Here is a 72,089-nt window from a genome sequence, read left to right as displayed (position 1 = left end):
CAATTTCGGGTGATGCCAACTTCTGGAGGTCACAGTGGGGCAACGATATTTGGCTTTCACATGGATCTGAACGCTCCGCTGGTGTCACTACAATGAAAAATACCTTTGGTAGTAATATTCTACACTCGGAATGTGACCCTTTGGTCACTTAATTTGTTTTGTGATCAGTTACAATGACATTACACTCATTACTGTACATTTCTATGGGTACAACACCAAACATGAGAATGATGAGTTGCTTGAATCTATAGAGAAACATATATAGTGGGGAGAACAAGTATTTGCTACACTGCCGTTTTTGCAGGTTTTCCTACTTAGCATGTCGAGGTCTGTAATTTTTATCATAGGTACACTTCAACAGTGAGAGACGGAATCTAAAACAAAAATCCAGAAAATCACATTGTATGATTTTTAAGTATTTAATTTGCATTTTATTGCATGACATAAGTATTTGATCACCTACCAACCAGTAAGAATTCCGGCTCTCACAGACCTGTTACTTTTTCTTTAAGAAGCCCTCCTGTTCTCCACCTGTATTAACTGCACCTGTTTGAACTCGTTACCTGTATATAAGACACCTGTCCACACACTCAATCAAACAGACTCCAACCTCTCCACAATGACCAAGACCAGAGAGTTGTGTAAGGACATCAGAGATAAAATTGTAGACCTGCACAAGGCTGGGATGGGCTACAGGACAATAAGCAAGCAGCTTGGTGAGAAGGCAACAACTGTCGGCGCAATTATCAGAAAATGGAAGAAGTTCAAGATGACGGTCAATCACCCTCGGTCTGGGGCTCCATGCAAGATCTCACCTCGTGGGGCATCAATGATCATGAGGAATGTGAGGGATCCGCCCAGAACTACACAGCAGGACCTGGGGATGCTTTTCTGCAAAGGGGACAGTACGACTGCACCGTATTGAGGGGAGGATGGATGGGGCCATGTATCGCAAGATCTTGGCCAACAACCTCCTTATCTCAGTAAGAGCATTGAAGATGGGTCGTGGCTGGGTCTTCCATCATGACAATGACCCGAAACACACAGCCAGGGTAACTAAGGGGTGGCTCCGTAAGAAGCATCTCAAGGTCCTGGAGTGACCTAGCCAGTCTCCAGACCTGAACCCAATAGAAAATCTTTGGAGGAAGCTGAAAGTCCGTATTGCCCAGCGACAGCCCCGAAACTTGAAGGATCTGGAGAAAGTCTGTATGGAGGAGTGGGTCAAAATCCCTGCTGCAGTGTGTGCAAACCTGGTCAAGAACTACAGGAAATGTATGCTCTCTGTAATTGCAAACAAAGGTTTCTGTATCAAATATTAAGTTCTGCTTTTCTGATGTATCAAATACTTATGTCATGCAATAAAATGCAAATGAATTACTTAAAAATCATACAATGTGATTTTCTGATTTTTTTGTTTTAGATTCCGTCTCTCACAGTTGAAGTGTACCTATGATAAAAATTACAGACCTCTACATGCTTTGTAAGTAGTGTATCAAATGTTCTCCCCACTGTACCTACTTGTTAACAAAATTAAGGAAGTTTCCTTTAAAATGATTCAGAAATATTATCCAACCACTATATGGAGAAGTTGAAGGAGAACATCAACTCAAATTGCTCTTTTTGTAATGACCACCCAGAAACAGTGTTGCATCTTTTTTGGCATTGTATGTATGTAAGAAAACTGTGGCAAGACATCAGTAGGTTTATAATTGAACACATTTATGAAGATTTTACACTATTGTGGAGAGATTTACCGTTTGGATTCTTTACATACAATAGAATTAAGCTGAAACATTTTTATGTAATTAATTTCATTACTATTTCAGCCAAATTTAATATACACAAATGTACATTTACAAACAGAAAACCACATTCGTACCCTACAAAAATAAATGTAACAGTATTTTAAGATGGTTAAATGCTCTACTAACAAAAAAACGGTTAGAATTGTAAGTATATATATGTCCCTTAAGGTCCTTGTGTAATTGTAATGTGATATTGTACCCCCTAGCTCGATTGTCCATTGTTTGTAATATATGTATGCTTGTGTTCCCTCATGTGCTTTATGTATTGATTTGTTGTTAATAAAAATAAAATAAAAATTATATATATATATATATATATATTTATTTTTAAATATATATCTATAAAAAAAAAAGCTGATTTACGTAGACATAACATGAGCAGTTGACCTACTCCGGGAAGTGACGTTGCAGGCTAGCTCAATGCTGCCACCTCTCATTGAGTATCTCAAGTTAAAGTCCGACCGGGGTACGGCAGGCTACCATTAGCTATTCAATTATTCTATGTTTTAAATATTCGTTTCAAGGACATACATCTGGTGTAATGGAAGCTTATATGGGTACCTGGATTGGCTTCGAAATTTGTATTTATTTACACGAAGATTGGCCATGAATATTGCTATATTTTCCCCTTCACTATAATGGAGGATCCTTTTATTTGCAAACAAAGCCTGCAGTACAGCGGTCAGCCTTGCATTTGTTCGGTTCAATGACGGGTTGTAGATCTCCCCTGCTGACAGTGGAGACCACTGCCGACTGACTGATCTACAAATCACCTGGCATCATAAATAAACATGATAAACAACTACTCATTATTGTAGATCAGTCAAGTTACCATTTTACCCACAATGCACCATGGATTTGGTAACTAGTGACAACCCTCGGACACTCCATTTGAACTCCTCCTCCACATTTACTAGAACAGTGCAGAAGATAGCCTCCCCCAGCTCTCGTGAGGACTGAAAAGGAAACGCTTGCTACGTTAGCTAGTTTATTCCAAACCAAAGCTGTTTTTCTAGCTACAGTGAGCACTGATTTGACAGACAAGCAAGAGACAGCATTTGTTGAGGATTCCATAAACAACTTGAGATATTTACTAGTATATTATCTAATTTATAAGCCACAACGTAATCTACAGTGATGCCATCCGATAGACCATTCAAACAAAGAAGGTCATTCGGTAAGTAACGTCAGCTGTTACCAGTTGCTAACCACAGATCTTTGAGCTAACCTTAGCTAGCTAGGCATATTCTTTACTGGACAGGCAATATTGTATTATTGAAAACAGCTTACCAGTGTACTCCGTATTCGTCATTATGAATGTAAGTGTAATGGTAGTTACCTAAAGTAAATTAGAATACATTTGTTGACAACACAGCCAACGCCAGAGAGGCCTTAACTTTGATACTGACGTTAGCATGCTTAAGCTAGCTAGGCTAGTTGATCAGTTAACGTCAATAATAAAGGCATCCGCATGCTTCCCAGCCGGAACAGTATGGTTGACTTCGTACATGTAGTGTGACATCTTTGTACTGTGGTGAATGTTTTTTCGGCTGTTCGACCGCACATTTTTTTTAGGAGGCAAGCCATAGTTTAGAGCCGAAGTCTTCGCCCCTTCGTCAGTGATTGGTCAACAGTAGGGCATCTAAAATAAAGTATTTGTCATTCAAGGAGAGTATTCGTTTTCATGCAATTTATTTTAATTGAAAAATTCTGCAAACAAAATTAGATGTAAAATTGTGTGACGATCTCTTCGGCAAAAACGTCAAAATTAAGGAGTTTTTTTGTTGAGTTATCTTAGATTAGTTCAGACTTTTGAAGAAGTGTGATCGGACTACGGTGTGTAAAAATGGACTAAAAATAGACAAATCAAGGCGGCGTACAATTCAGGGCGTTCCTTTCCCCTTGAGTATCCTGTTGGTTACAGCCCCCTAGCCCAGTGTCCTTTGCTCCAGCCTGCCGAATAACTGCTGTTAACAGAACTGCGGAAAAGCAATGCCCGACAGGCGGTGTTGAAATACACCGTTTACCATTGTGTTAGCTAGCTACCTATCCCACCTGCTGTGTACCGCCAGAGTCCTAGCAGTGTCCTTCGCTCCCGCCTGCCGAACAACTGCCCTCGCCACCATTAACATAACTGTGGGGAAGTAGTGCTCTAGCCAGCTACAGTCAAAGACAACTCTGTGCTGGCTTTTATTGCCGCCGCCTCTTCTTCTGTGGGGTTTATCAACGGTTGGCAGCATCCAACGTTATAATGCTCATCATTGGATCCTGTGTCAAAAGGTTTGCTGGACTTCGCTAAAGATCCCTACTTCAGAAACTTCCGTATGAGTTTCCTAGTCCATAGATCCAAGTAAACCGTATTGCTGGAACAAAATGCATTTAATCTTGATGTTCTGGAGCTGTTCAGGAATTTAAAGTGGGGATTGATGTGTACTGTTATTGTATGCCTGTGCTTACTGTGACTGTCACCCTGATATTGGCTACTAGGTAGCTACTTCCCATGCCTTTGCCGGATAGTTGTGCTTGTCAGGCAGGCGCAAAGGCCAATATGTCAGTGTTGCTGTTCATGCCCTCCCCATTGAGTAGTATCTTTATGTACATATTATTTATCCCTTTACACTTGTGTATAAGGTAGTGGTTTTGGAATTGTTAGGTTACTCGTTGGTTATTACTGCATTGTCGGAACTAGAAGCACAAGCATTTTGCTACACTCGCATTAACATCTGCTAACCATGTGTATGTGACAAATGCATTTGATTTGATAGTAGTCTATGTATAAAGGTGACATCTAGATGGTTATTAATTATTGTGTAGGCTGCTATCTTATTTGAAATAAAATTGTGTGAGAAAAAATGGCCACGTTAGCTACCGCCAGTGACACGACTGTGATACCCAGTAGAAAGCACTTATCTACTTGTCCAGTCAGACACACACAACTTTCTTGAGTGGCAATACATCTGCCCAATTAGCTGATTGGCTTTCCGTACACCCACTCCTTCCGACTCCCATACTCCGTCGCCATATTGGGCTGCAGCTACCCATACTTGAGTTCCATTGCATTTTTTTCATTGTTCCCTTCTAATCGGGGACTGATTTTTAGACCTGGGACACCAGGTGGCTACAATTAATTAGAACAGAAAGCCTATCAAGCTCCGGACCTCATAGCCTACACCAGGGGTATTCACCCTATGAATTTGAAAGTGGTTACATTTGCCAAGCCCCATCCCTGAGCTTTTTACAGATGGGCTTGAAACACAAACTGGATTGTGCATGGGTGCCATACAAGATTGCATGATATGTATATTTGTGTCAGGCCATTCTAAATTATTACCATGTGCAGTGGAATACATAATTGATAGAGCAATCAAATGTCCTCAATGTCTACACACACATTTGCACTGCTGATGTAGGCTAATTTGGGTTTGACTACTGCAGGGCTCTACGCTAACTTTTTCCCCAAGGAGTACCTGCGCTCCTAAATGAAAAAATGTAGTAGCACACAAAGAAATTTAGGAACACAGTGTAAAATGTAACAGAGTTTATTAACAAACAATTTATTACATACATATTTATACTGCGTGTGTGTGTACTAAGGGACACATCTGTGGAACAGCACATACCACCAAAATCACACATTGATCCATGCCTACTAGACGCAAAGGATATCAGTTGTCCAGCTGCTTTTGTATGTTGGCCGTCTGGCGTGCTAAGAGGTCAGCCAGTGGTCCACGGCAGGAGTGGGATCCAACTCCTCGACAGAAGACCCCTCCAGGCTGATCCTCATCAGGTCTTCGCTGGTGGAGACCCCAAGGCAGCTTCTTGTCAAATTCTTAATCTGCACACATAGAAGCCTTGCTCACACTGGGTGGCTGAAATGGGAAGCACCAAATCCAGTATGTTCTAGGGAAAAGATATCTTTCAATTTCATTTAAACTCTTACCATTAACTTATCAAAATCAACCATAGGATACCATACATAACCACCCAGGATTAGCCTACCTTGTAATCATGCCTGTAGGGATCCTTTGTCAATATGGTCTCCCATAGGCCACTGTAGGACTTGTCCTTGAAATTGTGGCTGACCAGGATTTTCAGCCCCTGCCACTCATCCTGGATTGTAGCCATGTTGCATCCTGATCTGCAGGATTAACCAGAGCAAGTGAGTTTGCAAATATGCAAACATAACATTGTCTCATGTGGCGGTGCAGTGTCAAATAAATTCTTACCTCTAGAGGCTCCTTGAAATGCATCATGAGGTATGCCACACCATCATTGCTAAATGTGAGAAGGCTGGCCTGGTCATGTGTCAGGGTTTAGCACTCTGAAAGACTCCACTGGGGTCTGGACACCCTCATCCTTCAGCAAACCACCAAACCTGACTTTGAGATCATCCACGCCGATGTTGATGGGCGCCTCGTGTTGCTTTAGCTGGGGATTGGTGAGGTCCGTAAAGCCTTTCAGATTCCCCTTTAGTGTTATTCCATTTGAACAGAAATAACACACACACACCAACACACAATGAAATTTCTGGCCATTTGTCTGTCTCCCATTTTTTTTTAAAGAAGAAAGTAAAGACTTCCCTGCATTTCCCTCCTTATCCTCAAATGGTTCTATTGGGCAACGAATACATTGAATCTCACACTGAGAATCTGTCTTGATCATTGATTTTAATCATCAATTTCTCTTACATTTTAACAAGCTCTCATCCTAACACACCTAGAATCTCTTCTCATCACCCTGCTGCTGAGCAAGCATGGTCTGGATCTTCTCCAGCATGTCTCCTGCCTTTGCCCTAAGCTGTAGTGCTTCCAGTCTGGTCACTGTCTTCCTCAACTCTGTGGCTTGGGGGAGGATCAGGTCATTCCTTTGCATGGTGAGGCTAAGTGAGGATAGCTCCTCAAATATGGCTGAAAGAAAATGGCAGAATACCCTAGTGCATTTCCCGCTTTATTTGTTAGGTAGTCAGTAAATAAACTGTTACCTGTCAATTACTTGATTCTGAAAGTTCATTTGAGTCTTGAATCTATTTTTTAAAACAAGTGTGGTATCGAGGGAACTTATTTCCTGTGGAAAACGGACCTTCTTTGCCTGCCCTTGAACTTCTGCTGTTGTTGATGCTACGGCCAGGTGCTCCATGTGCTGCAGAACAACGGAGTACTGGCCTTAGTCAGTGGCAAGGTCCTTGTCTTGTCCATGCCGTAGGAACACTGAGGGCTCTGTGGACATGGGGGATCCAGCGAGTTCCCTTGATGCTAGACTGTGTGCAAATATCCACACCGAGCCTATAGAGGAACAACTTATCAATGGCATGAGAGTGCTCAAGGGTCTGTTGTCCGACCAGGAGATTGACTGGCTTCCCATCCTCCAACAAGCGTACGTAGACAATCTTGCATTCGGTGTTGGATATATCAGTGTCTCCGTCTATTAGAACAACAGGATACTTCGCGGCTTCAGCTTTGCTGACAGGCTCTCTCTCATTAAGTCAGCAATTTGACCGATCATCTCCGCACGTCTTACATCATTGTCGTATGTGGGATTGATGTCAACTCCATTTTTGTGGTCTAAGCGGCCCAAATTTGACGAAAGGTTCTTCTTTCGCAATGAAGCATGCAATGTTATCTTTATTTTCAGCTGCATCCTCTTCTTCTCAGACAGCAGCACTTGCCTCCTCAAGGCTGCTGACACCATGCCTGATGGTTTCTCCTGTCTCAACAGGTACAGATCTCTGCACTGGATATGCCGCCGCGAGATGTTATGTTTCGCTACGCTATCTCTTTTAGCCATGGGAACATTTTGAGCCAATTCACATTGAATCTATATGCTCTCCCTCCACCGGCTAGTGACCACGGTGGTCACGGTAGCTTTGCTAACGTTGTTCTCAGCACCCCTATCTCAGGTAAACCTTGTGAAGAGGCTTCATTAGCTGCGAATCCCCATCGCCGGATTCCTCTTTCTCCTCGTGTCTTTTTCGCTTAAAATTAAACGGGCTTCATTTTTAGCGATGTCTGCACGTTAACTTATAGCCTATACTGAAACTATTTTCCAGTTCACCTTTCTCTGACTCTGACTGCGTCATCACAGAAAACTCTACTGTTGTTGGCGCATGCCGCTTGTGGAATGTGGGACTTGTAGTTTTTAAGCAATTAGCAGCGGGGGAAAAATTGATTACGGTAGGTTGTAATTTTTAATTGCACACTGTGTTCTAAATATTTTTTCCGGTGCCCACAAATCTATTTTTAGGGGCAAATGCGAGTGAAATACTCACACTGTAGAGCCCTGGACTTCTGTGGAAAACCATTGGCATTACTGAAACTAGTATACCTATTTTGAGAACTCTTCGACTGTTTAGTCACAGCCTATGATTTTCTATGTTGATCATGTTTGCAGTTGCACACCCCATATAAAAGCGACATTTCTGGCTAGATCAGGAGTCTCCAACCTTTTTCTAGCATGAGAGCTACTTTATTTATTTTTTATTTTTTACATGTCCTGAGCTACTCAGTTTTTAAATAGCTTTTAAATATGCAAGTTCTTCTTATCTACCCTGCAACTAGTCCTTGGTGTACAATAGATGTCAATATTCCTGATGAAATAATGGTTACTAAACAGTATTTGGCATGGCAAAATAATACTTCTTATTTTTCCTGGTTTTGGTTTTTACTCTCAATAGAACAATTAGTCATAGAGAAACAACAAATGTATTTTCTGAGCCCATGTCGATGCTGAAATCAGAAGACAGTAAATTATTTAGGTCTGGGGAAAAAACGAATACATTTGGACATTCAAACCTTTTTATTGCGTATCAAGCAAGGGGGGGTCTGTGTTGGTCTAGCAATGTTTCTGTTAGGCCTACTGCTGCAGCACGTCATGATATTTAGCCCACTCTATGATGTAGCTAAAGCAAGGGGCTATAGCAGCACACAAGTAGCCTACAAATGCGTGCTGCGCCGGGCATTCCCTGAGCTCCTAAATGGAGCGGGCGAGGCAGCCAACCCTCCAGCCTTTGGGAAACGCATTCTATACTCCAGTCAAATTGGGGATGCTCCGCTCAATGCTCTGATCATGACATCATTATTTCAGGAAGGTCAACTTTGCAGTTAACATTTTAATTGAGAAGGTTATTGGGGAAAGTATTTGTCTACCCACAAGACGGGTATTATTAGCATTGCTAACTGGCTACATGGAATAATAAACAAATGTGCGCAAACAGACGGGGGCAATATTGATAATTGGCAGATAGGTACTGTTATCTTCCAACTGATCAGAAAGACCTTTTCATTGATTGTCTCTTATCAGTCAACGTTTCTTCCTGTCCTAGACTATGGTAACATTTAGATGAATGCTGTTGCCACTTCTTTGAGGCTGTTAAATGAAATGCAGTTTTCCATAGTGCACTTAGTTTTATCACGGTTGACAGGTTTTAAACTCATTGCTGCTTGCTCTATTGGAAAGTAGGTTGGCCCTCATTTGATGTTGCTTAGGTTAAAACATTGCATTTTATTCATTTATAAAACCCTATTGTAAAAACTCACATTACCTGACATCTTCACTTACCCATAGAAGTACAAGTTACCATACCCGATCACAGGGATGTTTAACCCTGGAAATTCTGTCTGTTGCTACAGACCTAGGAAAAACAGCCTTTAGTTGCTATGCACCCCATGTATGGACACATTGGTGCCTCTTGGGTGGTTCAAAATGTTGATCATAGACTACCTTCCTGTGGAGTTTGTCTGAGTGTCTGTAATTCTGTATTTTATATTAATGTATTGTAAATTGAAAAATACAGTGCTCCCTTGAGAAAGAGACCTTGACCTCCATGTGTAAATACATACAAATTCTTATCTGCAGCTGATCGTTGCAAAGAAGTGCATCAAATCCGTGACCAGCACCCCAACAAAATCCCAGTAAGTTACACTGCCCTCTAGAACAGAATACACAGTCTCATCCAAAATTATTGGCGCCCTTGATGAGCAAAAAATACTAAAATAAATACTGAGGTATATTGTATGAGCAGTCATCTTTGTATGAGCACTCATCTTTATCAAGGGTGCCAATAATTGTGGCTCTGACTACATTTATTTTCCCTGCTCACCACACACAATGAGGAGCTACATTACACTTGTCTGCATATAATTCAGTTGTCTGGCTATTGTTCCTGAAAGCTCTCTTTATATATCAGTAAATTGATTACAGTAAGATCCTTTCTTGATGTAGTTCACATGATACTCAGACATGCCAACTGCAGTTGTCTGAGTTGAGAATTGTGAAGAAGTGGAAGACTATAGCCAGGAAGCACACTGAATGCCATCTTTTCCGATTAGTATATGAAATATTCATCCAACATATCTTATTTAGGGCCTTAATATATTTGATGTAAAATATTCAGTATTAATTGGTGTTATGGTGGTGGAATTACATCTTATAACTGTTTATCATTGCTTGGTGCTCCCCTACAGGTAATCATTGAGCGTTATAAGGGAGAGAAGCAGCTGCCTGTGTTGGACAAGACAAAGTTTCTTGTCCCTGACCATGTCAATATGAGCGAGTTAGTGAAGATAATCAGGTAAGACCATTGAGTCATGACTTAAGGTTTGGATTTGATGACATGGCGGTAGTCCATGGGCTACAGAGTCATGGACACTATACCCCACACTTTGAACCTGAATGTCCGTTTATGGTGAGATCATTTCAACACCTTACACGCTGAGCCTTTCTCTCCCCTCAGTCAACACATTCTCTCAAAGTCTGAAAATGAACTGTGTACGTGCCTGTATCCCCAGATCATGTTGACCAGATTGTTTACTTGTCTGGAGTGTGTCACCCAGAGAGCGGGCCGAGCCGCAGTGTGCCAATAATTGGTGCACACACTGACCCCGACTTCCTCGGGACTTCTGCTGGAAACACTTAAACACCCTAGCACCAAAATACACCCTGTTATCATTGGGAGAGACTCTCTTCCTGTTTTGTGTGCTTGTCTCTTCATATTACAGCCATGTCAATGACTTGTGGGGGAGGGGAGTAGACCATAACTGTTTCACCACTGCTCTGTGTCAGACTATTGCAGGAAACTACTTAACTAAACCTATGCCATGTTGTGTAGTGTCAATAGTAACAAATTAGTAATGTTATAGTTTCCATGTTGAGTTGTTTAGTAGTTTATCTAGACAGACTGGTTGCCTCCCACAATGTACCATTGAGCACGGTTACCTGCGCACAGTACAATTTTTTTTTTCTCTCAATTGTTTTTCAATTTCCTGAAATCTACACTGTTTCTTTACAGTGAGTGTGCATCTTTATGAACAGAACATATATATTTGTTTTAGGTTCTGACACAAATTATATTGAACTGGAGTACTTGAATGGAAAAATATATACACTACCGTTCAAAAGTTTGGGGTCACTTAAAAATGTCCTTGTTTTTGAAAGAAAGCACTTTTGTCAATTTACAATATCAAATTGATCAGAAATAAAGTTTAGACATTGTTAACCTCTCTAGGGTACGTGGGACGCTAGCATCCAACCACAGTGTCAGATTTCAAAAACGCTTTTCGGCGAAAGCAGAACATATCATGTTAGGTCAGCAACTAGTCATAGAAAGCATTCAGCCAAAAAGCAGAAATATAGATAAAATTAATCACTAATCTTTGATCAGATGACACTCATAGGACTTGATGTTACACAATACATGTATGTTTTGCTCGGTAAAGTTCATCCAAAAATCTGAGGTTAATTGGTGCGCTACGTTCAGTAGTTCCAAAACATCCAGTGATTTTTTTTTTTTTTTTTTGCTGCAGAGACCCACATCAATTTACAGAAATGCTCATAAAATGTTGATGAAAATACAAGTATTATGTATGGAATTATAGATACACTTCTTAATGCAACCGCTGTGTCAGAATTTTTTAACTTGACAGAAAAAGCAATAATCTGAGTACGGTGCTCAGAGCCCAAATCAAGCCAAACAGATATCCACCATGATGGAGTCAGATGTCAGAATAGCGTTATAAATATTCACTTACCTTTTGATGATCTTCATCAGAATGAACTCCCAGGAGTCCCCGTTCCACAATAAATGTTTGTTTTGTTCGATAATGTCCATAATTCATGTCAAAATAACTCCTTTTGTTTGCGTGTTCAGTCCAGTTATCCACATTCATGACGCGCTTTCACTAGGAGCAGACAAAGTAAAAAGAAGTTCCGTTACAGTTCGTAGCAACATGTCAAACGATGTTTAGAATCAATCTTTAGGATGTTTAACATAAATCTTCAATAATATTCCAACCGGACAATTCCTTTGTCTTCAGAAATTAAGTGGAACGTAGCTACCGTTCACGTGAGCGAGGCTGTGGCACTCTGCCAGACCACTCACTCAAAGAGCTCTTTTGAGCCCCTCCTTAGTAGAACCCTCAAACCAGTTTCTAAATACTGTTGACATCTAGTGGAAGCCGTAGGAAGTACAACATTACCAATATCCTACTGTGTATTCGATAGGGGCTGAGTTGAAAAACTACAAACCTCAGATTTCCCACTTCCTGGTTGGATTTTTTTCTCAGGTGTTTGCCTGCCATATGAGTTCTGTTATACTCAGACATCATTCAAACAGTTTTAGAAACTTCAGTGTTTTCTATCCAAATCTACTAATTATATGCATATTCTAGCTTTTATGGCTGAGTAGCAGGCAGCTTAATTTGGGCACCCTTTTCATCCAAAATGCACAATACTGCCCCCTACCCCAAAGAAGTTCCTGTTGTAAATTACTATTGTAACTGGAAACGGCTGATTAAAAAAAAATAGTATATCTACATAGGTGTACAGAGGCCTATTATTAGCATCCATCACTCCTGTGTTCCAATGGCACGTTGTGTTAGGCTAATTGATCATTAGAAAACCCTTTTGCAATTATGTTGGCACAGCTGAAAACTATTGTGCTGCTTTTAAAGAAGCAAACTGGCCTTTAGACTTGAGTATCTGGAGCGTCAGCATTTGTGGGTTCGATTACAGGCTCAAAATGGCTAGAAAGAACTTTCTTCTGAAACTCGTCAGTCTATTCTTGTTCTGAGAGATGAAGGCTATTCCATTCAAGAGTGCCAAGAAACTGAAGATCTCGTACAACGCTGTGTACTACTCCCTTCACAGAACAGTGCAAACTGGTTCTAACCATAATAGAAAGGAGTGGGAGGCCCTGGTGCACAACTGAGCAAGAGGACAAGCACATTAGTGTGTCTAGTTTGAGAAACAGTCCTCAACTGGCAGCTTCATTAAATGGTACCCACAAAACACCAGTCTCAATGTCAACAGTGAATAGGCAACTCTGGGATGCTGGCCTTCTGGTGTTTTGCGGGTACTATTTGTGTGTAGATCTGGGGCTCCCGAGTGGCCTAAGGCACTGCATCTCAGTGCTAGAGACATCACTACAGACCCTGATTTGATTCCAGGCTGTATCACAACTGGACGTAATTGAGTCCCATAGGGCAGCGCACAATAGGTCCACCGTCATTAGGGTTTGGCCAGGGTAGGCCGTCATTGTAAATTTGACTTGCCTAGTTAAATAAAGGTAAAATAAAGAGGGAAAACTTATCAATTTCAGAATAAGGCTGTAACTTAACAAAATGTGGATAAAGTCAAGATGTCTTTAACTTTCCGAATGCATTGTACACTCACTGAACAATTTATTAGGTACACCTATCTACTACCGGATCAGACCCCCCTTTGCACCCAGAACAGCCTGAATTCTTCAGGGCATGGATTCTACAAGGTGTTGGAAACGTTCCACAGCGATATTGGTCTGTGCTGATGCTGTCATTACTGCAGATTGGATGGCGGTACATTCATGCTGCGACTAGCTCATTCCATCTCATCCCAAAGATGCTCTATTGGGTTTGGTTAGCAACAATGTTCAGATATGCTGTGGTGTTCAATTGATATCAAGAGACCTAACATGTGCCAGGAAAACATTCACATTTTTAGCTGATAGGAGGTGAACCCGGTGTGGTCGTCTGTTGCAATAGCCCATCCGTGACAAGGATTGACGAGTTGTGCGTTCCGAGATGCCGTTCGAGGAAACCACTTGTACTGACTTAGACAACCTTTTGCTGTCTGTTTGTGGCCCGCTTGCACGATTCCTGCCATTCTCCTTCAACCTTTCATCAATGAGCTGCCCACAGCCCTACTGCTGACTGGATGTTTGTTTTTTTGTCGCACCAAGGTGAACCTTAGACAATGTTGTGCGTGAAAAGCCCAGGATTGGGACCAGTTTCTGAGATACTGGAACGGGCATGCCTGGCACCGACGATCATAAGCTCAAAGGTCACTCATTTTGCCCATTCAAATGTTCAATCGAACAGTAAGTGGATGCCTGTCTGCCTGCTTTATATTTCAAGCCACATAACTCACTGTCTGTAGGAGAAATCCATTTTCATGAAAGGGATTTCAGTCAATAAAAAAACAAGTGCCATTTTAAGATATAATATTACGGTTTCAATAAATCTATCGTGGCACACAATCTTCAAGTAACCTCAGTAGTGGAGCTTGCTTGTAGAAGCCTATGGCTGTGCAATGGCATGGCCTTTTGTTAATTTAGCAAACCACATATTCTTATTTCCAGATCCCTTATTTTAGTTTTTTATTTAACCAGGCAAGTCAGTAATAACATTCTTATTTACAATGACAGCCTACCAAAAGGCCTCCTGTGTGGAAGGGGGCTGAAATGAATGAATGAATAAATAAATATTGGACAAAACACACATTACGACAGGAGAGACAACACTACATAAAGAGAACGAAGACAACAACCTAGCAAGGCAGCAACATAACATGGTAGCAGCACAAAACATGGTGCAAACATTATTGGGCACAGCCAACAGCACAAAGGACAAGAAGGTAGAGACTGCAATATATCACACAAAGCAGCCACAACTGTCAGTAAGTGTCCATGATTGAGTCTTTTGAATAAAGAGATTGAGAACTGCCCAGTTTGACTGTTTGTTGCAGCTCGTTTCAGTCGCTAGCTGCAGCAAACTGAAAAGACGAGCGACCCAGGGATGTGTGTGCTTTAGGGACCTTTAACAGAATGTGACTGGCAGAACGGGTGTTGTAATGTGGAGGATGACGGCTGCAGTAGATATCTCAGGGGGAGTGAGGCCTAAGGATTTTATAAATAAGCATCAACCAGTGGGTCTTGCGGCGGCTATACAGAGGTGACCAGTTTAGAGGAGTATTGTGTCGTGATGTGTCCTATAAGGAGCATTGGTGGCAAACCTGATGGCTGAATGTTAAGGAACATCTAGCCACTCGAGAGCACCCTTACCCGTCAATCTATAAATTATGTCTCCGTAATCTAGCATGGGTAGGATGGTCATCTGAATCAGGGTTAATTTGGCAGCTGGGGTGAAAGGGGAGCATTACGATAAATCTAGACTTGGTTTCCTCTAACTTTAGCCTGTGGCTTTATGTGCTGGGAGAAGTACAGTGTACCATCTATCCATACTCCCAAGTACTTGTATGAGGTGATTACCTCAAGCTCTAAACCCTCAGTGGTAGTAATCACACCTGTGGGGAGAGGGGCATTCTTCTTACCAAACTACATAACCTTGTTCTGAACACCTGCAAAACAAGGGTAAAGGGTAGAGAAAGCTTGTTGGACACTAAGAAAGCTTTGTAGAGTGTTTTAACACACAATCTGGGGAGTGGCCAGCTGAGTAGAAGGCTATCATCTGCATATAAATGGATGAGAGAGAGCTTCCTACTGCCTGAGCTATGTTATTGAGAAGAACATGGGGCCTAGGATAGAGCCTTTGGTGACAGGCAGTGGCTGAGACGGCAGATGTTCTGACTTTATACACTGCACTCTTTGAGAGAGGTAGTTAGCAAACCAGGCCAATGACCTCTGACACCAATACTACTTAGCCAGCCCACAAGAATGGAATGGTCTACCGTATCAAAAGCTTTGGTCAAGTTAATAAAAATAGCAACACAACCTCTACACATGCGTAGAGATCAGATTGCAGTTGAGTGAGAGAGAAAGGGAATTTGGGGAGAGAATTGCAGGATGCGCGGCTTAGTTTCTCATGTTGAGCCCGCAAATGCACATGTAGGTCTATGGAACACTGGAGTCAGAGAATAAGGAAAAATATCCTTTTTTTTTACAACCAAATCTTTATTTTTGACGTAAATGGCATGTTCTAGAAGTAACCAGACACCTTTTCTTGAATGGTGGAAAAATGATTGAAACCAGTTCCTTGTTTGACCGCTCTATTTGCCATTTGGTTTTCAACCTCACATGGAGTGGTTTTCCTAACCTGCATGGCTCATTTCTTTCTTTAGAAGTTGAAACTTGTCATTTGATATTTCTGTAGGCTATTTGGTATTGTTTGTTATTTCATTATTAGTCCTCATTATTACATTTTTAGGCTATTCATTAGAGGTCGGCCGATTTTTAATTAGGGACAATTTCACGTTTTCATAACAATCAGTGATCGGCTTTTTCTTTTCTTTTTTACCCCCTTTTTCTCCCCGATTTCGTGGTATCCAATTGTTAGTAGCTACTATCTTGTCTCATTGCTACAACTCCTGTACGAGCTCGGGAGAGACGCAGGTTGAAAGTCATGCGTCTTCCGATACACAACCCAACCAAGCCGCACTGCTTCTTAACACAGCGTGCATCCAACCCGGAAGCCAGCCGCACCAATGTGTCGGAGGAAGCACCGTGCACCTGGCGACCTTGGTTAGCGTGCACTGCGCCTGGCCCGCCACAGGAGTCGCTGGTGCGCGATGAGACAAGGATATCCCTACCGGCCTAACCCGGACGACGCTCGGCCAATTATGCGTCGCCCCACGGACCTCCCAGTCGCAGCCGGTTGCGACAGAGCCTGGGCGCGAACCCAGAGTCTCTGGCCCTTAACCACTGCGCCACCCGGGTGGCCCCATGGCCGATTACATTGCACTCCACGAGAAGACTGCACCTGACCACCTGTTACGTGAGTGCAGCAAGGAGCCATGGTAAGTTGCTTGCTAGCATTAAACTTATCTTATAAAGAAACATAATCACTAGTTAACTACACACGGTTGATGATATTACTAGCTTGTCCTGCGTTGCAAATAATCAATGCGGTGCCTGTTAATTTATCATCAAATCACATCCTACTTCGCCAAACACGTGATGATTTAACAAGCGCATTGGCAAAAAAAGCACTGTCGTTGCACCAATATACCTAACCATAAACATCAATGCCTTTCTTAAAATCAACACACAAGTGTATTTAAAAAAAAAATGCATATTTAGTTAAAATAAATGAATGTTAGTAGGCAATATTAACTAGGGAAATTGTCACTTCGTTCTGTGCAAACAGTGTCGGGGAATATGCAGCAGTTTGGGCCACCTGGCTCGTTGCGAACTGTGACCCATTTTTTTCCTAAGAAAGACAGTAATTAATTTGCCCTAGAATTATGACATAACATTGAAGGTTGTGCAATGCAACAGCAATATTTAGATGGATGCTACCCGTTCAATAAAATACAGAACGGTTCCATATTTCACTGAAAGAATAAACTTTTTATTTATTTTTTATGATAGTTTCCGGATTTGACCATATTAATGACCAAAGACTCGGATTTGTGTTTATTGTAATTGTCTATGATTTGATAGAGCAGTCTGAGCGGTGGTAGCAACAGCAGGCTCGTACGCATTCATTCAAACAGCACTTTCCTGCTTTTGCCAGCAGCTCTTCGCAATGCTTGAAGCACAGCAATGTTTATGACTTCAAGCCTATTAACTCCCAAGATTAGGCTGGCAATACTATAGTGCCTATAAGAACATCCACTAGTCAAAGGTATATGAAATGCAAATGTTATAGAGAGAAATAGTCCTATAATAACTACAACCTAAAACTTCTTAACTGTGAATATTGAAGACTCATGTTAAAAAGGAACCACCAGCTTTCATATGTTCTAAGCAAGGAACTTAAACATTAGCTTTTTTACATGGCACATAATTGCACTTTTACTTCTCCAACACTGTTTTTGCATTATTTAAATCAAATTGAACATGTTTCATTATGAGACTAATTGGATTTGTATTTATTTGTATTATATTAAGTTAAAATAAGTGTTCATTCAGTATTGTTGTAATTGTCATATTTGCAAATACTGATATATATCTGCTTTTTTTTAGTCCTCCAATAATCGGCATTGGCGTTGATAAATCATAAATCGGTCGACCTAATCAAATAACGTTTTGAGATGGAACTCTGTCACATTCGTTATTTGATCAGGAGAAAGCCATGCATAAAACAATATTCATATCCTATCGAATGCAGAGGGAAGGGAATATTGGCTATATAATATATAAAAAATATATATATATTTTTTTAACAACTAGACAAGTGTTTCCTCGTTTTGGGGGTCCTGGGTCCCCAAAAGAAGAAGATGGATGGTTCTCTGTTCCAGTGACCTTTTTTAAAATGACATTCTACTCCAAAATATACATTTCAAATAAAATTATGCTGAAACCATTCAAAATATAATTTCCACTTCCAAATGAGGCCACTAACATATTTGCAAAATTATTTGTTTAAATTATTTTAACGTATTGGACCATGCATATATCCTATGCATGGTCTGCACTGAGTGCTCTTTCCTTGACTGACTGACCAGGTGAATCCAAGTGAAAACTATGATCACTTGTTAAATCCACTTCAATCAGTGTAGATGAAGAGGAGGAGACGGGTTAAAGAAGGATTTAAGCCTTCAGACAATCGAGATGGATTGTGTATGTGTGCCATTCAGAGGGTGAATGGCCAAGACAAAACATTAATGGTGAAACCATGCCACCTTGTGGCACACCAGAGGTGACCTCTGACCAAGGGCTAAATGTGCCACTTGCCATCACCCGCTGCAGCCTTCTGGTGGTGTAGCTATGGAACCCGGCTAGTAACCTTTGACACAGTTCAATGTCAGACCGATGTTGCAGGAGCTTTGCTTGATCTACTCAATCAAAGGCTTTGGATATATCAGCAAGTAACACCCTTACCAATGTTTGTGAGTCTAGCTGTCAGCCAGGAGTGTGGCGGTAGTAGTGCTGGACGTTGGGAGGCAGGCATACTGATTCGTACACTCATAAAGCTTGGCATTTGGTTTTTTTTATAATGAAGCTCTACTAGATTTTTCCAAGGCATGAAGAGAGTTGTAGTACATGGGTTTGACACTTCAGGTATGGGACACATGTTGGAAATCTTCCTGGCAGCAGGAACAGTCCCCTGCCAGTAAGAGGTGTTAACAATGTGTGTGATGACAGGGGCTAGATATATTCTGCATGTTCTTTTAGTAGCCAGGCTGGAATGCCATCAGGCCCACACACTTTACATGGGCTGAGTGTGGTCAAAGCTTGCTTTATCTGGCCAATGCTGCACAGCTCAACCTGCGTTGTAGGCATGGGCAGGGGGAAGAGGTGTGGTGCTTGTCCATGCCTCAGCAAAGAAGACATTGAAAACATCAGCCATGTCATCACCTTCAAGCCCGGGCTCTGGCTGGGCCAGTCAAGGACTTTGAGACTTGTCCTGAAGAAACTCCTGCGTTGTCTTGGCTGTGTCCTAAGGGTCATTGTCATGTTGGAAGGTGAACCGTCGCCCCAGAGATCTTAAGCGCTCTGGAGCAGGTTTTCATCAAGGATCTCTCTGTACTTTACACCGTTCATCTTTCCCTCAATCCTGACTAGGCTCCCTGTCGCTGAAAAACATCCCCACAGCATGATGCTGCCAGGTTTCCTCTAGATGTGACGCTTGGCATTCAGGCCAAAGAGTTCAATCTTGGTTTCATCAGACCAGAGAATCTTGTTTCCCATGGCCAGAGTCCTTTAGGTGACTTTTGGCAAACACCAAGTGGGCTGTCATGTGCCTTTTACTGAGGAGTGGCTTCCGTCTGGCCAACCCATAAATGCTTGATTGGTGGAGTACTGCAGAGATGGGATAACCTTCCAGAAGGACAACCATCTCCACAGAGAAACTGTCAGTGACCATCGGGTTCTTGGTCACCTCCCTGACCAAGGTCCTTCTCCCCTGATTACTCAGTTTGGCTTGGCGGCCAGCTCTAGGAAGAGTCTTGGTGGTTCCAAACTTCTTCCATTTAACCTGTCTAGGCTAGCGGAACCCCCCCCCCCCAAAAGCGTGTTCAGGTTACGCCGAACGTCGGTCAAAAAGTTTAAAAAGTTCCGTTACAGCCGCCCGTAGAAACAAGCCAAACTAAGTATGGATCAATCTTTAGGATGTTTTTAACATAAAACTTCATTAATGTTCTAACCGGACAATTCCTTTGTCTGTACAAATGAAGTGGAACGTAGCTACCTTTTATGTGAGCGTGCCAAACCGAGGCTGTGGCACTCTGCCAGACCACTCACTCAAAGAGCTCTTATGAGCCCCTCTAGAGTAGAATCCTCAAAACAGGTTCTAAATACTATTGACATCTAGTGGAAGCCTTGAAGTGAAACATAACTAATATCACCCTGTATCTTCAATGGGGGCTGAGTTGAAAAACTACAAACCTCAGATTTCCCACTTCCTGGTTGGATTTTTTCTCAGGTTCTTGCCTGCCATATGAGTTCTGTTATACTCAGACATCATTCAAACCGTTTTAGAAACTTCGGGGTTTTCGATCCAATTGTACTAATTATATGCATATTCTAGCTTTTACGGCTGAGTAGCAGGCAGCGTAATTTGGGCTAGTTTTTTTTTTATCCAAGCTACCCAATACTGCCCCTACCCCAAAGAAGAATGATGGGGCCACCGTGTTCTTGGCGACCTTCAACCTTCAAATGTTTTGGTACCCTTCCCCAGATCTGTGCCTCGACACAATCCTGTCTCTGAGCTCTGCGGACAATTCCTTCAACCTCATGGCTTGGTTTTTGCTCTGAAATGCACAGTGAACTGTGGGAACTTATTTAGACAGGTGTGCCTTTCCAAATCATGTCCAATCAATTACATTTACCACAGCTGGACTCCAAGTTGTAGAATCATCTCAAGGATGATCAATTGAAACAGGATGCACCTGAGCTCAATTTGAGTCTCATAGCAAAGGATCTGAATATTAATGCAAATAAGGTATTTCTGTTTTATTTTTAATAAATTATAAAAAAAATCCTAAACATGTTCACTTTGACCTTTTTTATGGTGTATTGTGTGTAGATTGAGGAAAAACATTTATTTAATCCATTTTAGAATATGGCTGTTACGTAACATGTAGAAAAAGGGAAGTGTACTGAATACTTTCCGAATGCACTTTGAAGGCACACTGTACATGCCTTCAAAGTATTCATACCCCTTATTCCACATTGTTACAGCCTGAATTCAAAATGGATGAAATATTTTTTTTTCTCACATTTTTCTCACACTACCCCAGATTGGGTTATTTTTTTTTATGTTTGCAAATTTATTGACAATGTAATACAGCAATGTCTTCAGTGCCTTGTGAAAGTATTCATACCTGTTGATGTGCTTCCTATTTTGTTGCATTACAACCTGTAATTTAAATGGATTTTTATTTGGATTTCATGTAATGGACACACACAAAATAGTCCAAATTGGTGAAATTTAAAAAATTACATGTTTAAAAACATTCTACAAAATAAAAAAACGGAAAGTGGTGCGTGCATATGTGTTCACCCCATTTGCTATGAAGCCCCTAAATAAGATCTGGTGCAACCAATTAGTCAGAACTCACACAATTAGTTAGATTACACACAGGTGGACTTTATTTAAGTTTTTACATGATCTGAATATCTATACACCTGTTCTGAAAGGTCCCAGAGTCTGCAACACCACTAAGCAAGGGTCACCATGAAGACAAAGGAGCTCTCCAAACAGGTCAGGGACGAAGTTGAGGAGAAGTACAGATCAGGGTTGGGTTATATAAAAATTGGAAACTTTGAACAGCCCATGGAACACTGTTAAATCCATTATTTAAAAAGGGAAAGAATATGGCACCACAACAAACCTGCCAAGAGCGGGCCGCCCACCAAAACTCACAGATCAGGCAAGGAGGACAGAGAGGCAACAAAGAGACCAAAGATAACCCCGAAGGAGTTGCAAAGCTCCACTGCGGAGATGGGAATATCTGTCCATAGGACCACTTTAAGCCGTACACTCCAGAGCTGGGCTTTACAGAAGAGTGGCCATGAAAAGGCCATTGCTTAAAGAAAAAAATAAGCAAACACGTTTGGTGTTCACCAAAAGGCATGTGGAAGAAGGTACTCTGGTCAGGTGAGACTAAATTGTAGCTTTTTGTCCATCAAGGAAAATGTTATGTCGGGCACAAACCCAACACCTCTCATTACCCTGAGAACACCATCCCCACAGTGAGGCATGGTGGTGACAGCATCATGCTGTGGGGATGTTTCTCATCGGCAAGGACTTGGAAACTGGTCAGAATTGAAGGAAGGATGGATGGTGCTAAATACAGGGATATTCTTGACGGAAACCTGTTTGTCTTTCAGAGATTTGAGACTGGGATGGAGGTTAACTTTCTAGCAGGACAATGACCCTAAGCATACTGCTAAAGCAACACTCGAGTGGATTAAGGGGAAACTTGGAATGGCCTAGTCAAAGCCCAGACCTCAATCCAATTGAGAATCTGTGGTATGATTTAAAGATAGCTGTACACCAGCGGAACCCATCCAACTTGAAAGAGCTGGAGCAGTTTTGCCTTGAAGAATGGGCAAAAATCGCGGTGGCTAGATGTGTCAAGCTTATAGAGAGACACCCCAAGAGACTTGCAGCTGTAATTGCTGCAAAAGGTGGCTCTACAAAGTAATGACTTTGGGGGGGGGGGGGGAATAGTTATGCACGCTCAAGTTTTCTGTTTTTTTGTCTTGTTTGTTTCACAGTAAAACTGATTTTGCATATTCAATGTGGTAGGCATGTGGTGTAAATCAAATGTTACAACAAAAAAAAAAACACAAAAAAAATACATTCAACTCCAGGTTGTAAGAACAAAATAGGAATAATGCCAAGGGGATGAATACTTTTGCAAGCCACTGTATATAATTTACATATGTATTCATACCAATGAGTCAACACTTTATGTAGACACCTTTTGGTAGCGATTACTGCGTCTTTCTGGGTAAATCTCTGTGCTTTTCATACCTGGATTGCGCAATATTTGCCCTTTTTAATATTGTCAGAATTCTTCAAGCTCTGTCAAATTATGGGTTGATAATTGCTAGGAAACTATTCTCAGGTCTTGCCTTAGATTTTGAAATAGATTTCAAATGAATAGAGGTCAAAATGGTAACTCTGCCACATTCACGGTCTTCTTGGTAAGCAAACTCCAGTAAAGATTTGGCTTTGTGTTTTAGGTTATTGTCCTGCTTAAAGGTGAATTCATCTCCTAGTGTCTGGTGGAAAAGACTGAACCAGGTTTTCCTGTAGGATTTTGCCTCTGCTTAGCTCCTTTCTTTAACAATTACTGCACACTCATGACATGATCATAATTTCCGATGCAGCCTGTCCACCCAAAATGAAAAGCAGCCACTGCTGTCGGATATCCTTGTTTTTCGGAAAATAGTGTATGGCATGGCATATCTATGGCATCTAGTCAAAACAGTGTGCTTTTACCGGCATGCTGGTAAGTAGCTTGCCAGCTAAAATGTAAAGTGTCCCATGTTTCATGAGCTGAAATACACACAAAAAGCTTATCGCAAATGTTGTGCACAAATTTGTTTTACCTCCCTGTTTGTGAGCATTTCTCATTTTCCAAGATAATCATCCACCTGACAATTATGGCATATCAAGAAGCTGATTAAACAGCATTATTACACAGGTGCACCTTGTGCTGGAACAATAAAAGGTCACGCAAAACAATGCAACAGATGTTTTGAGTGTGCATTTGGCATGTTGACTGCAAGAATGTCTAGCAGAGCTTTTGCCAGAGAATGGATTAATTTCTCTACCATAAGCCGCCTCAATGTAATTAAAAAAAAAAAAACATTTGGCAGTACGTCCAACAGGCCTCACAACCGCAGACCACAGGTAACCGCGCCAGCCCAGGACCATCTCCGCGTCCGGCTTCTTCACCTACGGGATCGTCTGAGACCAGCCACCCGAACAGCTGATGAAACTGTGGGTTTGCACAACCAAATCATTTCTGCACAAACTGTCAAACTGTCTCTGGGAAGCTCATCTGCGTGTTCGTCGTCCTCACCAAGGTCTTGGCCTGACTACAGTTCAAGGTCATAACCAACTTCAGTGGGCAAGTATGCTCACTTTCAATGGCCACTGGTACACTGGAGAAGTGTGCTCTTCACGGATGAATCCCGGTTTCAACTGTACCGGGCAGATGGCAGTATGGCGTCGTTTGTGCGAGTGGTTTGCCGATGTCAACTTTGAACAGAGTGCCCCTTATGGTATGGGCAGGCATAAGCTATGGACAACGAACACAATTACATTTTTATCAATGGTAATTTGAATATACCGAGAGCGTAACATTCATCTGCCGCTATCACCTCATGTTTCAGCATGATAATGCACGGCCCCATGTCGCAAGGGTCTGTGCACAATTCCTGGAAGCTGAAAATGTCTCAGTTCTTCCATGGCCTACATACTCACCAGACTGGGATTGGGATGCTCTTGATCGAAGTATATGACTGCGTGTTCCAGTTCCTGCCATTATCCAGCAACTTCACAGCCATTGAAGAGGAGTGAGACAACATTCCACAGGCCACAATCAACAGCCTGATAAATTAAATGCAAAGGAGATGTGTTGCGCTGCATGAAGTGGTCACCCCAGATACTGACTGGTTTTCTGATCCACACCCCTACCTTTTTATTAAAGGTATCTGTGGCCAACATATTTATATCTGATTAGATTAGGGCTTAATTTATTTATTTAAATTGACTGATTTTCTTATGAACTGTAACTCACTAAAATATTTTAAATAGTTTCATGTTGCGTTTGTGTTCAGTGTAGTCATTGATGGTGGGAACTGGAACACAGCTGGTCTCAGACAATCCCGCAAGGGAATAAGCCTGATGTGGAGGTCCTGGGGTGGCATGGTTACACATGGGCCGGTTGGACGAACTCCCAAATTCTCTAAAACGACGTTGGTAGAGAAATTAACATTCAATTCTCTCGCAAAAGCTCTGGTGGACATTTCTGCAGTCACCATGCCAATTGCACGCTACCTCAACTTGAGACATTTGTGGGATTGTGTGTGACAGTTGCTCATTTTAGAGTGGCCTTTTATTGTCCTCAGCACAAGGTTCACTTGTGTAATGGTCATGATGTTTTAATCAGCTTCTTGTTATGCCACACCTGTCAGGTGGATGGATTATTTTGCCAAAAGAAAAATGCTCAGTAAAGGGCTGTAAACAAACTTGTGCACAACATTTGAAGTTTTTGGAACATTTCTGGAATCTTTTTTATTTTATTTCAGCTCATGAAACATGGGATCAACATGTTACATGTTGCGTTCATATTTTTGTTCAATATAGTAAAATCAAGTTCAAACTTTTGTTGTAGCAGTGTTGTGGACTCGAGTCACAAATTTGATGACTTGAGACTAGGCGCCTCAACTCGGGACTGACATGAGACTGATGACTTGAAATTATCTGGCCAAGGTTTTGTCATGTTGTCACTCATTTTGTGGTACAGTCTCTCAATGGATTACTCTCCACGCAGCCAGAGACCGTAGCCGCAGCATCGCCCTTCCAAAAAAAAACATCCAACAAGTTGGCTAGTGAAACGCACACTCGGCCCTTTTGATTGGACCAGCAAACTGGCATTCAACACAGGTCGGGTGAGCTAGCGAACAGATTGCTGATTTGCTGTACAGCTATAGGATCAGGTGCCTCACAAACGTCATTGTAGGGAGAGAGGATTGCCATAATTATTAAATAAATATGCAGCTCCAAAAATGGTTTGGTGATCAAGAATATTAACTGTTTACTTTGTCAACTCACCAGCAATGGGACACCAAGCAACAATTACCAGCATATGCCTACTGGTCTTTTGGTATGTGAAAATTACATAAGTAAATAAATTATTCATGATTATTTCATGTAATTATTATTACTGTGGCGAAGATGCACCATAAAGGCATGTCTCTTGCCAAACTTGTCGCTTGCCACCCGTGGAGAGTGCTTTGTTCTCTTGAAATGTTTGCTGTTGATTTCCCACGTGTAAATGCATATGTGGTGAATCTATATTCCATCTAATCCTACAATATTTGCTAGCGTAAATTCGTAAACCTTTTATTGCAACACCTTTTTTCTGTTTCCGTTTTATTTCATTCAATGTATGGTTTACTTAGTTCATATTTACCAGGTTATGTCGAAGTTCCGTGTCTCTCCTATGTCTGTCATTCTGGTTGCATAATAGGAGTGTGCGTGCCTCTGTTCACAAAGAAATAGGCTTCGTGGCCTGGACGCCACGCTTTGGTGTCAGTACATTGAATAAGAATCATTAAGCCTGATTTCAGACGAATGTACCGATGGATATGAAAATTAACTTTTTATATTGTAGAGACAGTTTATTGGTTGTAATGACCAATTTGGTAATTGTATGGTCTGGGAGGGGCCAAGTGCTTACATGTACCTATTTGAACTCCTATTAGACTGATTTGGTTTTTCAAGGGGAGGCTGTGCAGTTTTGCCCTCTACCTGTTTCTGTTCAGATAGGACAGGTTACAGGGATAGTTCACCCAGATTAAAAAGGACACATTGGTTTCCAGTCTATGGACAATGTATGACAGCAATTCATGCTTTGGTTTAATTTCCATGGCATTGTTTCTGCATGCTAATGTTTTAGCATTTGTGGCACAAATCCCATTCAAGTAATGGGACCGATATTTGCATTTTTTGCTCATCATGTGCAAATCATCAAAGGATCTCAAATTGATTGGGAATCTGTCACTTATAGATGATTTTGAACATGTGTGAAAAATATCAGTCCCATGACTTGAATGGGATCTGTGCCACAAATGCTAAAACATTAGCATGTGTAAACTGTCCCAGGGAAACTAAACCAAAGCATAGATTGCTGTCATACCTTGTCCATAGTTTCCTTACACTGTAAGGAATTATTTTGTAATTTGGTTGAACTATCACTTTTAAGCCTGATAGTCTATTTATTTTTAGGTGATTGCCTGTGTACAGCCGTGGCCAAAAGTTGAGAATGACACACATTAATTTTCAAAGTCTGCTGCCTCAGTTTGTATGATGGCAATTTGTATATACTCCAGAATGTTATGAAGAGTGACCAGATGAATTGGAATTAATTGCAAAGTCCCTATTTGCCATGCAAATGAACTGAATCCCCGAAAGACATTTCCACTGCATTTCAGCCCTGCCACAAAAGGACCAGCTGACATGTCAGTGATTCTCTCGTTAACACAGGTGTGAGTGTTGACGAGGACAAGGCTGGAGATTACTGCTGATTGTCATGCTGATTGAGTTCAAATAACTGGAAGCTTCAAAGGGGGGGTGGTGCTTGGAATCAATGTTCTTCCTCTGTCAACCATGGTTACCTAGAAGGAACAAAGTGCCGTCATCATTGCTTTGCACGAAAAGGGCTTCACAGGCAAGGATATTGCTGCCAGTAAGATTCCACCTAAATCGACCATTTATCGGATCAACAACTTCAAGGAGAGCAGTTCAATTGTTGTGAAGAAGGCTTCAGGGCGCCCAAGAAAGTCCAGCAAGTGCCAGGACCGTCTCCTAAAGTTGATTCCGCTGCGGGATCGGGGCACCACCAGTACAGAGCTTGCTCAGGAATGGCAGCAGGCAGGTGTGAGTGCATCTGCATGCCCAGTGAGGCGAAGAGTTTGAGGATGGCCTGGTGTCAAGAAGGGAAGGAAAAACATCAGGGACAGACTGATATTCTGCAAAAGGTACAGGGATTGGACTGGGGTAAAGTCATTTTCTCTGATGAATCCCTTTCCGATTGTTTGAGGCATCCGGAAAAAAGCTTGTCCAGAGAAGACAAGGTGAGCGCTTACCATCAGTCCTGTGTCATAACCAACAGTAAAGCATTGTGAGACCATTCATGTGTGGGGTTGCTTCTCAGCCAAGGGAGTCGGCTCACTCAGTTTTGCATAAGAACACAGCCATGAATAAAGAATAGTAACAACACATCCTTTGAGAGCAACTTCTCCCAACCATCCAGGAACAGTTTGGTGACGAACAATGCCTTTTCCAGCATGATGGAGCACCTTGCCATGAGGCAAAAGTGATAACGAAGTGGCTCGGGGAACAAAACATCAATATTTTGGGTCCATGGCCAGGAAACTCCCCAGACTTTAATCCCATTGAGAACTTGTGGTCAATCCTCAAGAGGTGGGTGGACAAACAACCCACAAATTGTGACAAACTCCAAGCATTGATTATGCAAGAATGGGCTTCCATCAGTCAGGATGTGGCCCAGAAGTTAATTGACAGCATGCCAGGGCAGATTGCAGAGGTCTTGAAAAAGAAGGGTCAACACTGCAAATATTGACTCTTTGCATCAACTTCATGTAATTGTCAATAAAAGCCTTTGACACTTATGAAATGTTTGTAATTCTACTTCAGTATTCCATAGTAATTTATGACAAATATCTAAAGACACTGAAGCAGCAAACTTTGTGGAAATGAATATTTGTCATTCTCAAAACTTTTAGCCATGATTGTATATTTTGTGTATGGCACTTTCACCATTGGGTCACCAAGACCTGTAAATAAATCTACACTCTGAGCACATCAACTTGCCTTGCTTTGTGCTGATTTCATGCCTGTTACAATTGCTACAAGGTCCTTATTTTACAATTTACATAATTAAAATGTGTTGTAGACAAAATAATGAAAAGGTCTGTCTGGGAGCCTCAATAGACAGATTTGTAGTTGAACAAGTCATTGTATGTATAGATTTTTTTTTTTTTTCACACCTTGGACTTGAGTCAAGACTCAACCTGTTCTACTTGAGACTCGAACCTTGTGACTTGACTTTCTTGTGTCTCGAATAATAGTGAGTTGGTCCTACCTTCTTTGTTCAGTCTTACACAAACTAACAATCACGGCTAACAGTGTCACTAAGCAAGTACCATTATTTAATTCTGTGCATCCATTGCTAATTGTTGAATCCTCAAGAAAGCGATGCCTGTTCTATGACCTGCCCCTTGAAGGTAGACATTCAATCTGATGCCAATTATATAATGCTGTGTGTGGATTTTAAACTTGCTTGCATGAAATTCTTTTCTGTACTCTGAATACACAAACCATGCAACACCTCTAGGTGGTTCAAGCTAAAAAGATAGGTCATATTCATTAGGCACCAACTGGACTGAAGCAGGGAAGGACTACCTGGACTCGCCAAATAACTGCTTGTTTTCATTTTAACGCAGTGTGCCCTAATGATTAGTGACCAGCCCTGACCCCCTGTATACCCATTCCCTTCCAGGCGCCGGCTGCAGCTCAACCCCACGCAGGCCTTCTTCCTCCTGGTCAACCAGCACAGCATGGTGAGCGTCTCCACGCCCATCTCCGAGATCTACGAGCAGGAGCACGACGAGGACGGGTTTCTCTACATGGTATACGCCTCTCAGGAGACTTTTGGATACTAGGAGTGAGGGAAGTCTGGTCAAAGAGATCAGTGAGATAGGAGGCACAGGGGTACAGAGAGGGGTGAGGTAGCGTTAGGTCAAACCCAGCTGTGTGTGTTTTCTATTTTTCACCCCACCCGGATGATTGAGTTCCCTTAAGGATAATTAAACAGACACCACCATGTCTTTTCATGACACTAGAAGGTAAACATTAACGCTATATGCAACATCCCCCTCCCTCTTCCCCCCCCCCCCTTATTCGTTGGAAGTACATTTCTATTAGGAGTCTTTTTTAGCCTTTAGTCATAGGCTAGTGTTTTTGGCCCATTGGTTTTGATTTTATAGTTCATTATTTTATCTCCCAACTGGGACCTGGTTTTTCAAATAGAGTAGAACACTGTTAGTGTTTTTTTTGTTTTTTTTTTGGTGTTGTAACACCTTTTTACTTATGTGGTCATAGGCGCTATTGCCTAAACCAATGGTTATTAATCTTGTCTTGAGTTTCCCCAATATTGACACAGCTTACCTTTCTGGCATAAGTCTTACAAAAGTGCAAGTGAATTAACTACACAACCAGACATGCAATTGCTCTACCATAGGCTAAGCCATCAATATCCCTGTACCTAAATCTGCTAGAGCATTGGGTATTTTAGGTTGTTCTCCCCTCTCCCTCTATTTAAGTACTGTTTAATAATCAATCAGATTAATCCAATTTGTTTCTGTCACCTTTAGCAGTTGACTGGTTTCATGAGCAAGATGACCATCCGTATAGTCATAACAGGTAGTGGTGGGTATGTGTGTTGTGATATAAGCTAGTACTTAGAATTGAGTAGTGGAAACAGATGTATAATGTAGAAATAAATATGCTTCTTTGCACATATACATTTATACTATTATAATAAGACTCAGTATTGAAAAGAAATAAATTATTAACACGCTTGATTCTTTTGTATCTGATATTCTCTCCACTGTTCTGTACGTATGCCTTTGGTAAAATTACTTTTGAAACTATGGGTTTGTGATGCAGCATACATGACACTAGTAGGTAAACATTAACGCTATGTGCTACATCCCCCCCCCCCCCCCTTGGAAGTACATTTCTATTAGGAGTCTTTTTTTCCTTTAGTCATAGGCTAGTGTTTTTGGCCCATTGGTTTTGATTTTATAGTTCATTATTTTATCTCCCAACTGGGACCTGGTTTTTCAGATCGAGTAGAACACTGTTAGTGTTTTTTTTTTTTTAGGTGTTGTACATACCTTGCATGTTTTTCATAGTTTTTTTTGTATTGATTTTGGCAATAGATACAATTATTGTAAGTGTATTAAAACATTTATTTTTAGAACTGTTTCCAAACCAAAAACTGAATGTATGTTAACAATTGTGTGTGTATAAACCATAAAATACTGAAGTTGTGTTTATTTAAATTCCTCAATTGTAACTAATTCAAGGAGTATAGCATTGCTTCAAATTCATTTTAAGCATTCGCTAATAAAGCAATTCTAAATTTAAATTCATTGTTCTAGTAATGGTTGACCAGTGTCAGTGTTGAGTACAAATTAGGGGCAAGCAAAAACAGCCTTCATATTACTGATAATCTGGGCAGATATTTGAATAAAAGCAGCACCATCACCACGGGCGTATTGTATGGTGTGAGCAGTCAGTCAAAATAATTGTTTATTTTGTGTTTATACGTGTGGAAAATAAATTCTGATGGATGTACTTTTTTATATGGACATACACCAGTATATTCTTGGCAATAATAGTGAATCTCTTTGCTGTACAGTGAGTGTCTTATTTTATTTTAAGTGTAATACTCTTTAAATCCCATATGTGTATACTCACCAATGGCTTGGTGTTAAGGATTGTGCTACATGTATAGGCAGCAAGGTACATACAATGCGTGCACAAACCATTAGGAACACCTGCTCTTTCCATGAGACTGATCAGGTGAAAGCAATGATGCCTTATTGATGTCACTTGTTAAATCCACTTCAATCAGTGTAGATGAAGGGTTAAATAATTATTTTCAAGCCTCGAGACAATTGAGGAATGGATCGTGTATGTGTGCCATTCAGAGGGTGAACGGGCAAGACAAAAGAGCCTTTGAACAAGGTATGGTAGTAAGTGCCAGACACGCTGGTTTGTGTCAAGAACTGCACCGCTGCTGGGTTTTTCACACTCAACAGTTTCCTGTGTTTATTAAGAATTGTCCACCACCCAAAGGACATCCAGCCAACTTGACACAACTGTGGAAGCATTGGTGTCAACATGGGCTGCTAGCTATACCTATGTAGAGTCCATACCATGACGAATTGAGGCTGTTCTGGGTGGAAAAGGGGGTGCAACTCAATATTAGGAAGGTGCTTAAGTGTTCAGGTAATTATTTCATAGCGTCATCATACTTCTACAGATAACCATGTTACCAGCCTAATCTTGTGACCATAAAGTTGAAATCCACTGTTAGCTCTGGGGAAGCCCACTGTGGTAGGCTTGTCCAGTGCTAATACTTCAGATTCATAAATATGGCTAACCCAGCTGTTTTGAAATTGTGTAGAGAGCTTATGCTGCACGCTTTTTAATTTCTACCCACACTTTTTAAGTTCTGCCCACATTTTCTATAGGATTAAGGTCAGGGCTTTGCGACGGCCACTCCCAATACCTTGACTTTGTTGCCATTTTGCTACAACTTTGGATCATTGTCCATTTGGAAGACCCATTTGCAACAAAGCTTTAACTTCCTGACTGATGTCTTGAGATGTTGCTTCAATATATCCACATAATTGTCCTCCCTCAAGATGCCATCTATTTTGTGAAGTGTACCAGCCCCTCCTGCAGCAAAGCACCCCCGCAACATGATGCTGCTTCACGGTTGGGATGGCGTTCTTCGGCTTACAAGCCTCCCCCTTTTTCCTCCAAACATAATGATGGTCATTATATATTTTTGTTTCATCAGACCAGAGGACATTTCTCCAAAAAGTATGATCTTTGTCCCTATGTGCAGTTGCAAACCGTAGTCTGGCATTTTTATGGCAGTTTTGGAGCAGTGAATTCTTCCATGTGAGCGGCCTTTCAGGTTATGTCGCTATAGGACTCGCTTTACTGTGGATATAGAGCGGTATGACAGTTGCGTGGTCCCATGGTGTTTATAATAGCATACTATTTTTACAGATGAACGTGATAACTTCACGTGTTTGGAAATTGTTCCCAAGGATGAACCAGACTTGTGGTCAACAATTTTTTTACTCAGTAAAAAAAATGTAGACCACAAGTCAGGTTCATCCTTGGGAGCGATTTCCAAACACGTGAAGTTATCACGTTCATCTGTAAAAAAAAAAAAAACAACAACAATAGTACTCAATTTTTTTTTTCCTTTTGATTTTCCAATGATATCAAGCAAAGAGGCACTGGGTTTGAAGGTAGGCCTTGAAATACATCCACAGGTACACCTCCAATTGACTCAAATTATTTCAATTAGCCTATCAAAAGCTTCTAAAGCCATGACATATTCTGGAATTTTCCAAGCTGTTTAAAGGCACAGTTAACTTTGTATGTAAACTTCTGACCCACTGGAATTGTGATACATTGAATTATAAGTGAAATTATCTGTCTGTAAACAATTGTTGGAAAAATGACTTAGATAAGAAAGTAGATAACCAACTTGCCAAAACTATAGATTGTTAACAAGGCATTTGTGGAGTGGTTGAAAAACGAGTTAATGACTTGAGTTTGAAAGGATAGTTTTATGTTCCTCGGCATACACATCACAGACAAACTGAATTGGTTCACTCACACAGACAGCATCGTGAAGAAGGCGCAGCAGCGCCTCTTCAACCTCAGCAGGCTGAAGAAATTCGGCTTGTCACCAAAAGCACTCACAAACTTCGACAGATGCACAATCGAGAGCATCCTGGCGGGCTGTATCACTGCCTGGTACGGCAACTGCTCCGCCCACAACCGTAAGGCTCTCCAGAGGGTAGTGAGGTCTGCACAACGCATCACCGGGGGCAAACTACCTGCCCTCCAGGACACCTACACCACCCGACGTTACAGGAAGGCCATAAAGATCATCAAGGACAACACCCACCCGAGCCACTGCCTGTTCACCCTGCTATCATCCAGAAGGCGAGGTCAGTACAGGTGCATCAAAGCTGGGACAGAGACTGAAAACAGCTTCTATCTCAAGGCCATCAGACTGTTAAACAGCAACCACTAACATTGAGTGGCTGCTGCCAACACACTGACCCAACTCCAGCCACTTTAATAATGGGAATTGATGGGAAATTATGTAAAATATATCACTAGCAACTTTAAACAATGCTACCTAATATAATGTTTACATACCCTACATTATTAATCTCAAATGTAGACGTATATACTGTACTCTATATCATCTACTGCATCTTTATGTAATACATGTATGACTAGCCACTTTAACTATGCCACTTTTTTTACATACTCATCTCATATGTATATACTGTACTCGATACCATCTACTGTATCTTGCCTATGCTGCTCTGCACCATCACTCATTCATATCTTTATGTACATATTCTTTATCCCCTTACACTGTGTATAAGAAATTAGTTTGGAATTGTTAGTTAGATTACTTGTTGGTTATTACTGCATTGTCGGAACTAGAAGCACAAGCATTTCGCTACACTCGCATTAACATCTGCTAACCATGTGTATGTGACAAATAAAATTTGATTTGAGGATACAATGAGGCTGAAGTGCATACTGTCAGCTTTAATTTGAGGGTATTTTCATCCATATCGGATGAACTGAAATTATAGAAGCTTTTGTACATAGTCCCCCCCCACACACCCCAATTTTCGGGCATCAAAAACCATTTGGACAGTTTAATATAATGTAGAATAAATTAATCATTGTTAATATTTGGTCGCATATCATTTGCATGCAATGACTGCTTGAAGTCTGCGATGTATCGACATCACCAGATTCTGGGTATCTTCCCTGGTGATGCTCTGCCAGGCCTGTACTGCAGCCATCTTCAGTTCCTGCTTGTTTTGGGGACTAATCTCCTCTTCAGCATTTAAAATGCATGTTCAATTGGATTCAGATCCGGTGATTGACTCGGCCAGTCAAGGATTTCCCCCCTTCGTTGCTCTAGCAGTGTGTTTAGGGTCATTGTCTTAAGGCAGTGCTTCTCAATTATTTTCTGTTACGCCCAACATTGGATCATTCAGAGATCCTCACTGAACTTCTGGAGAGAGTTTGCTGCACTGAAAGTAAAGGGGCTGAATAATTTTGCACGCCCAATTTTTCAGTTTTTGATTTGTTAAAAATGTTTGAAATATCCAATAAATGTCGTTCCACTTCATGATTGTGTCCCACTTGTTGTTGATTCTTCACAAAAAAATACAGTTTTATATCTTTATGTTTGAAGCCTGAAATGTGGCAAAAGGTCGCAAAGTTCAAGGGGGCCGAATACTTTCGCAAGGCACTGTATTTCCTCCATCAAGTCGCCTCTCCCACATTGCAAGCTTTCGAGTGAAAGAGCTGATCTTGTCTGTGACCTGAGGGAGGTGTTTATCTTTCCCTTGAAGCTGTAGATTTAGTTAATTTAGCTTTCCAAACATGTCACTCAGGTAGGCCAGTTTTGCCAGGAAGTTCTCATCACTAAATTTTTCTGCGAGGTCATACTTGTGCTCCTGCTCCAAAAACTTATCTGCTCTCTGAGCTCAAACTCAGGACAAGACTTTTCCTCGTGACAGCCACCTTGCTTCACTGTGAAACAGCACAGCTTGATGTTCAGCTCCCATCTCCTCACAGATAGCAGAGAAGACTCTTGTTTTTAGTGGTCTGGTCTTTATAAAATTGACTACACCTACAATGTCAGTCATAACCTCACTTAATTCAGAGGAAAGGTGCCTTGATGCCAGTGCTTCTCTGTGTATAACACAGTGTGTCCACTCAGCATTAGGTGAGGCCTTCTTGATGAGTGCCTGAAGTCCTTTTCTCATCCCTGCCATGGTCTGTGCATCATCACTGCAAACACCAATGTTGCAGTCTCAGTCAGGAAGCAGTCCAGCATTTTGAATAGCTCTTCAGCTGTGGCTCTGTGTCTGACATATTTACAAAAAAGTAGATCCTCACACAGGGAGTTTGTCATGTCTAAACGTACATAAGCGAATAACAAACAGTCTTTGTTGCTGTCAGTTGTTTCATCGAACTATAAGGCAAAACATTTGTCTTTGAGTTTATCTACCAGCTGTTCTTTAAGATCGTTAGCAATGTCATTTATACGTCTGGCGACAGTGTCATTGGACGGAGGGATAGTTTTTATTTTGCAGCACTTGCGTCATCCAGCAGGACAGAGACCATGTCTAATGCTGCAGGCAGTATCAGCTCCTCTGCTATGGAGTGTTTTTTTTTGCACTGAGCAATTTGGTATGCCACCTTATATGATGCTAACAGTGCTTGCTGGCTTACTGAAGTAGCATTCACAAAGCGGGACGATTGTTGGCAAATTTCGGCATGTTTTCGCTGAAAAAAACTCAAGCGGCTTATCAGCGTGATTGGGGTGTAATCTCTTTAAGTGACACCTTCATTTATTTAGCTTCATGCTGTCCTCTGCCAACATTGTTAGACACAGTAAACATACCGGTCTTTCCTTGTCTCCCACCGTAGTCACAGTGAAGCCAAGCGCTACATATGCTTCGTCATATTTCCTCGTCTTAGCTTCCGGGAGACTTACATTTGTCTCATTATCTCCGTCTCTCTCCGCCTTTCTTTTCATCTCTGTTAAATATTTTTCCATGGTGTCTCTTAAGGGTTTCTTATCTGCACTTCATATCTCCTGCTCTGTGCTGTGTGCTCTTGTTCGATGCAACAAAACCCTACTCCCTGCGGCAAAAAAAGCATGTTCCCCGGGGTCACACGCGCCCCCCTGGCATCGCTGCGATCCCTCCGAGGGGGGGGGCGCCCCACTATTTGAGAAGGACTGTCTTAAGGCATGATGAAGTGCCGTCCAATGAGTTGAGGGATTTGGTTTTATCTGAGCATATAAAATATTTCTGTAGACTTCAGAATTCATTGTTCTACTTCTGTCTGTAGTCACATCATCGATGAAGACAAGTGAGCCTGTTCCACTGGCAGCCATACAGGCCCAAGCCATAAAACCCCCTCCACCATGTTTCACGGATGAGGTGGTATGCTTTGGATCATGGGGATGTCTTGTTTTTCTCCACACTTTCCTCTTTCCATCAATCTTTGTCTCATCTGTTCACAATACTTTTTCCAGAACTCTTGGGGCTCTTTTAGGTGCTTTTTAGCAAACTAATCTTGCCTTTCTGTTCTTCAGGCTCATCAGTGGTTTGCATGTTGTAGTGTACCCTCTGGAGTCCTGCTGGTGTAATCTTCTATGTATGGTAGACTTTGACACATCTACACATGCCTCCAGGAGAGTGTTTCTGATATGTTGGGCCGTTGTCAGGGGGGTTTTCTTCTCCATAGAGAGTATTCTCCGGTCATCTTCTACAGTGGCCTTCCTCTGTCTTTTGACATTGAGTTCACCAGTTGTTGTTTTTTCTTGTTAATGATGAACCAAACTGTTGACTTGGGCATGCCCAGGGTTTTTGCAATGTTCCTGATTGATTGATTTTCATTTCTGAGCCACTAAAAAACACATCCTAGATCTGAATGAATGAAATATTCTTATTAAATGTGCTGACAACAAAATGACACAAAAATGATCAATGGAAATCAAATTTATCAACCCATGGAGGTCTGGATTTGGAGTCACACTCAAAATTAAAGTGGAAAACCACACTACAGGCTGATCCAACTTTGATGTAATGTCCTTAAAACAAGTCGAAATGAGGCTCAGTAGTGTGTGTGGCCTCCACGTGCCTGTATGACCTCCCTATAATGCAGGGCTCTGGCAGTGCTCCTCCTGCTCCTCCTTGCACAAAGGCTGAGGTAGCGGTCCTGCTGCTGGGTTGTTGCCCTCCTACGGCCTCCTCCACGTCTCCTGATGTACTGGCCTGTCTCCTGGTAGCGCCTCCATGCTCTGGACACTACGCTGACAGACACAGCAAACCTTCTTGCCACAGCTCGCATTGATGTGCCATCCTGGATGAGCTGCACTACCTGAGCCACTTGTGGGTTGTAGACTCCGTTATGCTACCACTAGAGTGAAAGCACCGTCAGCATTAAGAAGTGACCAAAACATCAGCCAGGAAGCATAGAAACTGAGAAGTGGTCTGTGGCACCACCTGCAGAACCACTCCTTTATCGGGGGTGTCTTGCTAATTGCCTATAATTTCCACCTGTTGTCTATTCCATTTGCACAACAGCATGTGAAATTTATTGTCAATCAGTGTTGCTTCCGAAGTGGACAGTTTCACAGAAGTGTGATTGACTTGGAGTTACATTGTGTTGTTTAAGTGTTCCCTTTATTTTTTTGAGCAGTATATTTTATACTAGGCCTTGCTCTAGCTACTTGCTGTATGTATGCAAAACAGGCCTACAGCATACACCAAATTAACTATCTGGGAAAGTTGAAAGTGCTGTTGGTGTGATCACTTTGGCTGGTTATTATAATGGTTGCACTGATGCATTGTAAATAGTTGCACAGGTCAGACAGATGAGCACAGTGAAAAAGGTGATCCAAAGGATTTGACAACCATTAGAAAATTGGATATCACTTGCATACCACATGAGCAACGAGGCAAGCAATGACATGCTGTAAAAGATGTGCAGGCCAAATAGCGTTTGCTGTCGAATTTCTACATTTAAATGTGATTTGCAGTTGTCACTATAACAATGAACACACCCTGAAAGCATTAAATGGTTGTGTTACCACTTTATTAATAGCGTGCAGGATGCATTGATCAGTTGATTTGTATTTATTATGGATCCCCATTAGTTGCTGCCAAAGCAGCAGCTACTCTTCCTGAGGTCCAGCAAAGTTAAGGCAGTTTATACAATTTTAAAACAGTACAATACCTTCATAAATTTCACAACACACTGTGTGCCCTCAGGCCCCTACGCCACCACTACATTCCTAAATCCATGTGCATGTAAAGTGAGTATGTTATCATAAGTGTGTGACTGTGCCAATGTTTGTGTTGCTTCACAGTCCCTGCTGTTTCATAAGGTGTTCTTTTTTCTGGGGGTTTTCTGTTTAATTTTACTAAATGCGTCAGTTACTTGATGTGGAATAGAGCCATGACAACATGGAACTCTATCTAGTAACTGTATGCCTCCCATAGTCTATTCTGGTCTTGGGGAAGAGACCTCTTGTCTTGTGGGGTATGCATGGGTGTCCGAGGTGTGCTAGTTGTTTAGACAGACATCGCGGTGCATTCAACATGTCAATACCTCTCATAAATAAAAGTAGTGATGAATTCAATCTCCTCCACTTTCAGCCAGGAGAGATTGACGTGCATATTATTAATATTAGCTCTCTGTGTACATCCAAGGTCCAGCAGTGCTGCAGTGTTCTGAGCCAATTGCAGGCCTTTTTTGTGGCACCTTGTATTTACTTTATTTTTATTTCACCTTTATTTAACCAGGTAGGCAAGTTGAGAACAAGTTATCATTTCCAATTGCGACCTGGCCAAGATAAAGCAAAGCAGTTCCGACACACACAACAACACAGAGTTACACATGGAGTAAAACAAACATACAGTCAATAATACAGTAGAAACAAGTCTATATACGATGTGAGCAAATGAGGTGAGATAAGGGAAGTAAAGGCAAAAAAAGCGATGGCAAGTAAAACACTGGAATGGTAGATTTGCAGTGGAAGAATGTGCAAAGTAGAAATAAAAATAATGGGGTGCAAAGGAGCTAAATAAATAAATAAAATAAATACAGTAGGGAAAGAGGTAGTTGTTTGGGCTAAATTATAGATGGGCTATGTACAGGTGCAGTGATCTGTGAGCTGCTCTGACAGCTGGTGCTTAAAGCTAGTGAGGGAGATAAGTGTTTCCAGTTTCAGAGATTTTGTAGTTCGTTCCAGTCTTTGGCAGCAGAGAACTGGAAGGAGAGGCGGCCAAAGAAAGAATTGGTTTTGGGGGTGACCAGAGAGATATACCTGCTGGAGCGCGTGCTACAGGTGGGTGATGCTATGGTGACCAGCGAGCTAAGATAAGGGGGGACTTTACCTAGCAGGGTCTTGTAGATGACATGGAGCCAGTGGGGTTGGCAACAAGTATGAAGCGAGGGCCAGCCAACGAGAGTGTACAGGTCGCAATGGTGGGTAGTATATGGGGCTTTGGTGACAAAACGGATGGCACTGTGATAGACGGCATCAAATTTGTTGAGTAGGGTATTGGAGGCTATTTTGTAAATGACATCGCCGAAGTCGAGGATTGGTAGGATGGTCAGTTTTACAAGGGTATGTTTGGCAGCATGAGTGAAGGATGCTTTGTTGCGAAATAGGAAGCCAATTCTAGATTTAACTTTGGATTGGAGATGTTTGATGTGGGTCTGGAAGGAGAGTTTACAGTCTAACCAGACACCTAGGTATTTGTAGTTGTCCACATATTCTAAGTCAGAGACGTCCAGAGTAGTGATGTTGGACAGGCGGGCAGGTGCAAGCAGCGATCGGTTGAAGAGGATGCATTTAGTTTTACTTGTATTTAAGAGCAATTGGAGGCCACGGAAGGAGAGTTGTATGGCATTGCAGTTTGCCTGGAGGGTTGTTAACACAGTGTCCAAAGAAGGGCCAGAAGTAATAAAATGCAATAAAATGCAAATTAATTACTTAAAAATCATACAATGTGATTTTCTGGATTTTTAGATTCCGTCTCTCACAGTTGAAGTGTACCTATGATTAAAAATTACAGACCTCTACATGCTTTGTAAGTAGGAAAACCTGCAAAATCGGAAGTGTATCAAATAGTTGTTCTCCCCACTGTATACAGAGAAGAGTCAGTCCAGGAATTGAACCCTGTGGCACCCCCATAGAGACTGCCAGAGGTCCAGACAACATACTCTCTGATTTGACACAATGAACTCTGTCAGAGAAGTAGTTGGTGTACCAGGCGAGGCAATCATTTGAGAAACCAAGGCTGTCGAGTCTGCCGATGAGGATGTGGTGATTGACAGAGTCGAAAGCCTTGGCTGGACCCGTACAAATCAGCTGGACTTGACAATCTGGACCCTCTATTTCTGAAACTATCCGCCTCCATTGTCGCAACCCCTATTACCAGCCTGTTCAACCTCTCATATCGTCTGAGATCCCCAAGGATTGGAAAGCTGCCACAGTCATCCCCCTCTTCAAAGGGGGAGGCACCCTGGACCCAAACTGTTGCAGACCTATATCCGCCCTGCCTATCTAAGGTCTTCGTGAGCCAAGTCAACAAACAGGTCACTGACCATCTCGAATCCCACCGTACCTTCTCCGCTGTGCAATCTGGTTTCCGAGCCGGTCACGGGTGCACCTCAGCCACGCTCAAGGTACTAAACAATATCATAACCGCCATCGATAAAAGACAGTCCTGTGCAGCCATCTTCATCGACCTGGCCAAGGCTTTTGACTCTGTCAATCACCATATTCTTATCGGCAGACTCAGTAGCCTTGGTGTGTCTAATGACTATCTTGCCTGGTTCACCAACTACTTTGCAGACAGAGTTCAGTGTATCAAATCAGAGGGCATGTTGTCCGGTCCTCTGGCAGTCTCTATGGGGGTGCCACAGGGTTCAATTCTCGGGCCGACTCTTTTCTCTGTCTATATCAATGATTTTGCTCTTTTGCTGCGGGCGATTCCCTGATCCACCTCTACGCAGACGACACCATTCTGTATACTTCTGGCCTTTCCTTGGACACTGTGCTATCTAACCTCCAAACGAGCTTCAATGCCATACAACACTCCTTCCGTGGCCTCCAACTGCTCTTAAACGCTAGTAAAACCAAATGCATGCTTTTCAACCGTTCGCTGACTGCACCCGCACGCCCGACTAGCATCACCACCCTGGATGGTTCCGACCAAACTCATATCAAACATCTCCAATCTAAAATCAAATCTAGAGTCGGCTTTCTATTCCGCAACAAAGCCTCCTTCACTCACACCGCCAAACTTACCCTAGTAAAACTGACTATCCTACCGATCCTCAACTTCGGCGATGTCATCTACAAAATAGCTTCCAATATTCTACTCAGCAAACTGGATGCAGTTTAACACAGTGCCATCCATTTTGTTACTAAAGCACCTTATACCACCCATCACTGCGATCTGTATGCTCTAGTCGGCTGGACCTCGCTACATATTCATCGCCAGACTCACTGGCTCCGGTCATCTACAAGTCCATGCTAGGTAAAGCTCCGCCTTATCTCAGTTCACTGGTCACGATGGCAACGTTGTCTGTTCACACTGCTATGCTTTATCTTGGCCAGGTCGCAGTTGTAAATGAGTACTTGTTCTCAACTAGCCTACCTGGTTAAATAAAGGTGAAATTAATAAATAAATAGTGATGTGCTTGTTGAATGTCCTTCCCTATTAGCATGCTGAAATTCTGTTACAAAGAAATTTGTTTACTGTAAAATAGCAATCTGGTCAAACACCATTTTCCCCCAGAAGTTTACTAAGGGTTGGTAACAGGCTGATTGGTCGGCTATTTGAGCCAATGAAGGGGGCTTTACTATTTTTGGGTAGCGGAATGACTTTAGCTTCCCTCCAGGCTTAAGGGCACACGCTCTCTAGTAGGCTTAAATTGAAGATGTGGCAATATCATCTGCTATTATCCTCAGTATTTTTCCATCTAGATTGTCAGACCCTGGTGGCTTGACAGGTGCAGTGGTGATTTTAGCATGTAAATCTTGGTGGGGCAAAAAATAAGCCACAACACTAAGCAAACAATACATTAATTGCACTATAACACTGCTACGCCTGGCAGTGAAACAGTTCATTCAGCTTCATTTACTGCCTTTTAAAAAAACATAGCTGATATGGCTGACTTGCTTAAACAAATGTGGTTTCTACTGACAATTGAGATGTACAAACTATGGCATAAGGGGGTGACAAGCGAATAAGAGGCAATCCTTAATTTCGATTAAGACGTTAAGAGCGAGCAAGTGTGAAACTATTTGTTCAGCACATTTGAAATGTACAGCAACAGAATTCAGAACATTGGCAGTTCTTAGTGTTCTCCCTGTACAGCAAATCAGAACCGTAGGGTAAATAAAGGGGGCATATAAGCAGACAATGAAAGCTCTTACAATATTCGATGATTACATTTCTTAACGGGTTATAGGCTACATTTGAGCCACCAATTCAGATCAGTAGGTGAAATGAAGAGGTGAAAATAGTATTACTTTCTTAGCTACAGTATACATATCTCCCTGGCATATTACATCATTTATCCAGCAGCAGCATACATGACATGTTTGGATTCACCTTGTTGTGCTGTGTTCACTTGGAACAGGAAGGAGGTGCCTGTAAGTAGAATTTAATTATGCCAATGTGCTTTCATCAATTGAAAGCCCTTAATCTATTTTATGAGAATTGTAAGGATTTCTTGTTTGCATAAAATAGACGCAGACCAGTCTTTAAATAATAGGTAATAGAATTTATTCTCGGAGCGCGCTACCACTTAAACACGTACAGCAGTTTATATGCTGATCATGACGTCATTTTACTGCTTTAACAGAATCACCTCCTCTCGACCGGGACAAAGTAAGGTGAAAAGTTCATTCTAACTTACTAACACACTCCCACATAACATTTGACCCCTCAACATTATCGATCACCACTGAACTTACAGTTATAATTAAAAGAACCTAGGAATGCACTCACTGCCTTATCTAAAAACCCCAGAGCTAAGTTTCAGTTGGGTCAACCATAGGCTAACAACCTTATGTGTTTACACAGTCCACAACCCATTTGTTCCTGCCTAGTTGGAATGGTGTTCATTAACCTGTTGAAACTCCCCATCCCGGATCCGGGATCGTGACTAAAGCCTCAGGCTCATTAGCATAACGCAACGTTAACGATTTCTGAAAATCACAAATAAAATGAAAATAATGCGCCTGCTCTCAAGCTTAGCCTTTTCTTAACAACACTGTCATCTCAGATTTTCAAAATATGCTTTTGAACCATAGCAATTGACTAATTTGTGTAAGAGTATGCTAAGCTAGCTTAGCATTTTGAGTAGCATTTAGCACGCAACATTTTCGCAAAAACCAGATAACCAAATAAATAAAATCATTTACCTTTGAAGAGCTTCGGATGTTTTCAATGAGGAGACTCTCAGTTACATACCAAATGCGCAGTTTTTCCTGAAAGCGTCTGTGTGTAGGAGAAATCGTTCCGTTTTGTACATCACATTTGGCTACCGAAACGAACCGAAAATTCAGTCACCTACAACGTCAAACTTTTTCCGAATTAACTCCATAATATCGACCGAAACATGGCAAACGTTGTTTGGAATCAATCCTTAAGGTGTTTTTTCACATATCTCTTCATTGATATATCTTTCGTGGAAGCCTGCATTCTCCTCTGAATTCTGTGGAAAAATACTTGCAGCTGACTTTTGCGCACCAATTTCGGCGCAGGACACCGGGCGGACACCTGGTAAATGTGGTCTCTTATGGTCAATCTTCCAATGATATGCCTACAAATACGTCACAATGCTGCAGACACCTTGGGGAAACGACAGAAAGGGCAGACTTACTCCTCTCGCATTCACAGCCATATAAGGAGACAATGGAAAACAGAGCCTCAAAAATCCTGCTCATTTCCTGGATGCCGTCTCATCTTGGTTTTGCCTGAAGCTCACGTTCTAGGGCACGCACAGAAAATATCTTTGCAGTTCTGGACACGTCAGAGTGTTTTCTTTCGAAAGCTATCAATTATATGCATAGTCGAGCATCTTTTTGTGACAAAATATCTTGTTTAAAACGGGAATGTTTTTCATCCAAAAATGAAATTGCGCCCCTAGAGTTTCAACAGGTTAACTTTTTATTACTCCTTGTCCTGTCACACAATTCCTTCTTATGAACTCATTTTGTCTATTACTTATAAAACAGAGTATAAGTTTACCTAGATACAATTCTATTTAAAATGGGGATATTGTTTATTCATTTATCCATAATAAATCCATAATAAATTCAACAGTGCCATGGTCCAAATGTTGTCAAACTTTGTCATCAGTCTGGCATTCTTTGGTGCTTTCAAAACAACTGGGAACTTTAAAAAAAGGTTGAATCAAGGTGATGCTGTAGCTGTAGAAAGAGGCGCTAGTTGGATGAAAGTTCAAAATGTAATGGCAGTTAGCCAATGATTCCTTCCAAACCACTCGTTGTTGAATTTGTGATTTCCAACTTCTTGTGGAATGTTTATGCATCGCTCCGTGAGTGCTCGACTTTGTTAAGGACGATCTGACGGAAAAGTGTTTGTTCATATCCATCTATGTCAACATTTGTAATTGGCTGAAGCAGAACTTTGGCCGTCATTGTAAATAAGAATTTGTTCTTCAACTGACTTGCCTAGTTAAAAAAAAAAAGGATTTTTATATACAGCATAAAACATGTCTCACTCCAAGTTTTTAGTATATGTTTTTTGAAACAGAATTGTCCAGCCCATTGGGTATCTCACTACACCCCCGTATGCCATGTCTTGAAATATGCAGACAGGTGGATTAAAAGTAAGTTTACATTGTAATACTTCTGACAGACAACTTTATAGCTCCACCCATAACTTTTGGACTTTAATAGCATTCCCAAAGCATGGATTATTGAGTCATTAGTTTTACACTTAAGGCATGACTCCGTTTTGCTGGAGCTGTATCAGAGTGACCATCGGGTTCTTGGTCACCTCCCAGATCAAGGCCGTTCTCCCCCGATTGCTCAGTTTGGAAATCTCTTGGTGGTTCCAATCGCTTCCATTTAAGAATAGAGGCCACTGTGTTCTTGGGGCCCTTCAATGCTGCAGAAATGTGACTCAACACAATCCTGTCTAAGGACAATTCCTTCTACCACATGGCTTGGTTTTTGCTCTGACATGCACTGACAACTGTGGGACCTTATATAGACAGGTGTGTGCCTTTCCAAATCATGTCCAATCAATTGATTTTACCACAGGTGGACTCCAATCAAGTTGTAGAAACATCAAGGATGATAAATGGAAACAGGATGCACCTGATCTCAATTTCAAGTCTCATAGCAAGGGGTCTGAATACTTATGTAAATCTGTTGCTTATTTTTAATACATTTGCAAACATTTTTAAAAACCCATTTTCCCTTTGTCATTATGGGGTATTTTGTGCCGATTGAGGTAAATGTTTTATTTAATCCATTTTAGAATATGGCTGTAACGTAAATAAGTGTGGAAAAGTTTAAGGGGTCTGAATTCTTTCCAAATGCACCGTACATTTATGGTTTCATAAGGCTCTGTTTGTAGGGAGTGATATTGACTCTTGTAGATGACGTTTCATTTTCCCCCCATATTGTTATAGTGTTCTTAGCTTTGTCCCTTAAATAGACACAAAAATATTCTGGGGATGAGCAGGCGCATCTCTTCAATGTATACCAATTGTTCCTCTTTAGTGCATTTAACTATATGTCGCAAGTAAAAACCTTGGGTAGCGAGTTGATACAATTCCAAGTTTGTAAGGTTAAAACCACCTTCAGATTGAAGATGTAAAACTTTCCTTTTTATTTGCCCTTATAAAGTCTTATGGCAGAGTATACTTAAACATAAATTGGTATTACTGAAAATAAATGCAAAAACTTTGTCAGTCATGCCATTCTAAAGAGGTTATTCTACCTGTAAGATTTATGGGAAGATTATTCCATTTAATTAGATATGCTTTCATATTGTTGAGTTATGGAGTAAAGTTATCTTTATATATTTGTTTGTCACTTAAGAATATTTATTATTTGTGGTCCACTAAAAGGATTGCAGTAGATTGTGAGTTATTCATCTTTTTGCTATTAACATTTCATTTTTATCCACTAATTTTATATCCGGAAATATTGTTTAGCAAAGGGGCATTGAGTTTTCAATATTGGTCATGTCATGTATATTAGGAGATCATCTGCAAATAAGTTTAATTTACCTGTTAGGTTTGGGTCCTGTCTAATTACTTCTGCAAACAGTTCAATTGCCAGTGCAACATCCCTGTCTTGTGCCCTTTTCCAAAGCAATATCATCAGATGTATTATTTGTGTATATTTTTGCTTTAAGACATTTATACAATATTGTTTATATTATTTATTATTTCAGCTGGAAAGTTGAAAGCCTCAAGTTTTGAATAAAAGAAAAAAGACATTCAAGACGGTCGAAGCCTTTTCGGCATCAACAGCCATTATCGATAAATCTATTTTTTATAAACCATGTGCTATGTATCAAGTCTGGTAAGACTTGCCATTCTATTGCTTAGAAACTTTATTATTTTGTCGCAATTTATTAAACTTGGGTCTACAACCAGCAAGGGACTCCAGATTTTCCTGGTTTTAGTAAAACTTTAAAAACGGTTTTATACATTGAACTGGGAAGTACTGAATTGGGTCATTTGTGTAAATAGGGGTGCTACGGTCTCAAAATGTTGAATAGAATTCTATGTGAAAGCCATGCATTCCTGGTGCCTTTCTCCATGCGAATGTTTTAACAGTATCGACCATTTCTTCTTGGGTGATCGTTTTTTTTGTGATTCTTTTTTTGTGTGCTGATAATTGAGTGGAGTCTAAGAAGGCTATAGGATCCGTCCAACTTTCATAGAAGTTTTTTTAAAATTGTCATTAAATCTCGCTGTTTCTAACTACCCCTGTTGTATCTTTATTTTTCTAAATTAATAATGGTTTAGCATGTATTTGTTGTGTGAGATCTGGAAGATGCTTTATTTGAATTTAACCTGTAGTTGTTGGCTCTCTTCAAAAGTAAAAGATGGTAATTACAGTGCCTTGCGAAAGTATTCGCCCCCCTTGAACTTTGCGACCTTTTGCCACATTTCAGGCTTCAAACATAAAGATATAAAACTGTATTTTTTTGTGAAGAATCAACAACAAGTGGGACACAATCATGAAGTGGAACGACATTTATTGGATATTTTGATTTGTTAAAAAAGTTTGAAATATCCAATAAATGTCGTTCCACTTCATGATTGTGTCCCACTTGTCGTTGATTCTTCACAAAAAAATACAGTTTTATATCTTTATGTTTGAAGCCTGAAATGTGGCAAAAGGTCGCAAAGTTCAAGGGGGCCGAATACTTTCGCAAGGCACTGTATGTGATTTCTCTAAGTGCTTTTTTCTTATTTATCAGATTGAACTTTTGCTGAGTATTACAGGGGTCATATTATCAGTCCTCTTTGTCTACATTAGTGTTGCACAGTTAAGAACAAATGAACCCGGCCGACGCTGGGCCAATTCTGCGCCGCCCTATGGGACTCCCACTCATGGCCGGATGTGATACAGCCTGGAATCAAACCAGGGTCTGTAGTGACACCTCTAGCACTGAGATGCAGTGCCTTTGACCGCTGCCCCACTTCGGATCCTGGTATACCTGTACCACAGTAATATCACGCTACCAAAATGACATGTTATACCAAGATTTTAGAATACAGTAGTACCGTTTCATATGATACTACATATGATACTTTTTCAGCCCTACCGATCTAAAGAATGTTTATAAGTTGTTTATAAAAACAATAGGTTAAAAGGTTAAACGGTAAAAAAAAAGACCCATATTACTGGAAATGCCTTTCTTTCTATTGGGATTCACGCATTTTATATAATATAATTTCACAAACAATGTCACAGGCCATTTAAAAAAATCCTGGGTCACTAACTTGATTTGAAAACAGTTATTTTCTATAAAGGTATACACCTGTCTATATGAGGTCCCAAAACCAAGCCATGAGGTCGAAGGAATTGTCCGTCGAGCTCCAAAACAGGATTGTGTCGACGCACAGATCTGGGGAAGGGTAACAAGATATGTCTGCAGCATTGAAGGTCCCCAAGACCACAGTGGCCGCCATCATTCATAAACGGAAGAATCAGGCCTTTATGGTAGTGGCCAGACAGAAGCCACTCCTCAGTAAAAGGCACATGAAAGCCTGCTTGGAATTTGCCAAAAAGGCACCTAAAAGGACTCTGACCATTAGAAACAGGATTCTATGGTCTGATGAAACCAAGATTGAACTCTTTGGCCTGAATGCCAAGCGTCACGTCTAGAGGAAACCAGGCACCGCTCATCACCTGGCCAACACCATCCCTACGGTGAAACATGGTGTAATAAAACCTGTTTTTGCTTTGTCATTATGGGGTATTGTGTTTACAAGTTTAGATAGCTGGCTAGACTAAATTGACCAATCCATTTGGTTTAGCTGACATGGCTGATTGACTGTCAGTGACTGACAAGAGAGAAACACCTGATGGACAACCACGTTTTGAAATTGCATACAGCCTGGGGGTGTATGCAAATGTCAGAGTAAAATGGGGACTCGGACAGTTCCCAAAAACAATTTAAAAAATGTATATATAAACTGGGTCGAGGGCACCCTGCTGCCCTAAGCGACCAATAAGGTCATTTATTCCTGCCTTACTTCATTGTTAAATTAGAGTCATGAGTCACCAGACCTGATCACAGAGATGCTAAATCTACTCTAAAATTTGAGGTATTGGTGCCTCTACAGCCTAAATGGGCCACTTTGATGTGAGTGGGTGCCACAAAAAAATGTAACTCATCATGAGGGGCCCTAAGCGAAAAAATGTTGGGCACCTGGCACGCAAAACATTTTAGCAGCCCACCCCCCCTTTGACAGAGGACAAAACAAGTTTTAGAGTACATTTCCTGTAGTACATATTTTGCCATAGGGCGTAGAGAAAATGTTGCAGTTTTAAAGCGAGTTTTCTGCAATTCTACACGTTGCCATGGGGCGGAGAGAAACATTTGCAGTTATGAACCCCGACAGAGTCCCCACCACCCCAACATTTTTGTTTGCTTGGAAATTGATCGCAGATCCCAATCCAGACTTTAGGGCATTTCAGACAGCTGAAGAATGTGTTTTATGATTGATTACATTTAGCTTCTTGTGTATATTATATTTTGATGTGTATTGTGTTATATAGGGCTTATGACAAATACCTTTGTCTCAACTTTGACTTCATCCAAATAAAAAAATAAAATGCAAAAATGAACATGTTATTCACTCCAAACTGTTGCAGTACTAGGAGTGGGTCTAAAGAGCTTTTCCAGAGTAATGCATATTGATGCATTCTTAGTACATGACATTTACTCACAAATTACTGCCAATAGCTTAGTGTTAAGGAATGTGCTGCATGCATATGGTAAAGAAGCTATAATACTTTATAGTGCATTACATAATGTACAAATTAAATGTCACTGTACTGGGAGTGGGTCTAAAAAAAACTAAAGAAAGTCATGTGTTTTCGATGTAAGTTGTCAGCAGAGGGCACCAAATACCCATGTAGGTGAACAGGGGAGAGTAAAAAAAAACAACCTTTATCAAACCATATCACTGAAGTTCAGCGCTATAGTGCAATTTCCAATAGCGCTAACTTATGCAGTCTCCACGAACATGGAAAGATTACCTTTAAATTTCAATCATGCTATAACGCTGATCTTCGGCGCAAACGATTCAATCCAGCCCTAAAATAATGTCATCACTCAAAGGTTTGACCACAACCAAAGTCTCATTCAAGGTAAGAAAATCAAAGATCAATTGTCAATAAGAAACAGATAGTGTGACAAATACAACATGATCTTATATGGTAATCCATTTTTTGTATATTGCAAAAAATCAGCAGGGAATATCTCCACATCTCAACCACGTGTTTACCATGCAAGACTTAACTGTAATTGATTTGCAGACAAACTTAATGTACATTTTCCATTTCACATTGGGAACATTAACATTTTTCTAGTTTCCCACAGCAAGGAAACCACCTTAACACCAGTTTCAAAATGATGAACGAAAACCTGGCATTCAAATTTTACATTTTATGATGCTGTTTTACAGAAAAATCGACATTTCAATAACCAAACATGGTAATTGGACAAAGTTAGAGATTTTCCAGGACTTATGAAAGTAACCAAAAGTAGTCCCCGAAAATTGCATACTACATATCACATACAGTGCATTCGGAAAATTCAGATCCTTGACTTTTTCCACATTGTTAACTTTATAGCCTTAATCTAAAATGGATTAAATAGTATTCCCCCCTCATCAATCTACAGATGAGGGGGGAATCAATCGAGAACTCCAATTGCTAGGGTGCTGGCCCATATGGGGGAACATGTAAGGAAAATGGTGCAGCACACCTTCAAGAAAAGTCACTTTCAAACTAAGGATTACATGGCTAATTGAGGTAAGAAAGTATTCTTCTCATATATTATGCATGATCTACACATTGACACATCCAGCCCAAAGCGGGAGGTTTAAAAAATAATTTCCTAGTACCGGAGCATCTCTTTAAGGAATTGGGAAGTCTAGCATTGACATACCATACAAATTTCCAATGCTAAACGTGGAAGGTGTTAACCATATCAAATGACAGCAAGTGTTCTGCAACAGATTTTCAGGGATGACTTAAACCTTTCATTGAAGGCAGAATGGCATCTTATGCGAGGCTGAAAGAGAGAAATAATTTTATATTAGAAATGATGCTGCAGCAGTATAGCATTTTATCTGCACTGGTAATTGAATGTCTGAAAGTCTATCAGCATCTTAATGTTATTTTATAACTTCACATTGAATAACGATATCCCAAGTATAAATGCAGTATTGTACACACACTTAAGAGTAACTGACACTTTTGACCTACTGTGCAGAAATGAAACAAACCGATAATGTCTAATAAATCGGTCAAAAATATAACATTTGCCATATATGCTTCAAAATCAAATTGGAGGTTTAAAACTAGGTTCCATCACTCGCCTCGTAGGTTTATTGTTAGCAGAATTATATGGATGCAGTCACTGCATGATTAATAAAATTCACTAATAAATCACCAGGTAGTCAAAAAAATATTGCTATCAGGTTGTACATTTTCACAGCTAGTACATTTTCTGCTGCTTCCAGCCATTCAGACGATGCACCGTTTCAGTTTCACTTACTCAACATCTTGGACAAAAACAGATGAAAAAAAAAGCAGTGATTGGGAATCAACACAGTCAGTCTTTCTATGCAGTACGTGATTAAGGTTCTAGTTTAGGAGTTCCCAACCTTGGGTGCGCCAATGTTTTGTGGGGCGGGTCAGGTCTTTCCTTGATTTGAGGGGTAAAAAATATATACTTTACAGTTTGCGATTGTTTATACCGATCTAAAACAATGCATAAATACGTTATGCTTTATGCTAGAAAAAAGCTATAACATGCCAGGGGAAGACACTACTGATGAACATGGGAATATCTTTGATTTGTCTCCATGACATTTAGAAGCTGAGCTACAACCTTCTTTAGAAGGAGCCAAAGAAATTGGACTTTGCTTGGGAAGTAATCTTATACAATGTGTGACTGTCCCTATCAATTGATCAAATCACTTTCTGTAAAAGAGAATATGTATAAAAACAAAATCAAGCTGGTGTTGTATTTAATATAGGTAGGGTGTTGGGTGACACGACAAACAAATGGAAGTTATGTGAGAAGAAAAAAACAGCAGTTAAATCAGTTTTCACTAAATGTCAATGTGGTTGTCAAAATACATAAATAAGTGACAGTTGTTTCCCATTTATAAAAATTCTAATACGGTTTTGATATTTACTCAATATGAGTCAAATGTAAAGTAAGTGCTGCGCAAAGAACATTAAAATCTGCGGGACAGCCCTTTTTGTCAAACCCGCGGTCTTCATATTTGCTCTTTGTGAAGGGTATTCCAGTAAGACTGATGTGACACTATCGCCATGAAGTATGGGAAAGTCCTGAGGGTGTTTCACGGCCATCGGACATCTTTTGACTGGAATCATTCCGATTTTTCAGACACACGAAAAAAAAACAGCAGCAGTTACAAAGTAAAGCTTCATAGCTACGTTTTGATGAATGGGTTGTCAGGGATTGGTCCAAATTCACATTTCACAGTGACTATCTGGTGTGACCACCATTTGCCTCATGCAGCGCGACATCTCCGCATAGAGTTTATCAGGCTGTGGAATGTTGTCCCACTCCTCTTCAATGGCTGGGCGAAGTTGCTGGATATTGTCGGGAACTGGAATACGCTGTCAATCCAGAGCATCCTGAAGTTGCTCAATGGGTGACATGTCTGGTGAGTATGCAGGCCATGGAAGAACTGGGACATTTCTCAGCTTCCAGGAAATGTGTACAGATCCTTGTGACATGCATTACCATGCTGAAACATGAGGCGGATGAATGGCGCGACAATGAGCATCAGGATCGTCACGGTAAGTCTGTGCATTCAAATTGCAATCGATAAAATGCAATAGTGTTAATTGTCCGTAGCTCATGCCTGCCCATACCATAACCCCACAGACACCATGAGGGACACTGTTCACAACGCTGACATAGGCAAGCTGCTCTCCCACACAATACCATACACACGGTCTGCGGTTGAGGCCAGTTGGAAATACTGCCAAATTCTATAAAACGAAGTTGGAGGCGGCTTATGATAGAGAAAGTAACATTCACTTCTCTGGTAATAGCTCTGGTGGACATTCCTGCAGTCAGCATACCAAGTGCACACTCCCTCAAAACTTGAGACATCTGTAGCATTGTGTTGCGTGACCTTTTATTGTTCCGAGCACAAGGTGCACCTGTGTAACGATGATGCTGTTTAATCAGCTTCTTGATATGCCATACCTGTCAGATGGATGATTATCTTGGAAAATGAGAAATGCTCACTAACAGGGATGTAAACAAATTTGTGCACATTTTAGAGAAATACGCTTTTTGAAGCATATGGAACATTTCTGGGATCTTTTATTTCAGCTCATGTTGCGGTTATTTTTTTGTTCAGTATAGAATTTTCACAAATTCCAGACTCCATGTAATTTCTAAACATCCTATGAATTTATAAAAACAGGAAAAGTAGCGCATCTATGTGCTTACTGGTCACACAATGTGTAATTCTTCCCGAGGGTGTATATCAGGGATACTCAACTACAACAAATTTCCTAGGTGGCTGGATGGATATTGTAATTTATCGGTGTAGTAACAAACCCCCACATCTCAAACCTCGCCCCTCGTTGGCAGAGAGAACATTGTGCCATTTTAAAGCTAATTTCCTGAGATTCTACACATTGTCCCATGTCTTGTGTGGTCATATGATACCCGAGTGACTCAACAAAATCAAAATGGGGTCCACTTGGGGTCGAGGCCCCTGGACAAAATCCGGCCATGATGAACTACAAAGTTTAGATAGATAGGTAAGTTAGGCTAACCAGCTAACATGGATTAATAGTTAATCAACTGGATATTTCTGATAGAGATCTAAGGTCTTTCAGTGAATGGACAGAGAAACTGGGGCTGCAAGCAGCCTAGTGGTTAGAGCGTTAGACTAGTAATCGAAAGGCTCTCTCTGATTTGGTCCTGCCATACATACCTACATGTACGCTATGGTCACAAGCCTCCTAATTGTCCCTAGAATTTCTAAGCCAAACAGCTGGAGGCAGGGCTTTCTCCAAGAGCTCCATTTTTATGGAATGGTCTGCCAACCCATGTGAGAGACGCAGACTTGGTCTCAACCTTTAAGTCTTTACTGAAGACTCATCTCTTCAGTGGGTCATATGATTGAGTGTCGTCTGGCCCAGGAGTGTGAAGGTGAACGGAAAGGCTCTGGAGCAACGAACCGCCCTTGCCGTCTCTGCCTGGCCGGTTCCCCTCTTTCCACTGGGATTCTCTGCCTCTAACCCTATTACAGGGGCTGAGTCACTTGCTTACTGGTGCTCTTTCTTGCCGTCCCTAGGAGGGGTGCGTCACTTGAGTGGTTGAGTCACTGATGTGATCTTCCTGTCTGGGTTGGCCCCCCCCCCTTCGGTTGTGCCGTTGCGGAGATCTTTGTGGTCTATACTCGGCCTTGTCTCAGGATGGTAAGTTGGTGGTTGAAGATATCCCTCTGACCCCTCCTGTCTCAGCCTCCAGTATTTATGCTGCAGTAGTTTGTGTCGGGGGGCTAGGGTCAGTTTGATATATCTGGAGTACTTCTCCTGTCTTATCTGGTGTCCGTTGTGAATTTAAGTATGCTCTCTATAATTCTCTCTTTCGGAGGACCTGAACCCTAGGACCATGCCTCAGGACTACCTGGCATGATGTCTCCTTGCTGTCCCCAGTCCACCTGGCTATGCTGCTGCTCCAGTTTCAACTGTTCTGCCTGCTGCTATGGAATCCTGACCTGTTCACCGGACGTGCTACCTGTCCCAGACCTGCTGTTTTCAACTCTCTAGAGACAGCAGGAGTGGTAGAGATACTCTTAATGATCGTCTATGAAAAGCCAACTGACATTTACTTTTGAGGTGCTGACTTGCTGAACCCTTGACAACTACTGTGATTATTATTATCTGACCACGCTGGTCATTTATGAACATCTTGGCCATGTTCTGTTATAATCTCCACCCGGCACAGCCAAAAGAGGACTGGCCATCCCTCATAGCCTGGTTTCTTCCTATGTTTTAGCCTTTCTAGGGAGTTTTTTTTAGCCACCGTGCTTCTACACCTGCATTGCTTGCTGTTTGGGGTTTTAGGCTGGGTTTCTGCACAGCACTTTGAGATATCAGCTGATGCATGAAGGGCTATATAAATAAATTGGATTTTGTTTTGATCGAATCCCCGAGCTGACAAGGTAAAAATCTGTCTTTCTGCCCGAACAAGGCAGTTTACCCACTGTTCCTAGGCAGTCATTGTCAATAAGAATTTGTTCTTAACTGACCTGCCTAGTTAAATAATGGTTAAATTAAAAACTTCCCATGCACTACCAAATTTCAGAATTGCACCTTGTGCATTCTACTATTACAACTGTCAACGGCAGTAAGATGAAAGCCCGACATTTCCAAAAATAAATATATATAAATTGGGACCCGCATTGACCCTGTTCTGGGTCCGGATCTGTACCACGGTCCGCCTGTGAGTCTGGTTATATGAATCATTTTAATATGATTTAATAGTGCTAAAAACAGTGACAGTTCCTCTTTAAGTGTAAAAAAGATAAATCGTTTTTCTGAAGACTTCTGTGCTTTCTGAAAAATACCTCCCCAAAAACCAACAAAGGTGATTTGTTACGTCATCAGCCGCAACCCAGAAATGTTTGGCCTACAGCCCCATTTTGATATCAGAAAATGTTAATGTGCTCAAAGGTCATGAAGTTGACTGGATGTTTCTGCAGTTCTTCAACAACTTCAAAGTGCAGCCATCGCCTGCATTGTGGGAGGCTCTATTGTCAACCAATCATTAGGTTGTTTTTGTTTGACCCACACGAACATGACCAAAGATGTGACTGAAACAGGAACCAACTTTGCTGCAATTCATGTATACAATGGATATGGATTTTTTGTTGTTGTAGGATACACACATGATTTCAGTTAGTCTGTGTTATGGAGGATAGAGCTATATGCTTTTGTTTTCTAAAAGTTGAATTATATAATGGCACTACTTTGACACTGCCATGTTGATCTGAGCCTTGCCGTTTGAAAAACACAACAGTGGCCGACTAAGTTGTCGCAGATGCACCTCCCCCGACTTCACTAATTTACTTTTGTCTAGTTGGCTGAGTTCGCCTAACAAGTCAAAAGCCCTCATTGTCTGGTAAATCACATAATAAGAGGTGAAAAGGAGGCTGTATGGCAACTTTAATAGCCTAGTCAGAAAATACATTCAGTCTAGGGTTGAACACAGCTGAACGTGAGCAAATTGCTCATGGTTTTATGAAAGTCGGATCTCTAAAGGGATGAAAGCAGGGGCCTCAAACATACAGCCCCAAGGGCCGAATGCTGCTTCAAAAACGAAAAGCCACGCGCTGTGACATAAGACGACTTTGCATTATAAATGGATGGAGTGACTTTGCCTGTCTCTCGGGCTGAATCTTAACCCTGCCTTTTCAGGTCATACATAGATTTTTTTTGTGAAAAAAGGAAATGAAGCAACCTCTAGATGATGCCTAAAATTTGTGAGTTCTCATTGTGTCAGAAGTGATCACTCACCTGTCAATTAGAGAGTCTCTCATCGTGGTAGCGATTGCACTGGGCTGCGCCTCGCTCAGTCTGAACACACTCTCAATGACGGACAGCTCTGTGCTGGTGGTGTCCAGCCCAGTGAAGGCACACCAGTCATTTACCACCATCCCTGCAGCGATGACCTCGCTACCACGGTTCACTGTTCCAGCCTGTGGAGTGCCAGAGAGGGGGAGATTTGGGAACAACTCAAGAACTCAGCAACAACTTGATGCTATGTGCCCCCCTGGGCACTTAAGTAGATCAAAAACAAAAATGTAAAGAATATGGAGAAATTTTCCACTTTGCCTATCAGAGGGCAGGGTAGATCTATTACCACATTGCTTATATGTATCAGATTGATTCAGATCCACATGAGCCTTGCGGTCGGGGCTAGGGACAATGTACAAATGAGCATAAGCACCACTATGACAACTACCGCTCACCACCAGAGGCACTTGGAGTAGGGAGGAGAGCTCATCCTGGTCTTCTATGGAGGTTTTGGGGTGTACCAGTCCCCCCTGATTGCTGAAGGCACAGTAGCTCCCCACTAGAACTTGCTCTGCTACTGTCTGACGGAACACCTCCACCTTCAGACTGTCCGCCAGGATCTCCTCAGTCTCCTAAACAAACATGGGAAGTGTGTTAACATCACCTACATCAGACAACGTACTAGGGATGAGCATAAAAAAATAATGTGAAGGAAATTTGTCAATTGAAATGCATTACGCCCTTATCTATGGACTAAGGCATGGTCAAAGGTACTGCATCGCAGTGTTGCGGCATCAATACAGCCTGGGGTTTGATCCCAGGCTGTGTCGTTCCCGGGAGTCTGACAGCGAGGTGCAAAATTGACCCAGCATCATCCGTGTTAGGGGAGGGTTTGGCCAGGGTGGCTTTACTTGGCTCATCGTGCTCTAGTGACTCCTTGTCGCGGGCCAGTGCGCTTGCAGGCTGATTACGGTCGTCAGTTGAACAATGCAGCTGGATTACAGGTTAAGCAAGTGCTTGTTAAGAAGCGTGGCTTGGCGGGTCATGTTTCCAAGGACACATGACTTGACCTTCACCTCAACCTAGCCCATTTGGGAGTTGCAGCGATGACAAGATCGTAATCACAAAATTGAGGAGGAAAAATAGGGGGTAAAAATGATTTTAAAAATACAACTAATCAAAAACAACAAAGCTAGGGGTGTGGATCCGAAAACCAGTCAGTATCTGGTGTGATACATCTTTGCATGGTTGATCAGGCTGTTGATTGTGGCCTGTTGTCCCACTCCTCTTCAATGGCTGTGCGAAGTTGCTGGATTTTGGCTGGAACTGGAACATGCTGTTGTACACGTTGATCCAGAGCATCCCAAAAATGCTCAATGGGTGATATGTCTGGTGTGTATGCAGGCCCATGGAAGAACTGGGGGATTTTCAGCTTCCACAAATTGTGTACAGATCCTTGTGTCACGCTGAAACATTAGGCGATGGCAGCAGATGAATGGCACAACAATGAGTCTCAGGATCGTCACGGTATCTCTGCGCATTCAAATATCCATCGATAAATGCCAATTGTGTTCATTTTCTGTGGCTTATGCCTGCCCATACAATAACCGCACCACCACGGGGCACATGGTTCACAACAATGTCAGCAAACCGCTCGCCCACACACCATACACGCTGTCTACCATCTGCCCAGTACAGTTGAAACCAGGGTTCATCCATGAAGAGTACACTTCTCCAGCATGCCAGTGGCAATCGAAGGTAAGCATTTGCCCACTGAAGTCGGTTATGACCCCGAACTGCAGTCAGGTCAAGGCCCTGGTGAGGAATGGCGAGCACGCAGCTGAGCTTCCCTAAGATGGCTTTGACAGTTTGCGCAGAAATTGTTTGGTTGTGCAAACACTTAGTTTCATCAGCTGTCCGGTTGGCTGGTCTCAGACGATTATGCAGGTGAAGGTGGTGGTCCTGGGCTGGCGTGGTTACACATGGTCTGCGGTTGAGGCCGGTTGGACGTACTGCCAAATTCTCTAAAACGATGTTGAGGCAGCTTATGGTAGAGATGTGAACATTCAGTTCTCTATCAAGAGCTCTGACGGACATTTCTGCAGTACAATTGCATGCTCCCTCAACTTGAGACATCTGTGGTAGTGGTGTGACAAAGCAGCGCATCTGTGAGTGGCCTTTTATTGTCCACGGCACAAGGTACACCTGTGTAATGATCATGTTTTAATCAGCTTCTTGATATGCCACACCTGTCGGGTGGATGGATTTACCAAGGGAAAAGGAGAAATGCTCACTAACAGGGATGTAAACAATTGTGCAAAAAATTTGAGAGAAATAAGCTCTTTGTGCATATGGAAAATGGCTGGGATCTTTTATTTCAGCTCATGAAACCAACACTTTACATGTGTTTATTTTAGTTCGGTGTAGTTGGCTATTTAGCAGTCTTATGGCTTGTGGATAGATGTTCAGGAGCCTGTTGGTGTCAGACTTGATGCACCAGCACCGCTTGCCGTGCGGGGGCAGAGAACAGTCAGTCTGTGGCTTGGGTGAGTGGAGGTCTAGCGATTTTCCAGGCCTTCCTTTCAAACCGCCTGATATTGAGGTCCTAGATGGCAGGGAGCTCGGCCCCAATGATGTAGTGGGTCTAGGGTAGCGTTTCCAAACTCGTTCTGGTTTGTCGTCTTAACAGTAAAGAGCGGATTGAAATTATCAAAGCGAGATGATGTTGAATCAGCTACGTAGTGCTAGAGCAAAAAAACAAAAACAAACGTGCACCCTTTGGGGTCCCGAGGACTGTTTTGGAAACCCTGGTCTAGGGTACTTCCTGTTTGAACTTCTGCTTGTAAACAGGAACCATGAGTACAGAGTCATGATCTAATTTGCAGAATAGGGGACGAGGTATGGCCTTGTATGCTTGCTTGAGGGTAGAATAACTGATCTAGGACTTTATTGCCCCTAGTGCCGAGGGAGACGTGTTGATGAAAGTTGGACATCATGTCTTAATGACGCAGAATTATTATAATATTTATTTTTAAATCGCCGGCAACCAGAAAAGCGGCTTCTGGATGTAAGTTATCCTGCTTGTTTATAGCCTCGTACAGTTCGTTAAGTGGCAGCTTATTATTTTTCTTGTCCAGGGATGGAATGTATACAACAGTCACGATAACAGCTGACAACTCCCTTCGGATGTAGAAGGGTCGGCATTTGAACATGTATTCCAAGTCGGTGAAAAACGGGTCGGCTCTTCCACCGCGCTCAAGTCAGCACACCAGTTGATGAACTCCTCCCCCCAATTTCCTTAACTCCCCCGTCCTGTCCACATGGTGAATAAAGAATCCATCGAGTTGGATAGCCATGGGGTGTATCTTGTCCAAGAGCCATATTTCATAAAAGCAGAGAATATTGCAGTTTCAAGAGTCCCGTTGGTAGCAAATCCACGATCGGAGGTCACCCATCTTATTATCAAGTGACTGTACATTAGCCAGTAGAATTTAAGGAAGAGGTGGCTGGTTTTCCCGTCTACTTCATCTTGCCAGAATCCCCCCCCCCTTGCCTCTAACGCCAGCGTTTAGTCTTGGGTAGCCTGAAAATTGGGTCGTAATTATAGAAAGAGCCCAGGGCAGATGAGTCAAAGTCGAAATTGAGGTAAGTAAACCATCATCTTACTCTACATAGGCAAGATATTTTGCATTTATGCCTACCATTTCATAGCAGCTTGTGCACAATACTAAAATGCAGGACATTTGAGGCAAGGGGCATTTCAATATAGCTTATTCGCATTTTATGACCTATAGTCAATTAGCCGGGAGGGAGCGGTCTATGTCCCTGGAGTTGGAAACTGTCTGACAGAAGTGCATCAATGGTAGTTCTGTGTTTAATCACTCTTTATTTCATCCCTCCATCCCATTAATTTCCCCAATGACAAGCAATGTCAATATACAACAAATTGTTGCTCACTTATACCCTTTAAACATAAATCATTGGAAAGCTTCGATCCACCATACACATTTTCGTAATGTTCAGGTCAACAGAACTTTGACTTCCAGGAAACATATCAGAATTACCTGTATAAATTGCATTTAAAGGGAAACCCCGATACATGTTAAACCTGGTTGAACAAATGGGTCTGAAAGGTCATAGAATTACCATTCAAATTGTATATAATTACCTCCTCACATATAATATAACTAACATATATATATATAATATAACCAATCTCCCTAATTGTGCAATTGACAGAATCTTCAGAAATCAGCAATTCGGACAGCTTTTTGGGCAAATTCTGACCAACATTCTGTGAATAATTTAACATATTTATACATCTGGCTCATTTGGTTGAGTATTCTACATCAGTATGAACATTAAGATATTTCTGGGCATACTACAATTACATTTCACACAGGTATGGGAATGTGAAATTGTCCAATAAGACCATTGTGTTGCTTGGCGACCCTATTGGAAAAAAGTTTGTGGGGTTAGTGTGTGAATTCTATGGCCCTGTATTTACAAATCTTTATAAAACCCTGTTCCATCTCTGTGTATGCAATGTGGTACCTCTATCACCAGTTACAATCCAAAAACACCATGACATTTAATTCTATGGGTAAGCTTCCAACATTCTAACGGCAATGGCACAAGAGAGCTCAACAGCTTGTAGTCATAAAACCCGGAAATTAGTTACCTCTTGTTCATTCAGTCATCCCTATGGGAAAAATTAATGGCAAACAAAACATAAATCTCCTAAGCCTTTGTACAACAGACCTTAATTCCGGCGTTTATCCAAAAACAGCACTAATTCTCTCTATAGGCTTTGTCCAACGAACCATGTGAACCATGGCGGAGTTAGTGCTAACAAAAAGACGCCATTACAACCTCTCTGGCAGTGTAGCCTAGTGGTTAGAGCATTGGACTAGTAACCAAAAGGTTGCAAGTTCAAATCCCTGAGCTGACAAGGTACAAAATCTGTCATTCTGCCCCTGAACAGGCAGTTAACCCACTGTTCCTAGGCCGTCATTGAAAATAAGAATTTGTTCTTAACTGACTTGCCTAGTAAAATAAAGGTAAAAAAAAAAAATAGGCAATTTTTAAACAACTGTTCTCAGTTGATTATATTATACATAATTTAAAAAGGTAATTTCATGACCACTTGTCAAAAAAAGTTTAAAATGTATCAGGATTTCCTTTCTAAACGCAATTTATACTGTAATTATTAGTAGTACGCCCCAGTTTGAGAATCACTGACTTAGCCTATACTCACTGTCCATAAAGCTTATAAAAAATACTCTCATTGAATAAAAATCTAAAATTAAAGACAAATTGGCATATCAGATTTCAAATAGCCTAAATACACAGGCAAAAATGGTAAGAAGTTCAATAATAAGTATGAGTAATAACAGTATTGTTCTTGCTGAGATTAGAACACTAATTAGTCTATATTTTGGCCCATTGTAAGGGATGGGAATTGTTACGACTTATATTAGGTATTGTGGAAAAAAAAGACAAATCTCCTTAAGACACGATGACAGCCAAAATCTGCCCCTACACCCAACCTAAATGATCTTTCAATGTATTGTCCCCCACTAGAATCAGTTAAGACATATGGGTTCACAATCTGATTGGGCAAAATAATGTTCGTAATACAGTTCAACAAATCAGGTCACCCTACCAAATGTCCTGCTTAATGCTGCCTTTTCGATGTTACAGCCTAATTAATGAACCTAGTGCTAAATTGCCAATGGTGAATACAGTGCCTTGCGAAAGTATTTGGCCCCCTTGAACTTTGCGACCTTTTGCCATATTTCAGGCTTCAAACATAAAAATATAAAACTGTATTTTTTTGTGAAGAATCAATAACAAGTGGGACACAATCATGAAGTGGAAAGACATTTATTGGATATTTCAAACTTTTTTAACAAATGGATTGTGGTGGATTGGCAAGGTGGATTGTATTTATCATCATTAGTCATTTAGGTCAACATTGGATCATTCAGAGATCCTCACTGAACTTCTGGAGAGAGTTTGCTGCACTGAAAGTAAAGGGGCTGAATAATTTTGCACACCCAATTTTTCAGTTTTTGATTTGTTAAAAAAGTTTGAAATATCCAATAAATGTTGTTCCACTTCATGATTGTGTCCCACTTGTCGTTGATTCTTCACAAAAAAATACAGTTTTATATCTTTATGTTTGAAGCCTGAAATGTGGCAAAAGGTCGCAAAGTTCAAGGAGGCCGAATACTTTCGCAAGGCACTGTACATTGCCAATGGTGAATGTAGCCTATGGATTTAGGCTCATGCAAGTGAAGGATTGAATAACTAGTACCAGGCTATATTATCACATGCTGTCAAAAGGAAGGAAGTATTCTGCGACAGGGACAGTAGTGACAGCAAATGCATTTGTTGACAATTATGTTTGGGGCGGCAGGGTAGCCTAGTGGTTAGAGCGTTGGAATAGTAACCAGAAGGGTTCAAGTTCAAACCCCCGAGCTGACAAAGTACAAATCTGTCGTTCTGCCCCTGAATAGGCAGTGAACCCACTGTTCCTAGGCCGTCATTGAAAAAAAGAATTTGTTCTTAACTGACAAACAGTGCAGCTATTCATTTTACATTTAAGTCATTTTGCAAGGCTATCAAACAAGCTAAGCGTCAGTATAGAGACAAAGTAGAATCTCAATTCAACGGCTCAGACACAAGAGGTATGTGGCAGGCTCTACAGTCAATCACGGAATACGAAAAGAAAACCAGCCCAGTCACGGACCAGGATGTCTTGGTCCTAGGCAGACTAAATAACTTTTTTGCCCGCTTTGAGGACAATACAGTTCCACTGACACGGCCTGCAACGAAAACATGCGGACCCTCCTTCACTGCAGCCGAGGTGAGTAAAACATTTAAACGTGTTAACCCTCGCAAGGCTGCAGGCCCAGACGGCATCCCCAGCCGCGCCCTCAGAGCATGCGCAGACCAGCTGGCTGGTGTGTTTACAGACATATTCAATCAATCCCTATACCAGTCTGCTGTTCCCACATGCTTCAAGAGGGCCACCATTGTTCCTGTTCCCAAGAAAGCTAAGGTAACTGAGCTAAACGACTACCGCCCCGTAGCACTCACTTCCGTCATCATGAAGTGCTTTGAGAGACTAGTCAAGGACCATATCACCTCCACCCTACCTGACACCCTAGACCCACTCCAATTTGCTTACCGCCCAAATAGGTCCACAGACGACAATCTCAACCACACTGCCCTAACCCATCTGGACAAGAGGAATACCTATGTGAGAATGCTGTTCATCGACTAAAGCTCAGCATTTAACACCATAATACCCTCCAAACTCGTCATCAAGCTCGAGACCCTGGGTCTCGACCCCGCCCTGTGCAACTGGGTACTGGACTTCCTGACGGGCCGCCCCCAGGTGGTGAGGGTAGGCAACAACATATCCACCCCGCTGATCCTCAACACTGGGGCCCCACAAGGGTGCGTTCTGAGCCCTCTCCTGTACTCCCTGTTCACCCACGACTGCGTGGCCACGCACGCCTCCAACTCAATCATCAAGTTTGCGGATGACACAACAGTGGTAGGCTTGATTACCAGCAACGACGAGACGGCCTACAGGGAGGAGGTGAGGGCCCTCGGGGTGTGGTGTCAGGAAAATAACCTCACACTCAACGTCAACAAAACTAAGGAGATGATTGTGGACTTCAGGAAATAGCAGAGGGAACACCCCCCTATCCACATCGATGGAACAGTAGTGGAGAGGGTAGTAAGTTTTAAGTTCCTCGGCATACACATCACAGACAAACTGAATTGGTCCACCCACACAGACAGCATCGTGAAGAAGGCGCAGCAGCGCCTCTTCAACCTCAGGAGGCTGAAGAAATTTGGCTTGTCACCAAAAGCACTCACAAACTTCTACAGATGCACAACCGAGAGCATCCTGGCGGGCTGTATCACCGCCTGGTACGGCAACTGCTCCGCCCACAACCGTAAGGCTCTCCAGAAGGTAGTGAGGTCTGCACAACGCATCACCGGGGGCAAACTACCTGCCCTCCAGGACACCTACACCACCCGATGTTACAGGAAGGCCATAAAGATCATCAAGGACATCAACCACCCGAGCCACTGCCTGTTCACCCCGCTATCATCCAGAAGGCGAGGTCAGTACAGGTGCATCAAAGCTGGGACCGAGAGACTGAAAAACAGCTTCTATCTCAAGGCCATCAGACTGTTAAACAGCAACCACTAACATTGAGTGGCTGCTGCCAACACACTGTCACTGACTCAACTCCAGCCACTTTAATAATGGGAATTGATGGGAAATTATGTAAATATATCACTAGCCACTTTAAACAATGCTACCTTATATAATGTTACTTACCCTACATTATTCATCTCATATGTATACGTATATACTGTACTCTATATCATCTACTGCATCTTTATGTAATACATGTATCACTCGCCACTTTAACTATGCCACTGTTTACATACTCATCTCATATGTATATACTGTACTCGATACCATCTACTGTATCTTGCCTATGCTGCTCTGTACGATCACTCATTCATATCTTTATGTACATATTCTTTATCCCCTTACACTTGTGTATAAGACAGTAGTTTTGGAATTGTTAGTTCGATTACTTGTTGGTTATTACTGCATTGTCGGAACTAGAAGCACAAGCATTTCACTACACTCGCATTAACATCTGCTAACCATGTGTATGTGACAAATAAATTTGATTTGATTTTTTTGACTTGCCTAGTTAAATAAAGGTAAATATATATATATATATATAATTCTAAAAAATGTTCGCAAACAGCGCTACAAGTTTCCTGTGCTGCTCTTTTGACAATTGAGTTCATGAACTTTGTTCAGCTGAGAACAAACGTGCCTATCCAGTCTGCCGTCGCTGCCTTCGCCACGCTAATCATGAGGGACGTTTCTTTACGAACGCGCATCCAATCGCTTTGGTACCAGGAACCTTAATAAAATCACAAGCTTCAATCTGCTGCGGTTCACAGTGCGGGGGATCTCCCGGGTGAAGCTTCCGAGGTTACAACGCTTATGATGTAGAATTGCAGGCACAATATGCTTCCATTTCAAAGTGATTTGGAGGCACAGTTGAAAGTTGACAAACTGAATTAGAAAATAAAAGCAGTACTTTTTTCAACCCGTGAGAAATAAGTATGGCTTGGGAAGAGGGTCAAATGCGTGACTCACGCTTAATGCGTGAGAGTTGGCAGCACTGCAATCATACATGACAGAGGTGTGAGGTGTTGTTTTTTCTCACCCTGTCCAGATCAGGATGCACCAGGGCCACATAGTCATTACAGGCTATGACATTCCCCAGCGCTGAGAGCCGTTCCTCGACCCTCTGGATCTTCACCGTGTCTGGAAGACAATTCCTAATGTGCTGCAGCTCCTGATCAGTAGTGTTGTTGGGCACCAGGAGTCCATGACGATTCCCTGAATAGCAAATTTATTGTGGAAGTAGTTGAGCAGGGTTAGCTGGGCTAAGTGCAAAATTGTTTAAAATTTAGCACATTCGTTGTGACAGTCAATTATCCAAATCATTTTCAGAAAATAGAAAGTGCAGTATTGGTCTTACATAAAGCATAATTGAGTATTCCACTCTCCTGTTGAACTGATGACATTGCTTTGTGTTTCTTTGTGCACTTGCACAAAGCCTAGCTGTTTGACCTACAGAGCTATACTCACCCACACACATTCTTCCAATTATCCGACATCCTGCTATTGAGGCATGTACAACTGGGATGGTTTCTGACAACTCGCCTTCAAAGACACTGAAAACATAGATTTCATGTTACCATGACAGCAATAGAGCCCAAAAGTGGAGGTGTTCATACTCATAAAACCTAGTGGTCAAACAGGGAAATGGTTAAAATCATTTTTCACCATTCATTTTCCCCATACGGGATTTTAGAAAATGAAAACAAGGTCTGTGTTTTGTATAGGCTTAGCCTGGCGTGACGTTTTTATAACCATGTAAATCTCTCTCGGACAAGGTCACTTTTACCTTTAACTAACATTAGATATTTCATACAGAAATTCTTACCTTTGTCTTGACAATTGGAACCATTTCCCTGATTGACTGCTAGGGTATTGTGACTCATACTGTGGTACTATATGCTCATTTATAACAACATTCCCTGGAGAAAGCTGACAATACTGTATGTAAGCTTTCAATACAATTTTACTTGTCCATTTGTTATGGAATTTACTCTTATGCTCTGTCCTCTTGATCAAGACAGGTGAGTGTCCACCGCAGTGCTGATTCATGAGCGTGACTCAGAAATCAAGTTTGCTTTGAATGACAACCAACTCAAGTTGCGACAGTGCAGTAATATATGACACACAAAACCAAGTAAAGAGATGGAATAAGAATATATACATATAAATATATGGATGAGCGATATAAAATCTGTCCTTCTGCCCCTGAACAAGGCAGTTAACCCACTGTTCCCCAGTAAACAGTCTTTGTAAATAAGATTTTGTTCTTAACTGACTTGCCTAGTTAAATAAAGGTTACATTACATATATACTTTTAAATGTAAGTGCTTTAATATGTTTGGACCCCAGGAAAAGTAGCTAATGAGGACCCCTAATAAATACAAACACTGGTGCCTTTCTATTCGAAAATTAGGTTAGTATTGTCAAGGTTGGTTGAAAATAAATGTACCATCTCAAGCGAGTTAGCTGTGCCGCTGGAAGTTCGATCTGATCAGCTAACGTTAGCTCGCAAGCAACGTCTGGAAAAGATGCTACATATCTTACCTATAGAAATTCTCTGACCCACCAATTGCAACTAGGCAATATGTGTTTGTTAATTTGGCGAAGCAGCCTATTTCGTTGTTCTTCTCGAAAGATGCCCTGACAGCCATGTTGAAGTTCACAGTTGAGGAAGAACTTTCCTGAAACAAAATAAAAATACCCGTTAATATTACACCATTCCTACCTTGTTACCGTTAGCCGACTATCAATTAGTTACTTCTAGCCAAGCCTAGCACCTCAGTTAACTCTGATCTCAGTTAGCCCAATTTGCTATAATATGTACTGTAGAGTATCCATCCAAAGACTATACAACAGCTACAAACACATGACAACTACCACCCCATAATTGAAACAAATGAAGACGCAATGCATATGGCTAACGTTAGCAATCTAGCTAGTGGAGTGGAATTTGCCTCAAGTTTACAAGTTCAGTATAACGTTTACTGAACTCATTTTCAAGAAAATCCAAGACCACGGGCTGGTTCCCATACACACTATAGTTATTGAGCTAAATTTGAATGTTTACCAGATCTGTTTGACATATCGGATTAGCTATGCAAATAACAATAACTTCACCTACTCAAGGTTTGTGGCCTCAGCAAACGTGGACTTCTTATTTTTCCTCACACGTGTTCACTTCCTCGTCAACGTCATGACGTAAACCCCAACACCCGACGCAAGCCATGTGTTTGGCCCTTTCAATGCCGTGTTGAAAACTACAGGGAACTCGGAACTCTCCCGACTTCAGTAAATTCAAGACAACTGGAAACTCGGAAAAAACGAGTTTCGACACAGTCCCGTGCTCTCGTTCTCCGTGGAAGACATGAGTAAGACGTTTAAGCATGTTAACCCTCGCAAGGCTGCCGGCCCACACGACATCCCTAGCCACGTCCTCAGAGCATAGCTATCTGGAGTGTTTACGGACATATTCAATCTCTCCATATCCAAGTCTGCTGTCCCCACTTGCTTCAAGATGTCTACCATTGTTCCTGTACCCAAGAAAGCAAAGGTAACTGAACTGAATGACTATCGCTCCGTAGCACTCACGTCTGTCATCATGAAGTGCTTTGAGAGGCAAGATAAGGATCATATCACCTGCACCTTACCTGACACCCTAGACCCACTTCAATTTGCATATCTCCCCAATAGATCCCACAGACGATGCAATCCCACTGCACACTGCCCTATCCCATCTGGATAAGAGGAATACCTATGTAAGAATGCTGTTCATTGGCTATAGCTCAGCCTTCAACACCCTAGTACCCTCCAAGCTCATGATTATGCTCGGAGCCCTGTGTCTGAACCCCGCCCTGTGTAACTGGGTCATGGACTTCCTGACGGGCTGCCCCCAGATGGTGAAGGTAGGAAACAACACCTCCTCTATGTTGATCCTCAACACAGGGGCCCCACAAGGGTGCATGCTCAGCCCCCTCCTGTACTCCCTGTTCAGCAATGACTGCGTGGCCATGCACGCCTCCAACTCAATCATCAAGTTTGCGGACGACACAACAGTGGTAGGCTTGATTACCAACAACGACGAGACGGCCTACAGGGAGGAGGTGAGGGCCCTCGGAGTGTGGTGTCAGGAAAATAATCTCACACTCAACGTCAACAAAACTAAGGAGATGATTGTGGACTTCAGGAAACAGCAGAGGGAACACCCCCCTATCCACATCGATGGAACAGTAGTGGAGAGAGTAGCAAGTCTTAAGTTCCTCGGCATACACATCACAGACAAACTGAATTGGTCCACTCACACAGACAGCATCGTGAAGAAGGCGCAGCAGCGCCTCTTCAACCTCAGGAGGCTGAAGAAATTTGGCTTGTCACCAAAAGCACTCACAAACTTCTACAGAGGCACAATCGAGAGCATCCTGGTGGGCTGTATCACCGCCTGGTACGGCAACTGCTCCGCCCTCAACCGTAAGGCTCTCCAGAGGGTAGTGAGGTCTGCACAACGCATCACTGGGGGCAAACTACCTGCCCTCCAGGACACCTACACCACCCGATGTTACAGGAAGGCCATAAAGATCATCAAGGACATCAACCACCCGAGCCACTGCCTGTTCACCCCGCTATCATCCAGAAGGCGAGGTCAGTACAGGTGCATCAAAGCTGGGACCGGGAGACTGAAAAACAGCTTCTATCTCAAGGCCATCAGACTGTTAAACAGCCACCACTAACATTGAGTGGCTGCTGCCAACACACTGTCACTGACTCAACTCCAGCCACTTTAATAATGGGAATTGAATGGGAAATGATGTAAATATATCACTAGCCACTTTAAACAATGCTACCTTATATAATGTTACTTACCCTACATTATTCATCTCATATGCATACGTATATACTGTACTCTATATCATCGACTGCATCCTTATGTAATACATGTATCACTAGCCACTTTAACTATGCCACTTTGTTTACATACTCATCTCATATGTATATACTGTACTCGATACCATCTACTGTATCTTGCCTATGCTGCTCTGTACCATCACTCATTCATATATCCTTATGTACATATTCTTTATCCCCTTACACTGTGTATAAGACAGTAGTTTAGGAATTGTTAGTTAGATTACTTGTTGGTTATTACTGCATTGTCGGAACTAGAAGCACAAGCATTTCTCTACACTCGCATTAAAATCTGCTAACCATGTGTATGTGACAAATCAATTTGATTTTGATTTTTTTTTAATGTTTAGTTTTTCTTATTAAAAACCATGGACACCTACCACGCTGCGTATTGGTCCGATCCTTGTTTCACCTCTTCAGAGGAAGATGAGGAAATCTGCCGTGACAATGTTATGGTTGAGAGGGATGAGGAAAAGGAATGGAAAATAAACCTGGCTGCAAATTGAGCAATCATGTGACTAAACTGAATGAAAAGAAGAAACTACACTATGAAAAAAACATGAATGACATAAAGAATGATAGTAAAAAGCTTTAGTGCACCTTCAATGAAATGTTGGGAAAAAAAGGCAAACTGTTCCATCGTTAATTGAATCTGATGGCTCATAAATTACAAAACCAACTGATATTGCCAACTACTTTAAATGATTATTTCATTGGCAAGGTTAGCAAATATAGGTATGTGTTAGGTATGCGTAAATGGCTGTAAGGGAGTCAGGCGCAGGAGAGCAGATATTGGGTAGCAAACGGAGCCTTTTATTTAGGCGAACCAAAAACACACGGCACAACGAACACGAAATACAATACGGGTTGACATAACCCAGCGCAACCAGTCTAACGTGCACATACATGAAACAATAAACAATCCCACACGGAGACATGGGGGGAACAGAGGGTTAAATACACAACAAGTGATTGAGGGGATTGAAACCAGGTGTGAGGAAAATGAGACAAAACAAATGGAAAATGAAAAGTGGATCGATGATGGCTAGAAGACCAGCGATGCCGACTGCCGAGCGTCGCCCAAACAAGGAGAGGACCCGACTTCGGCAAAAGTCGTGACAGCATGACATGCCATCAACAAACGCTGACACTACACATCCAAGTATATCTTACCACATTTTGAAAGACAAGAATTGTAATTTTGAATTCCGTAAATTGAGTGTGGAAGAGGTGAAAAAATTATTGTTGTCTATCAACAATGACAAGCCACCGGGGTCTGACAGCTTGGATGGAGAATTACTGAGGATAATAGCAGACGATATTGCCACTCCTATTTGCTATATCTTCAATTTAAGCCTACTAGAGAGTGTGTGCCCTCAGGCCTGTAAGGAAGAAAAAGTCATTCCGCGACCCAAGAATAGTAAAGCCCTCTTTACTGGCTCAAGTAACTGACCAATCAGCCTGTTACCAACCCTTAGTAAAGTTTTGGGAAAAAGGGTGTTTGACCAGATACAATGCAATTTTACAGTAAACACATTGACAACAGGCTTTCAGCACGCTTATAGGGAAGGACAATCAACAACCACACAAATTACTGATGTTTGGTGAGAGAAATTTATAATAAAAAAGATTTTGGGAGCTGTTTTCTTGACATTATCAACCATAGTCTGCTGCTGGAAAAAAGTATGTGTTATGGCTTTACACCCCCTGTTCTATTGTGGATAAAGAGTTACATGTCTAACAGAACACAGAATGTGTTCTTTAATGGAAGCCTCTCCAGGTAGAATTTCCCAGGGCAGTTGTCTAGGCTCCTTACTTTTTTCAATCTTTAGTAACAACATGCCACTGGCTTGTGGTGTATAGTGTTACTCAACAATAGTTACTCAACACTATACACCACTGCAACTGAAATGACTGCAAAACTTAACAAAGAGCTGCAGTTAGTTTCAGAATCGGTTGCAAGGAATAAGTTAGTCCTGATTTTTACAATGCTTTTTAACTAAAAGCATTGTATTTGGGACAAATCATTCACTAAACTCCAGACTTCAACTAAATATTGTAATAAGTAATGTGGAAGTTGAGCAAGTTGAAGTGACTAAACTGCTTGTAGTAACCCTCGATTGTAAACTGTCATGGTCAAAACATATTGATACAACAGTAGCTTAGATTGGGAGAAGTCTGTCCATAATAAAGCGCTGCTCTACCTTCTTAACAGCACTATCAACAAGGCAAGTCCTCCAAAGCTCTAGTTTTGTCGGATCTGGACTACTGTTCAGTCGTGTGATCAGGTGCCACCAAGAGGGACTTAGGAAAATTGCAATTGGCTCAGAACAGGGCAGCACGGCTAGCCCTTCGATGTACACAGACAGCAAACATGAATGATATGCATGTCAATCTCTCCTGGCTCAAAGTAGAGGAGAGATTGACTTCATCACTACTTGTATTTGTGAGATGTATTGACATGTTGAAAGCACTGAGCTATGTTTAAAGGACTTGCACACAGC

The 72,089-nt window shown here is 41.6% G+C and overlaps 2 protein-coding genes across 3 annotated transcripts; one reads left to right on the top strand and one right to left on the bottom strand.

Annotated features, from left to right (window-relative positions):
• Positions 1–2,703: 2,703 nt before the first annotated feature.
• Positions 2,704–31,125, top strand: map1lc3a (microtubule-associated protein 1 light chain 3 alpha). The gene is made up of 4 exons (XM_064969258.1): positions 2,704–2,982; positions 9,657–9,712; positions 10,265–10,371; positions 29,223–31,125. The coding sequence occupies exons 1-4, from the start codon at positions 2,943–2,945 to the stop codon at positions 29,383–29,385; spliced, it is 366 nt and encodes a 121-aa protein (XP_064825330.1). The 5' UTR covers positions 2,704–2,942; the 3' UTR covers positions 29,386–31,125.
• Positions 31,126–49,626: 18,501 nt separating this feature from the next.
• Positions 49,627–67,915, bottom strand: LOC135542349 (eukaryotic translation initiation factor 6-like). 2 transcript variants are annotated; one of them, XM_064969256.1, is made up of 7 exons: positions 67,808–67,915; positions 67,231–67,367; positions 66,154–66,239; positions 65,726–65,901; positions 56,897–57,073; positions 56,442–56,623; positions 49,627–50,928 (listed from the first exon to the last, which is right to left on the bottom strand). In XM_064969256.1, exons 2-7 carry the CDS (start codon positions 67,335–67,337, stop codon positions 50,919–50,921), a joined length of 738 nt encoding a protein of 245 aa, XP_064825328.1. In that variant the 5' UTR covers positions 67,338–67,367; positions 67,808–67,915; the 3' UTR covers positions 49,627–50,918. The 2 variants fall into 2 exon arrangements, with proteins under 2 accessions (XP_064825328.1, XP_064825329.1); XM_064969257.1 differs by lacking the exon at positions 67,808–67,915 and adding an exon at positions 67,754–67,772.
• Between the last annotated feature and the right edge of the window lie 4,174 nt (positions 67,916–72,089).

Source organism: Oncorhynchus masou, chromosome 6 (genome assembly GCF_036934945.1).
Source record: "Oncorhynchus masou masou isolate Uvic2021 chromosome 6, UVic_Omas_1.1, whole genome shotgun sequence".
In the NCBI taxonomy this organism is placed as follows: Eukaryota; Metazoa; Chordata; class Actinopteri; order Salmoniformes; family Salmonidae; genus Oncorhynchus; species Oncorhynchus masou.
Note: the sequence above shows the minus strand (reverse complement) of the source record. Positions and strands in the feature narration are given on the sequence as shown.

Excerpts from the sequence above, each read along its gene's own strand:
- map1lc3a (XM_064969258.1), top strand. The coding sequence starts at position 2,943 with ATGCCATCCGATAGACCATTCAAACAAAGAAGGTCATTCG. Across the intron at positions 2,983-9,656 it reads CAAACAAAGAAGGTCATTCG|CTGATCGTTGCAAAGAAGTG; the intron begins GTAAGTAACGTC and ends TCTTATCTGCAG. Across the intron at positions 9,713-10,264 it reads AGCACCCCAACAAAATCCCA|GTAATCATTGAGCGTTATAA; the intron begins GTAAGTTACACT and ends GCTCCCCTACAG.
- LOC135542349 (XM_064969256.1), bottom strand. The coding sequence starts at position 67,337 with ATGGCTGTCAGGGCATCTTTCGAGAAGAACAACGAAATAGGCTGCTTC. Across the intron at positions 66,240-67,230 it reads GGGTCAGAGAATTTCTATAG|TGTCTTTGAAGGCGAGTTGT; the intron begins GTAAGATATGTA and ends CTATGTTTTCAG. Across the intron at positions 56,624-56,896 it reads TACTCCAAGTGCCTCTGGTG|GCTGGAACAGTGAACCGTGG; the intron begins GTGAGCGGTAGT and ends GGCACTCCACAG.